The 58974-nt window shown below is 44.1% G+C and overlaps 1 protein-coding gene across 1 annotated transcript; it reads right to left on the bottom strand.

The window, feature by feature from the left end:
• Window positions 1-9487: 9487 nt before the first annotated feature.
• Window positions 9488-58695, bottom strand: SIAH3 (siah E3 ubiquitin protein ligase family member 3). The gene is made up of 2 exons (XM_069881321.1): window positions 58536-58695; window positions 9488-10795 (listed from the first exon to the last, which is right to left on the bottom strand). The coding sequence occupies exons 1-2, from the start codon at window positions 58668-58670 to the stop codon at window positions 10202-10204; spliced, it is 729 nt and encodes a 242-aa protein (XP_069737422.1). The 5' UTR covers window positions 58671-58695; the 3' UTR covers window positions 9488-10201.
• Between the last annotated feature and the right edge of the window lie 279 nt (window positions 58696-58974).

The following is a 58974-nucleotide window of genomic DNA, read 5'->3' on the forward strand; positions in this document are numbered from 1 at the left end:
AGCCCAACATGGAAGTACTGGGACCAGTGTTTTGCCTTCGGTGACGGCGAAACTTTTCTTTTCAAACTGGTTATGACTGTAGAAGATTAAAAGTAGACAATAACAAATTGTAAGGCAAGCTTTAGCAGGCAGTGCACTTTGACAACAGTTCTTTTCTTCCTAATATTTCATTTCTACCCTTCCATGACGTGCTACCCTCTTCATAAATGCAGTCCTCCAATCCAAGCAGGTGATACCAGCTTAGAATGCCAAATAGGATTTAATGGCATTTTTTCATGACAGACATTGTGATATGTTTTACAGACACCAATAGAAAGGTTTATTGCTGTTCTTTCATGTAATACATCATCATAAGGATTTCAAGAAAATTATATACATTAAGAAATTCTCTCTGAGGTATCATTGCATGTTGAAGCAGAGCACTTCATACAGTGTAATATATTAAGTTGATGTCAAGTATTGGGGGGGTACAGTGGAATATGAATGCTAACAAATACAAGTCTTTATCTAAAAACTTTCAGAAGAAAACTGCTTAGGATTTCTACAGTAATTTTCTTACTTATTTCTATACCACTTTCTTTACTTAAATTCCAATCCAACATACCTCATCTCAGTTCAGGCAGGTTGTCTGTGCTTGCCTCTGAGTCTGTGCTTAGTCCTTTCCTGACCACTGAAATGCTTAAGCATATGTGAAGATCTCCTGATTGAAGTCTTAGGAAAAAATTGCTATGCACTGGTCCGTAAATGAAACAGCTGCCCTAGGAGCTTTGCCATCGTAAGGATCTCAAGTATCACAGTCACTTTTGAACATGCTGTCATTGATGCTCACAGATGGACACATCTCAGCACGTCAGAGGTTAAGCTAAGTATTTGGATTAAGTGGCCTGATCTATAATTAAATCATGGAGTAGTTAAGTTCCAGGAAACTCTTCTTCATAGTCCTCTGCTGAGCTTCAGGGATGCTCACCTTGCCAGTCCAGCTCCAGGCACTCCTTATTGCAATCCTTGATTCTTCTTTCTGAAAGTGGAAGCCTGTCTCACAGTTTATTGCTGTTTTCTGCCTGTTGGGTGCTTTGCAATGCCTTGCGTTAGTTTGCCTTAGGGTTAAATATGTCTGTCCTGGGAAATGACACGGAGTTATGACATGTGGCGTCTAACACAAGGCTGAAGAGATAGCCAGAATCCCATAACCCTTTGGGAATATGAAGTCCTGTGCAATTACGTTGACATAACATAGGGGTGGTTTGGATTCATTTTTTCAGATGGAAAGTTTTCTTTTTAGAACTAAACTGAGGACCTTTAAGTACTGCAAGGGGTGGGATTGCTGCCTGTGGAGAAATAAGGATAGTTTTGTGGGGTGTTTGGGCTGGAGGCAATACTGCTTGCCAGGGAAGGAGACTGCTCAGGGATGGGCTGATGAAGGGACAGCCAGTTCTTTTGTCATCGAGGTGATGACCCCATGCCCCATGATGGTGTTTGAGCTGGAGATGCAGCCTGAAGGTTGTGTTCTGAGGGACTGAGGACCATTCTCAGAATAACTCACTGTAGTCATTCTGACTACAATCAAAATCTCCCTAAGATGAAGTTATTGAATGCAGTCATCGCCACTGGATAAGAACAGTAAGCCACAGGCATTTTAGTGACAATGGAAATGCTTCCCAGCATCACCACTGTTATTTCTGCTGTTCCCTAGAGGACTTGAGACCAAACATATGTGTAACCGAGGAGTCAGAAGGACCTCTCTTGATCACAGCCTCACATGGGAGCTAGCCAAAAGCAGCTTCTAACTAAATAGCTTTTTCCCAACACACTCCCATTCGGCAACAACTAATTCCCCCCGCCAGCTTGGTTAGCGCTTCTCCAGTCAGAGAAGACTGTCATTGAATCTTTTAACATGTAATTATGCTCTGAAAGGTCACTCTGTGAAAATGGTGCTGTGAGGCTCCATGTTTATTGACTCCCTTCCCTGGGCAATTTGCTTAGTTTACATGTAATGAGTAAATGCTGTTCCTGGCTGCTGCCCAGCCCAATGGGTCTGAAAGCCAAACTGTATCAACTTTCTGCCAGGGCATTATCACCAAAACTAGAGGTTGCTTTTGACCTGTATCCTCAGAATGTCTTTTTCCCATCACATTTACATTTGAGCACATTGCAATAAACCTCCTTACCAGCATCCCCCACTTCATCTAATTTTCAGCTGGTACCATTTTGTCCCACTGTCAACTTTCACCTGCTGCAGAGCTTCTAACTCACCTGTGATGGTTCAGACCTGTCTTTAGAACTGGCTGTTGTGTTTGTTCAAAGGCAGTCAGGAGAGGAAAATGGAATTTGTCACATTAGACAGTATATCAGCCTAATAGATGGCTGCAATGTGTAAGGTTAATTTAGCACCGGGCCAGGCAGCTGACCACCACGAACTGAGCAAGTGACTTGACCAGATTAAGTGGTGGGACTATTATGTCAGGGTGGCTTCCGATGCTTGTGCTGGCTCAGCTGTAGTCAGATCGTGGACCTCACAGTAATGCAGTGTAAACATAAGTGCTTGACAGATCTAGGGCTGAAAAGTATCATTTTCACCATGTGGCTAAATGGTGCAGATGGGGTTTCTGCAGTTACACTGCACCTGGGGGGTATCATCAAGCCTGGAGAAGAGCTGCATGGTGCCTACATGCCTACACAGAAAAGCAGTCACGTCAGTCACTGAGGAACTGGGAGCCCAAAGTGTAGCTCATTTGACCCAATAGCTCTTGAGTCTGAATGGGAAGTGAAACCATCATTGCACAGAGAAATTTCATGGTCAGTCATGCTACGGCTTTCACATAAGTTGCAACTTGAGTGAAGATGAAAGCATTTTGCAGAAAGAAATCCTCTGTTTTTTCTCAGATGGCCTCTGAAGTTAAGATTTATATTTGAAGACTTCTCAGTGTTTATGTCAGTGTTGTTTGGAATTTCTCTCTATGTACAGTGATGGGCTTCAGGACTGATATTGCCATGGTGCTTCTGTACTGGCCTCAGTGGGCTGGACATCTGCATGGCCAGTGATTCCACTTGGCTTCTTCCAGGTTTCCAGCTGAGAGAAGAAGAGCAATCAGGAGGCATGGATGAGATGTGATCCAGCACAGAGAGTAAGATAAAATATTTGTCCTCAATATACTAAGGACATATCTCATGTAGAAATGTTTTTTCAGCATGACTTCTCAGTGTACACATAACCATCCGTCAACATATGTCAGTCCTGCATAATAGGCTATAGAGCTGGCGGGTTTGCTGTAACCCAGAGCCTGGCTGTCAACGTTAGCCAGTACAGATGTACCCTGCTGGAGGGCCCAGGTTTAATCTCCGCCAGTTTTCAACATGGGAGTTATCATACGCAATCACTGTACAACAGCAGCAACAATTTACAGGCTGTCAAGAATGCACCCAGTCTTCCTCAGACCTGGGGCTGTCCCCATCTTCTGTCAATCCAGGAGAGGAACTGCATGGAGGATTGCCCAGAGGAGACTGGATAAATCTCCTTGGCAGCTCTGATGCTGGTCACACTATTCAGTGAATATGTTTTGCAGTCTCAGTTAAGTATTTCTTTGTGAAAACTCTGGAAGTGACAGAGTAGGGGCTGTGATGTGCTGAAGTTCAACCCTCTCTGCCTACTGGAAATCCTTTTCCAAGGACACATGTCACAAGAAACTGCTGCCCAGAGGCAACAGCAATATATTTCTGCTTCACTCAGGACTCTCCTAGCTAATATTTTTTAGTTCAGCATTTCTCTGAGTAATCAGTGTAGCCCTGAGACTGTCACTTTTCTGGATATCCTCTTCTATAACTCAATAAGGCAAAAGCACAGGCATCACCCAAAGCTCATTTTGAGTAATGATACCTTTCAGTATGAGCTGCTACCTCTAAATATGTTATCAGCCCTAAAAGGCCTCCCCGCATTATTATTTTATGTTAGTATGAGATACAATTATTCATTTATATTATTGTAGTTCCCAGAGACCTTTCTGTGGACAGGACCCTAGTGTGGCAGGTGCAATAACACCTAGCCATGTTTTGAACCTACTGTCATTGTGAGAATCCAGAGAGGAACACATATCCTAAATCAGAAGCCATCTGATGGAGATATGAATGGGCCTAATGGTTCTATGTGAGATTCTATTTTAATTCTCAAAGCTAGAGGTGGATTGGGTTTGGCTGCTGTTGAACCGAATGTCTCTAAAACTGGTGGCATCTGGTTCTGCAGTCCAGCCATTTGCCACCGTTTATTAGAAGAGAACCAAACTGATCCCTGCTGGTGTATCTGTTTCTCCTACTGTGAAAGGCAGAGGTAAAGATGTAGGGCTTGCCTGCATCCCTCCCCTGTACACACACGGATGAGCCTTACAGAGCCTCAGTGGAGCCTCACTGTCTCATGCCCTAAAACCATCCGTAATGTAAATGTAAAAGTCAATTTTAGTAGGTTTTTAGAGAACAGTCTTAAAGTTGTCAAAGCCAGTTGCTTGACAGCTGTTACCTTCAATAGTTGAGGCAGGAATTGCAATATGAAGACAGTATGTTGTGTTTGTGACTCTGGATTAATGATGAACAGACAAGAGATGCAGTGTGCTCCACACAGTCTGCTGACCAGGCAGTCAGACTTCTTTGATACATGACAGTGTTTGCTTTACATTTTAAAGTGGTTTCCCTTAGTAGAGAAAGAAAGAAAATCTGAGTTTCTCTTAAATTCAAGCCAATAGGACCTGACTGGTGATGAAATGACTCTTGCTGTTCAGATACCCAGTCTGTGGTAATAAGGAAAGTGCTTTTAAAATCACCTGAAAACTCTGCTCCAGATCTCACGTTTGTATTTGAATGAGTTTATTTCTTTGTCTAAAAGCTCTGATTTTTCAGCCTGCACCATCTGCACCATTGAAGCATTTCATCACTGTTGCCATGAAAGTTCAAAGCCATTTATCTTCAATAAGGTTACTTGATGCAATTTCTAACAGTGAGAACCCCTCAGTCCTGGGCCTTTCTACAAGATTAAGTGATGTATTCAAATAGGCGATGTCTCAGGAGGATTTGCAATACCTGGAAGATATAAAGCTCATACTAGTTGAAGGACAGCAGGCTTTGCAATGTTAATTCTCATCCTTATCTTGGAGATGATAACTGCCTGATAATGCATGTTCTTGAGGGGCAGAACTCAAAAAGGTATAAAAAAGCTTTGTGTTCATCTATTGCCTTTGTGGAGAGAGAAAGAATGAGTGATCATAGTTCTAACCAAGGGTACGAGGTACAGGTTTAACAAATATTTTCCTACTTTGGTGGGAGCTATGCAGGTGAAAGACAACAAAACTGTTGAGTGCCATGGCTTGGAGGAACCACTGGCAGCTGAAGGTAGCTGTGTACCAAACAAAAACAGAGGAGATATGGGGCAGGACTGGGGCTGGGTGACTGCCTTCACTAGGCAGCATCAGGGCCATACACATGCAGATCTACAGTGCCAAGGTCTGATACTCTCATTTTTGCTTCTGCCAAGACAAGAGACCTTTTTGCCAAGTGGAAGGTGTGTTTGTGAAGAGACATGTCTCTGCACAGAGCCTCACTTCCCCGCTGGTTGCTGCTCTCAGGAGGTCTGATCATTTTACTGACAGTCCTCACCGTGACCTCACTCCCAGTGATTTCAGTTGAATAATGTTTCTGTCGGGGGGTTGATCTTTGCCCTCAGTTGTATGTGTAGCCTAAGGAGCCTTGCAGGCACTGCCCTGTGCTACCCTGCTGTGAAGCCCTCATTTTCTGCAGGGTCATCTGTGCAGAAGATGAATCATCTTTTTGTGTGAATAGTTCTAGTGATGATACATGTGGCAATCTTTGTTTTCCACCCTTCACTCAGACGATGTAAGCATACAGATTTATTTGGATATTTTTCCAAAAAAAAAAAGGTTTAAAAATATATGCTTATTCCTGAACAGTTCAGAGGCTGCAGCTCCTCCATGTAAGAAGGTGTTTCCGATTCAGCTGGAGCAGAAGTGCATCTCAGAGTCTGTTCTGACAGACTCTTCTCTCATCAAACTGTTTTTCAGGTGTATTATGGGCTAGAAAAGCCGATAAATCACCTATATTACAGTATTGTCAATCGGGTTTTATTCATCTGATGCCCAAAGAGAGAGTCATGCAGCAGTATCTGGCAATTTATTGTAAGCCATTCATTTTGTTATAAACCTTTCATTGTCCAGAATTTACCTTCCCTCTTTCTTCATCAGCTGACTGGCTTATATTCATAAAGGATGGTGTGAAATGGAGGATATGATACCAGAGTCCAGTGGGAAAAGTACTACTACCCTACTTCTCAGCAAGCCCTCTGGCTGGCACTGGCACAGCAAGATCCTTTGTCATCTTCAAAACGGTGATGCTTCAGCTATTTTATAAGGACTCATGGATATATGATGTGAGCTTAATTCATAATGGGATTGAGCTGAAAGCACTAATGCTGTTTTACTGCAGATCTGACATTAACATTCACAGTGTCTGATGAATAGTGCAGAAGACCCAAAGTAGGTTTTCTAGTGAGTCTGGTAGCAATCCATCTGGCTCAGCCTGATGAAATTAATGTTGCAATTTACTAATCTAGGCACAAGAAAATCCATCCGTGAACACAAATATGTAAAAATGCTAAAAAAAATCTATTATTTTGTCTATGTAAAAAAAAATAAAATAAAGAGGGAACACTGCTCCCAGGTAGGCAGGAAACCAGAATTTTGCATAGCAATTTTACAATATCTCATTTTCTCCTGCACCAAATGAAGGGTACTTCCTTACTTCAAAGAGATATAAGACTATGTTCTTCACAATTTTAAAGGAATTTGGAATGACTGAGTATAGTACACTATAGAGATGTAAAATATTAGAGTACAAAATGAATTCCACAAGCCACAATTCCAGTTCAAATTTGGGGCGACAAGCTATGTCTGCCTTTGAACCACAGACAGAGAGCTTTTAGAAGTGCTGTATTATGGGCACTGAAAGAGTGCATGCAAATTGTATTTAATTGTTGATCCTACTTGCCAGTACTTTAGGATTTATGTCCCACAACGCAGAATATTTGCTTCACCTTTGCTTTATGGCAGTGAAGGGTTGCTCATAGGCTTTGAATTATGACAGAAATAGAATATGTTCCTTGGTAGAAAGTCCTTAAATATAATCTTAGACATTTCATAAATTCATAGAATCATAGAATAACCAGGTTGGAAGAGACCCACTGGATCATCGAGTCCAACCATTCCTATCAAACACTAAACCATGCCCCTCAACACTTCATCCACCCGTCCTTTAAACACCTCCAGGGCAGGTGACTCAACCACCTCCCTGGGCAGCCTGTTCCAGTGCCCAATAACCCTTTCCGTGAAAAAATTTTTCCTAATGTTCAGCCTAAACCTCCCCTGGTGGAGCTTGAGGCCATTCCCTCTTGTCCTGTCCCCTGATTTTTGAGTTTTATGTTGGGATGCTTATGAGGGCTGGACTTAGGCACCCATATCTCCTTGTTCCTAGTATGTCCCCTCCTTTTCTGAGAGTCTTACTGGGCAGATTTTCAGCAGCACTCCAACATATCTGGATATCTGAAGTCCCTGCTAGAGCTAGGGCTTTCCAGCTGTGGAGAGAGCCAGGCAAGGAGGTTACTTGGTTGGCTGCGAAGAGCAACAAGAACGATTTAAGTAAAGGCACCCAAGAGGCAAAACTAGGAACAGGCAAGAGGCATCACGGGCTCTGCAAGGAAAAGGGTGAAACACAAGCTGAGAGCTTGAGAATCGGCTGAGAAGGGTGGCCATATGAGGGGGAGGACTGGGTAGGAAATGGAAAAGCTGAACTGTTGGTGTGGTCATAAGGAAGCTCTGGGAAAAGGACACGTGGGATGTGAAGAGATCCATGGCAGGGAGGTGGCATTTCCACTGTGGCTCCTGCTCCAAAAAACACCAGAAAACCAGGATGCTGGCAAGGGACGGAGATGCTCATCCCAAACTGTTGCTGTCACACTCATCCTGCCAGAAATACTCTGGTCCTTTGTTGAGGGCCATGCCCATACAAATACCAGTGACATATAGTTCATTTCAGTAGCTATTTCAAAAAGAAAAAGGGCCAAGTAGCAACAAGTAAATAGTCTCAAACAAGTAAATACTCAAGGAAAATTCTTCTCTCTAGAACTGGTTGTGACCAGGTAATGAAAGCAGCATTATTCCACAGTGTACATAGAACTTGGGAAGTTTAAGCTAGATTAACTGTTTTGTTTTGGTTTTTTTTTTTTTTATGGGGGTTTTATTGCTTTTGCCTTGTTTTAATTCAGCAGAAGATTATTTGCCAGAAGAGCTGGAGAAGCCAGTTTCAGTCCACAAAAGTGCCAATGATTTATTTATTGCCATCATTTAGGAAAAGGGCAGCAGTTGCTGGTTCTGAATATTTAACATTGCAGGGAAAAAGCAAGTCACGCTGAAGCCCGTGTGTTCCAGTGAAGCACTGCAAACCAGCACACCCTTCTGGCCCCTAAATTCAGAGGTGGGAAAGGTGTGAAGGTATTCTCCAGAATACTCTTACAGGGACTGAGGCTTCTTCAGATCTCAGCTTGTGTAGTCACAAGCAGCCTACTGAAGATACCGTAGGTCCTCTCTGAGCAGTGACCTGCTTGGAAATCCCAGGTAAAGAGGAGAGGTGCATCTGCAACTCAGAAGGCATCACCTGCATAGCATTCATCTCAGGGAAACTGCAATTTGTTTTACTTCATGCATCATTTATAATAATTCCCAGGAGAGCAGCAAGTGGGAGAGATTAGCATCAGAGTTATTGCCTACCCAAAGCTAGCTACAGTCGCTTCCTCCTTTTCCTTGGTTTTCCCAAGAACTCAAGCAATGAGCCTCAGTCACTCTAGCTACTAAATGACCCAACTCAACAGTTGTTTCTTGAGAAAGAATTTGGGAGCAGCCAACCCACAGCCACACACACAGAGACAGAAGGAAATACAGGAAATGACACTTTCCCATGCTTCTCACATGTCATACTCACAACAAGTCACCTACTGTGGTGGGATTTCACTGCTGTTGTTGGCTATGAAGGAAAAATGCCTTACTGCAGGTGGAACCAAGTGTCAGGAGATGGCCAGCACCTGCCTCTGACTATCCCCAAGGAGCCATTCAAGGGGAGAAGCTGACAAAGAAGTCTATGTCTTCTTATGACCATGACCATCTGTGAAACATCCTCAATGGAAGAAAGAGACCATCATCACCCCTCGAGCATACATAAGAAAAAAAAAGTAAGGCTATTTTTATAGGAGAGTATTTAAAATCTCATAGTCAATTTACAAACAGATATTCTGGCTGCATTGTTTTAAAAAAATATCTAACAGCATACAATGTGAGACTTAGGGGCACGGAATTCAATAGTGAGAAAACAGGCAACTTAGAACTGTCCTGCTAATTTATTTTCTGAAAATCTCTTTTTGAATACTTAAGCTAAAATGGTGAATGTCCCAATGGCTGGTTGTGGTTACATATGTCCTGGAGCCAGACCAGCTAGCAAGCATCTCACTGCCCATCATAATCCAACAATGAAATTTAACCATGTCCACATTGTTCATCTCTGATTTAATGTAGGATGAGGCTTCCCAGGCCCTGGCTCAGTGGAGGTGGTGACTTTTTCTTTGAAATTTTCATTGTCTGAGTGGTGAAGGTTGCTTCCTCAGGAGCTCTGAAACTGCAAGCTCCCCAGGGCTTGGTTGTGACCACAGTGTAAATGTTAAATCACTGTTGCTAGTGTGGAAATTTGGGTGTTCTTGTCCCTTAGTGGAATATTTTACCTTTTACTAGGCACAATGGCCTCCTCAGTACCAGGTAAATAGGCAGGTAATGAAGGAAATACATTTGCATAGCATGCTCAGACCAAAGGTTTCTATGAATCATTCTGGGTGCACTTTCCAGGAGAAACTGTTGTTTCCAGCATTGCTGGAGTGTTACAATAAATTGATTAGCCTCTTTAAAATTTCTCATAAAATTGTATTAACAAAATTTTAAATACATTACACAGAGACCGTTACCACAGGATGTTTACATAATGCCCACTGTGGACGAGTACTAAATACATAAAAGACCTGAGACCCTCCCCCCCGGGAAAGTCCGCAAGTTCTGGTTCTCACAAGGCAGCTAGAGCACCGTTGTTGTTCCTCCTCTCCTCCTCTTCCCCCTCACATTTCGGCTTCAGCATTGTGAACTTTGCTGGTGGTTATTGCAATTCCTATAGCTAGGCTTCCGTTGTCAGAAAACAGCTGAGCCAGGGAAGTGTTCAGCACAAGGCAATCCCCGTCTGAAATGACAGAGTCAACACACTCTAGTACAGACCTGGGGGTCGCCTCCCACTTGAGGCGCCTCTGGTTCCTGTTGAGCTCGAGCCGGTAGGTGAAGTTGTCGGCTTGGGTCGGTGTGCCGATCAGCATCATCGTAGCGAAGAACTGGGGGTGACCTTCATACTTCTCCTGCTTCCTGAGGACCAGCAAAAACTGGTGGCCAAGGCAAGAGTGCATGATGATCCAGTCCGTGGGTGCTGGCAGGTGCATGTCCGTGGCCAGGAAGACAATCTCTGCCCCCTGAAGGATGTTGATGCAGTGGGTTTGCCTCAGGTGGGACACCACCACCTCCAGGTGCCCTTCCCATGGACAGGAGTAGAGCGGGCATGTGCAGGGAACCAGCTGGGGGTCATGTACTGCTTCGTGGTGATGGCAGGGAGGAAGGACACCTTGCTCAGCTGAAGTCTGGGCAGCTGCACAGCGGGTCGGTGCATACTATGAGAAGAGAGAAATTACACATGATAGCAGATGGACCAGGAACCAGTACAGATAAATCTTTGTTCTCCAGGAAAAGAGAAAAACCATTCGAACCGTGACAAGTCACTTCAAGTGAAAGTGATGTATGTGCTTAAAGAGAAATTTCATTAGTTTTGTGGGGGGAAAATTTGATTAAAAAGAAAAAAAACCCAACAAAACAAGGGCGGCATGGGGCATTTTATACAGTTACGGCTCTTGCAGCTCAGAACAAGGAAATGAAATATGTATGGCTTTATGATTCTTTAATGAAACACACTGGCAAATACAGGCATTTCTCCTGAAACAATATGCCTTATAACACCCATAATTTGTGAAATAAAAGTCAGTTTTTATTGTAGATGATTCCTTTTTTCTGGGTTTTTTTTTTTTTTTGGTCAATGTATTTGTGCTTAATTGATGCGTTTACCTCCATAAATCTTAAATGGCTCTCAAAGGAGGATGGATGGCAAATTAAGGGCATTTTTATACTAAAGTAAATTTCGATTAAGGGAGGGCAGCTACCTGAAAAGGCAGCAACCCTTGCAGAATAATTCCACATGAGGACTAGGAAGCAAAGTGCTCTGCCTCTATCAAGTGGATATTGATCAAGAGAAGTAAGTCTTATTCAACCAAAAGTGTACCCACATGTGATGTTTTTCAAGAAGAGTAATGGCACTCCACAATAGCTCTGTGCATAGACAAACAGGTATAGGCATGCCGGTCATGATTCATCTTACCCAATTTTAAGCATTTATTTCAGCCACCTGAGATGGAAACCTGGTTACTGCCTCTGCAGTCAATAGAAGTCACTCTTCACAGTGGAGGATTCAGACCTTAACGGCAGTAATTTACCTACTAAAGGTGGCACCAGCTGCCACCAGAATGACTAAGGCTCATATCCAATCTGTCTAGTTGTACCTAAATTGTAGATACTTAAATGTAGGAGGACAATTTCTCCCTCTGAACTCCTTTTGAGATGCTTATAAGGTGTATAAGATTTAAGAGTACATGTATGTATATTTTGTTTTCACATATGCTTTAGGAAGATTCATGTAATTCCTCAGATACTTCCCCACATCTGCTCATTTTGACAAAGGTAGCCAAAATTGCAGGAACAACAGTATGATTCTAAGATCTAATAGCTGTCCTCCTCCATGCCACATCCAAGTCATAGCAGATTTGAGCTTTATTAATCTAATTTTGAGCACAGATTTGTTTTAACCAGGGGCAAGCTATAGTAGGTGCCAGATATGTTGTGAATGGTGCGTTGTCCCATCTCTTTCTGGATATGATGAGGGCTCTCATTACAGCCTTGATGTGACAGTAAGCATCCTTACTGCATACAGCCTTCCCCCCAGGACTTGCAATTTTGCTTTCCAGGATGTTTTGGAAGGCAATCTCTTGGATCCACTACCCCAACTCTCAGATGACCAAGACTTCCTTACCAACCAGGATGACACAGTCCTGGATCCCTGTTCAGGATTTCCACTGTTCAGTAACTGATCCCTGTTCAGTAGCTCCCAAGGGATGTGATGGGCAAAGCAGGGTTGTGATTACTGCTGCTGTGTAATGCATGATTCTTCCCAAGACACTGGGTGTCAAAGGGAGATATTTCTTTTTCCTCTGACATTTGATATGAAGAATAATAAGTCCTATCATTGAACCTTGCAGCTTTTTCTTGGGAGAATCATTACTTCAACAGTACAGTTCTACTTTTTCCTTACTCCTTCTTTTTTATTTGTTTTGCTGCATAAAATCCAAGAATATAAACTTTCCAACAAGATAATGAATTGAGGTCAGATAAATGGCTATCATTCTCTTGGAAATAAATCAGGTCATTATAAACTAATAAAGGTTTGTTGCTTTGGCTGTCTGCTTATCATGGTGGGATTGTTGGAGAGGACTGGTTCACACTTAATTCTACATTAATTTTTGCATCCCATTAAGATGAAAGTTATGGTTAATTTAAATTCTTCTGGTGAAGAAGGCGACTGCAATGGCAGATCATAAGAGCCATTTAAAAAATCCCTGAAATGCTAATTGCCTCATAAAATGAATTCTAATCCCCCAATCTAATACATTGGGTGTGAGCAATTACTTTCTCTCACCAAACTGTTAATGCAACACTAGTGATTATACTAATTAAAACTAATGAACTCATACTCACATGCTGATAAACCTCTCAACCACTCGACAAGTTCCAGCCTTCTATCAGTTTTATTTAACTCCTCTTTAGAAAGATGAATCTTAAATTAACCTCTTGAATAACGTTTAAAATTAGGTTTTGAAATGTGAAGCTTTATAGACTGTGTATAATTCCTGTCCAAAGATTACCAGAGTCAGAGAAACCATTTCCACTGAGGATATAATTGAATTTAGAAATGCATTCTACTAATTTGATAAGCATGGAGAGCAATGGTAGCTCATCCATCTAAACCTTTTCCAAAGTAAGAAAATACAAGTATCTCCAAAGATCACTTTATAATAAACATCCTTCTATGTTTCAGAAACTGGAAAAAATAAATTACGATGAGCAATTTATTCACTGCATCTTTCTTCTTTCATTCATATGTGATTTTGTGTGTGCATGTATGATAATTGAGAATCCTCTTTCACATCTCGCATTTTTAAAATGTTTCCATTAATCACTTCAGCAAAGAATTTTTGTTCTGACTTTGTTCTGTTTGTGTTTATTGAAAATTCTGGAAATCCAGCACAAATCACATGATCTATTTTTATTCTCTGACTTGGTGAGGATCACCTTCAAAATCTGGTTTCTGAATTATTCAACATTTCTCTTTCTAAATTCTACATTTTGTAATATTCTGAAAAAATATTTTCAAATTCTCTGTCTCTGTGAAAAAAAAAGTCTCACAGAAAACTATTATTTCACTTTTACTTTTGAGGTACAAGTATAACTATTGGGGTGCCTATGCCCTTGTTTGTCTTTAAAAGAGCTGTGAATCAAATATCTAAAATTGAAATGCAAGCCAGGCATTAAATGGTCACCTTGAGTGCATTTAAATGCTCAAATAAATATTTGTGAACACTTTTCCCCATGTTTAACCTACTCCAATATTTACTTTCCATTATTTACTGTCCAATTGCCTAATAAATTTATGTTTATTATATTCTTGTATCAGTCCAGTATTATTATCAATTACCTTTTAGTTTGTTGGCCAATTTCAGTCAAATTTAACTGTGTGATAGAAGTCTCAAAGGCTTTAATTTTCAAATAGTTTTGTAAGAAGAGGCAGCAAGGTACAGAAGAATGACCCTTTCATGTCTCCAGGGAGGAAAAACTTGCCACGTGGGTGATATTACATTGTCAGATATGAGGGAATGTAAACAAATGCAGTTTGATCCCAAATGTATAATAGACAACAGAGAACTCACATGACATAGTCCCTCTATGAACAGGGAAAAGGCTCCAGCCAGTGTTCCTCATTAGACGTGGGATAATCCCACCACGAGACACCAAACTACACGATACCAGGCTCTGCCGCTCACAGAAAGATTTATTTTTAATGATGCAGCTTATTAAAGTGTAATTCTCTTTGAGAAAATGTCACTTGGCAAAGAGCAATTTATAAACACACGGCGCTTTTCATATAGGGGAAGACAAAAAACCAGTTACATTTGGACCTGGGACACAGGGCTTCTGGGTCCTGTCTCCACCTTTCTACAGACTTTCTGCTAAAAATCTAGCAAACCACTCCAGGTGTGACTCGTGTTCTAATTTCGATGTCTGAGGAGTAGGTAACTAACTCTGAAGAACACTAGCTCCTTTTACAGCCCATGCAGAGCCCTGGAGAGCAATTCACTTAATCCCAAGACATGCCAAAGGAACATCCCCCTAAACACTGCTCCCCACATGCAGCCAGGACCAAACCCATCCTCAGGGCAGACTCACTGAGTCTTTACTGGTTTGTAGTCAAGGAGCAGAAGGGCACCCCTATTTCGGTCAGGAGAGAGTTGTACTGTTATAGGCTTCTCCTGCTGCACTGGAGACAACACAGTCCACAGAGAAAGAAATAGATGCAGATTCACGTGAGTGTGTAAATCCATGGCTTCCCACCACCAATACACCTCCAGTTACCTGGGGAGGGTTGAAGGCTAGACCCAAGAAGTAGAGATCTCCAACATCTCCAAGAGGCAGAGAAGATGCGAGAATATTGCTCAGTCTGCAGCTGCAAAGCTGAGACACTCACCCTGGAGAGAGGGTTTTGGTATTGCTCTTCATGCTCTGAGGTACCTTTTGTCTTTTACCTGGCAAAGACTTTAGGTCAGCTACAGTAGAAGTAGTGGAAACAGAGGCAGCAACCCACACTGCACCCTGGCTAGCTGAGCTCCTGGCCCTCTGGTGTGCAGGCACCAAGTACAATGCTGTCCCTCAAGCCCTGCTTCTCTGCTGCATGTCGGCACAGCTTCAAATGGGAGAGCAAGGGTGGCTGCTGCCCTGAGCAGCCAAATACTTTGCAATTAAAGTCCTGACGAATTTACTCGCTGCACACCCCTCAGGGTGAAGAAGGATTGAATCCAGTCTCACCACCCTATGGAAGAGACCCTGATGATCTCCAGTAAAAGGAGGGTGAGTAGCGATGCCACGTTGTAGAAGACTAAATGCCACTCAGGTCTTCAGAGTGCAGGTTAAATGTCACCTTTCTGCACTTTCCAGTGTTACCCAGTGTTATACAGGGAGCCTGATGTCTCACTTATACTTTTACTTACAGTAATGTGCATAATTTGTGAAAAATCAGCTTTTTACTTGCCCATGAACACTGCAACATGCGCTGAGGAGAACTTCCCAAGGAGTGAGGACAAGGACTCAATTTCTGCCCAGTCAATAAGGGTTTCTGGTGGGAAAGCAGATGCTATGAATAATCACCCCTTTCCAAACACTTCACAACTATGAAACTGCATTTTATCCAGTGGGATTTTATCCAGAAGGGCTGTCTGTGCTCACACCCCTTGTTATAAACTCGCCACATGTGCTAATGGTGACTTCTGCTGCTGCTGACCACACTCCGAGATTCCTTTTTCTACCATATATAGCTCTAAAACTTAAATTATTTGGGATAACTTTTGATTCAGGCTGCCTTTAAAATATATATATAACATTATATATGCATCTACACAGACGTATTCATATATAGACTCATAACACATGCTGGTCTGTTTAAAATGTTTCTGAATAGGGAAAAAATGCAGTGGGGAAAAACATAGTTTTTTCCAGCTTAAAATATTCCAAACCTTTTTTTTACTTCAAATAGTTCTCTAAGGGTGGGACTTGGAGGATGGAAGCCCAATCATTTTGACTGTGAGCTTATTTTTGCTGTCCTTCTGAGAAGTGTCCCAAATTTTAGAATTTTTTTTTTCTTGAAAACTGTCTCTAGGAGTTCATTTTATCATGCATTTTTCCTTCTATGAGGTTCATTGCTGTGGCTGTGCATCACAGGCATCTGCTACCTGATACCTATTCAAAAATGCATTGATGCTTTGTTGCTCGACTTATATCACACAACACCTGATCTTTCCTTGTAGAATTGCTTCATAGAACACTTGATATTGTCAAAATCCAGCCTCCATTAGCATCAGATGTAGCTACAAGTGATCAAACTAAGAGCAAATCAGGTCTAAAGCCTTAGGGTGAGCAACTTAGGAGCAGAGATTGTCTGATTAGAAGCTATCTATGAACAGCTTGCTGTAAAAGACTGTCCGATATCAAAGTGCTTTTTAAGCAGACGCATAGATGGATTCCAGATCTCCAAGGCAATATAGTCTTCCTCCCAGCTACAAGACCTCCTTGCTAACCTGCCATCACTTACGGCATCTCCTCCACCATGTGATAATGGACGACAAGAGATGCAGTCAACCTGTAGGTAGGTGAGCGACCTGGAAACGTGCCATGAGAACTTGGTGGATTTTCAGCTTTGACCTAACGATTTCTGCAGGCAAGGAGGGACCCAGGCCTGCAGCTTTGGGATGCTTTGAGTACGAGCTCCATGTCAACCTTCTGTTGGAACATGGATTTCTGTTGGAGCAAACTGGTTTTTTCCTTGCCAGTGAAATGTGCCATTTATTCAATTTATTCAAACACTGTCTCCCTCCTCTTCCCCACCATCTCAGGGTCTGATTTCTTCTTCTCATCTGTATGGAAACTGCCTCCAATCATTTTCTAATTCTCAGCTTTTTTCTGCCTCATAAAAGCTTTGCCACCCACCAATGTCTACCTCCACATTACTTACACCCACCACACAGCGATAGATGCTCAAAAGAACTATAAAGGTGACATGAAGGAACTAGCAAGTCTTTTAATCCTGGTCTTCATTTAATTTCTCTTCTGCTATTTTTTAGTATGCTAATGAGATTTTGTAAATCTCTCAGATGAAAGAAAAGAGAAGGAAGGAAAAAAAACCCCTCAACCTATTTTGTTAAAATCTCTGTTTCCATATCTGAAATTAAGAAGTCCAAGGCAGGGTTTATGTTGGGGACTTATTTAAAATTTTAATTACACAACATCCTCTTCATTATGAATGCATCAGTTGAATTTCTTAAGTATTGAATATTAGTTGCAGCTTCGGCAGTGGAAGGATTTGTTTTCCCTACTATCACATGGCAGCAAGAGGACAATTTCAAGCTCATTTTGCTAATCTCACTGCGCAACATAATCAGGCGTGACTTGGTGACATAGCACACGAGATGTGTTAATGGCTGTCCTCATGCTAATTACACTCATCTGAGCATGCAGAGAAAATAGCGCTTTAATACACGTCCACACTTCTCTGTATCAGATGACCCTGAAATTTAGATGAAACCACATATTTTTAGAGGTATTTTGGAAAAAAAAAGAGATTTTGTTTTGTGGTAGATGTAGCAAAATATGTTATGGCATTTTGAATGTATCTCAGATGGAAAGACATTATTCTCAAATTAAAATTTCCTTGCTTTTTGAAAATCAGAGTTTTATACATAAACATGCAGTTTTGACATGCTAGCAAAAAATGTCAAAAAACTCGACAATCTTCAATATACTGAAAAAAAGTAATTATAATGAAATATAAATAGGATCCATACTAAAGCATTTCAGTCTCATGGATGCTTTCTGAGAGAGATCTAAGCACAGACACCAGAACAACAGAGAAAGGTCATGCTCTCCAGCTCTACTGCTTTAAAACAAAATTTGGTGAACCATTCCCAGTCCAGGTGGGAGGATGCCAAGACCTCCATGTTTCAGGCTGAAGGGAGACGCATCACCTTGCTGACCCTCAGCCACAGCTGCAAATCGGTCACAGATGCCCAGACAAATGATCCTAGTTTAGCTGCTGTGTGTCTGTACCTTACTTTGTGGCTAACCTGAGATCTCTTCTTGTGCCTTCTCTGAGGAATAAAATATGTTGAGTAGATAAAAGCAAAACCACGCACATGGGTAATTCCTGTGGAGCATCTGACACAGCTATTTGTTAGCCAAAATAAACGAAAAACATGGATGTGAAAGTGATGAAATGGAAGTATCTGGACCTGTGAAGGAATGGTACATTGGAAAGTTGATCTACATTAACTGCTCTGGGTTAATTACCCTGTTGCTGCCCCAAGCGCTTCACTAAGTATTGATCTTAGCTTTCAGATCTGTAACAACAGGAAAATGGTTTTGAGTAAAGACGATATGAGACCATGACTGTGGGAATACATAGGACCAGACGTGCTCATAGTGTCTGGAGCATCGTCGCTCAGTGCAGGTTTACCCTACACTAATGCTCACTACCCTCACCCACACTGCATTTCTGCTCTCTGCTATTTGGACTTGGGACCCCCTAAGAGAAACATTGCCTTCCTGGAAAATTTTAAGGGCTTTTAAAACATGGGGAGTAATAGAAGATAATGAACTGCTCCTGTTTCTCAAGGAGAAGCCCATGAGGGTACTCTTGCCAGTACCATTTAAGCCCTTTGCAGAAGCACTGAAGGAGCTGAACTGAAGTTGTTTAGGTTGTGCAGGAACTGGTGACCGCACTGTGAGCGTGGAGGGAGCAGAAACAAATTTTGCCTCCACCATGGGGAGCTTTCCAGAAGTGCAGATGGCTACTGGGGACAAATTCAGACACCAGATCCTCATTTACGGCTACCATTAGCAACAGAGGTGGAAAAGGTGGGCAACTGCACATCAGAAACAAGAGCTTCCTCCTCTGCCAGTAGTTTAGAGATAATCTGATCACTTCCCTCTCTGTTTTGATTCTGGGGGACCCTGAACCTCCTCGTGGCAGACTGCCCAGCTTTGCAGAGGGGCTATAGCCACTACTGATATAGAAGAAGCCAGGCTAGAGAGTCAGATGTGCCCTCAGGACCTGATTTGCTACTTAAATTCCCTTGCATTTTTGGACAAAATATAGTGACAACAAACCATACTACAGAGTGTTTGACATTACATTGCAACTACTGAGGCACTGGAGCATCTAGAATTTTTCCTTGTCCTTGCATTAGAAGATTTTATACCTTGTTTAAGCAAGGGTGATGCCCCTAAACACCACCCTGTTTGGCCACACAAGGAAGGGGGCATTGTTTAGTATTTGATAGGAATGGTTGGACTCGATGATCCGATGGGTCTTTTCCAACCTGGTGATTCTATGATTCTATGAAGTATTGGAAGCCAAGGCACATGCTGTCTGCTCTTGCTCCATAAGGGCAGTGGACCTGGGACCTGCTTGTGAGGCAATGCTGGTTGTGTGGCTCTGGGTGATGTAGTGAATGGGCTGCATATGTAAAAAGAGATAATCTAAAATGTAGGATTATCTGAAGATTTGCTTCATCCTTTATCCACTTTGTATTCTGTGTGAAGCCTGTTAACAAAGGGCAAAACCATTATAGGCTTGAATTAAAAACAAAGCGATAAAGGAGTTCCAGCCTGCATCTGCTATGTCTGATAGGGGAGGCAGAGTTCACAAGAGCCCTATATCTGACCTGTTGATTTTGTGTTTTACATTCACACTGAGGAATAAATTAATATGGAGAAGGAAAAAAAAGGAGAAATTATTGCCCACTGTGCTTATCAACTTTCCAGTTCAGACTAGCTCTAATAACTCATCATCCAATATTCATTTACAAATTACTACAGTAACAGCTTGTATCCAAGAGGAGCAGATTTGCTAGTGTAATCTGAGATAATTAGAGCAAATCCACCCCGAGACAACTGAAATGCTCCCCTTTCATCAGGCAACCTGCGGCTATCACAATTACATGACATTTCAATTCACTAACTATTTTTTCAGGAAAGCACCCTGGGAGTGCCAAAGGGTGCCACAAACACCACTGGCCTGTGGGAGGGAGAGAAGGAACAAGGTAGTGGTGGTTAAGCAAGGCCACAATCTCTCTTGGTGGGATCCATGTCTCCAATTCCATTCCCACACACGTTTTGGACAGGGATTTGCCTTATGGTCTATGTCAGACCATTGCTCCTATTCATAAAGGCTTGTAGTGATAGGACGGGGGGAGCGGGTATAGACTGGAGAGGGGCAGAGTTAGATTAGACATTAGGAAGACTTTCTTCACCATGAGGGTGGTGAGGCACTGGCACAGGTTGCCAAGGGAGGTTGTAGCTGCCCCATCCCTGGAGGTGTCAAGGCCAGGTTGGATGGGGCATGGGCAGCCTGATCTAGTGGGAGATGTCCCTGCCCATGGCAGGGGGCTTGGAACTAGATGATCTTTAAGGTTCCTTCCAATCCAAACTACTCTATGATTCTATGATTCTAACTGGCACAGGACAATGAGCACTAACCTAAGCCAGGCAGGTTAAAGCTGAGTTCAGATCCTGGGCTGGGGCCATAGAGTTGGAGCAGGGAGGGAACACAGGGCACCCAATTCTGGTAACGTTGGCTCCCTGTTGTTGGCTTATCAGCAGTGCCCATGCCCACGCCCACACCTCTGTAACAATCACTGAGCAACGTATCAGCTATAAGATTCTCCTCATTTTTTGTTAGAGCTTCCTCATGAGAACTGAGTCTGATGGAATGCCGGAGTGGTTTAAAATAAAGTTTACCTCCCTCGTGCTGAGGTACTGCTGGTACAGGCCATGGGCATTTCAAACATGTCCACAGTGTCCTGGTGTGGTGGAGGTCATGCTCAGGTTGCAGAAGCATGAAGACAAGAAGAGGGGAAACCAAATTTTGCTGACCTCAGAATAACTCTCCTTTCCCCTACGTGCCTCGGCTCCTTCTCCATTAGTGACCTAGCCCTGAGCTTTCTGCTTGCCCTTGCTCTGGGTACCTGCAACATCAGTATGGAGTTTAATGGAAAAAAGAAGAAAAACAAAAATTCCTCATTATTCTACTGTCAGCAGAAAGCGTGGCTTGAGTTTGTGGAGTCAGTCTTAAGAAAGGGAAAAATTACAAAATAATCCACAAAGCCAATGTGAGCCATTAACTTTGAGCATGAAAAACAATCTGCAAGTCTAGGGAAACTGTTTTAGTTTGTGTAATGTATGTTGCTGCTTCATTGATATATTCTAAGAAAAAGGACATTTCTGTAGGAACATTTGGCTTGTGCCACAAATGCTTCTTTTAATTTTGTGCAAATCATAGCCTTTTTCTTCTTCTTCTTCCTTCCCCTTAAGCTCTCAAAGAATAGTTCTTCTAGAAGTTTTCATCACATGGGGAGGATGCAGGTGGAAAGAAGAGAACAGAAAGGGAGGTTCAGCTTAGTCAGAGAAGACAATGTTCCACCTACAGCAAGAAAATTATCTCTATTAATAGAGTGACAATTTAAAGGGTTTTGTTGAAAAAAACCCAAATAAAAACATCCAACAAAAAACTTTCTAAGTTTCTTCTTTCTTGGTTATGGAAAGGTACTGTGTTGATAACTGGGGTTGTTTAGCCTGGAGAAGAGGAGGCTGAGGGGAGACCTTATTGTTCTCCACAACTACCTGAAAGGAGGTTGTAGGGAGGAGGAAGCTGGCCTCTTCTCCCAAGTGACAGGGGACAGAACAAGAGGGAATGGCCTCAAGCTCCACCAGGGGAGGTTCAGGCTTGACATCAGAAAAAAAAAATTCACAGAAAGGGTCATTGGTCACTGGCAGAGGCTGCCTAAGGAGGTGGTTGAGTCACCTTCCCTGGAGGTGTTTAAAAGACAGGTGGATGAGATGATGAGGGGCGTGCTTTAGTGATTGATAGGAATGGTTGGACTTGATGATCCAGTGGGTCTTTTCCAACCGAGTGATTCTGTGATTCTGTGGTAACTCCTAAGTCTGCAGTGCTCTGCCTACAGAAGGAGCGGAGTACAGAGAACAGCAGCATTTCCTTTTCCCCTAGCCTACTCTGCCTCAGATTTGAGACAAAGAAAAGAAGGAGGGGTCAAGTCAATCTACATGCTGCACCTCCTGCAGCACTGCCCTTTTAAGGAGAGAGGCATCCCCAGGTATCCCCTAGCCCAGTGGCAATTCCACTTGACCTCATGTGTTACCAGCAATAAGGATCATAGAATCAGCGAATCACAGAATGAGTTGACTTGGAAGGGACCTTTAAAGAACATCTAGTCCAAATCCCCTGCCATAGGCAGGGAGCATCTGTCACAAGATCAGTTTACTCAAAGCCTTGTTCAACCTGACCTTAAACACATCCAGTGATGGGATACCCAGAACTTCTCTGGGAAACCTGTACCAGTGCCTCGCCACCCTCATCATGAAAAATTTCTTCCTTATGTCCAGTTTAAACCTACCCTCTTAAACTTTAAAACCACTGGCCATTTTCATGTCATTAAAGGCCCTGGTAAAAAAAAAAAAATCTTTCCATCTTTCTTGTAATTCCCCTTTATATACTGAAAGACCACAATATGGTGTCCCTAAGGCTTTCTCTTCTCCAAGGTGAGCATCCCCAGATCTCAGCTTTTCTTCACAAGAGAAGTGTTCCACCCCTCTCACCATTTTTGTGGCCCTCCTCTGGACCTGCTCCAACAGGTTCTTGTCTTTCCAGTGCTGAGGACTCTACAGCTTGACGCAGTGGGTCCCAGCTCTGGTGGGGTCTCGCCAGAGTGGAGTAGAGTGGCAGAGCCACCTTTCTCAACCTGCTGGTCATGCTTCCTCCGATGCAGTCTAGGATACGGTTGGCTTTCTGGGCTGCAAGTGCACATTGCTGGCTCATGCCCAATTTTTCATCCACCTGTACATCGAAGTCCTTCTCTTCCAGTCTGTGATTGCCCTGACTCGGGTGCAGGACCTTGCACTTCACCCTGTTGAACTTCTATCCCCCTCTCAAGCCTGTCAAGGTCCCTCTGGATGGCATCCCTATAGTGAATCAATTGCACCGCTCAGCTCAATGTCATCCAAAAACTTGCTGTGAGTGCACTCGATCTGACTATCTATGTCATTGATGAAAATATTAAATAGTATTAGTCCCACTATGGACCATTGAGGGACATCACTCATTACTGAGTCCCGCTTGGATATCAAACCATTGAATGTAACCCTCTGGATGCTGCAATCTAGTCGATTCCTTATCCATCTAACAGTTCATCATCAAACTTATCTCTCTCTAATTTAGAGGCAAGAATGTTGTGGGGGACTGTATAAAAGGCCTTGCAGAAGTCCAGGTAAATGACATATGTAACTCTGTCCTTGTCCACGGATGTCACCAGGGGATGGCAATGTTGTTCATAGACAAACCATGAATAATCCAGAGGCTAGATACTTCTCACCCAGCAGAGCTGCAGCTTGTGGAGTTTTTAAAGCTGGGGAGGCTTTTGATGGAAATCCATTGGCATAGGGTCTGCAGCTCTGGCTCTGATCTCTCTGGTTCTTCATCCTAAAATTTCCTATTTCAGTGCAAGTGCAGCATTGGAGAAAGAGGGCAGAGGTGCAACATTTCTTATTCAAAGCTGTTCTTGCACTTTAATGTCCTCCCTTACACTCTCACTTGTCTTGAGGGAAGGTTTTGTGTTTTAACTTCAGTCAGGTCCTTCCCATGCAGTCAGCTTTATACATGTTCTTATAAACTTGTCTGGCTGTACAATACTCCATACCTTGCACATCATAAAAGTGAATAATTGTTCAACTATTCTGTTATGGTTACGGGTTTTGAGGATTTAAGAATGGGGTGAATTTTTTTTTTTTATTTTCAGTTGTTTTATAGAAAGATTTTATAGAGTTTTCTGAGTGTTGTGTTATTGAATAAGATGACAGGCCACTCATTTCATCACATCAAAGACATTTCAGCTTTTTTTTCCCAGAATAAACCTCTCTCTTTCCCAAAGGGCTGCCAGTACTGGAGGAAGTGCAGTGTCTTGGGGGTGGGATGCCGAGTGAGGGTCTGCTCCCTGTCTCTCATGCTGCAGTGTTGGCTGCCTCCTGCTTGGGCCAGTGTGCACATGTGCAAGGGAGGTCAAGGCTGCCCTGCACAGGGCTCAAGCCACTGAGCTCCTGGCTGGACTCCTGGATTCCTGTCAGGATGTGACCCTGGAGTGAACAGCATGGCTTTGCTGCAAGGAACTGCACACCCCTGTGACAAGCTGAGTCAGTTGGGATGGGCACTACATTGACAAGCTGAGAGAGTTGGGCTTGTTCAGCCTGGAGAAGAGAAGGCTCCAAGGAAACCTTATAGCGACCTTCCACTACCTGAAGGGGCTACAAGAAAGCTGGGGAGGGACATTTACAAAGGCTTGTAGTGATAGGACAAGGGAGAAAAGCTATAAATTGGAGAGGGGAAGAGTTAGACAAGATAATAGGAAGAATTTCTTCACCATGAGAGTGGTGAGGCACTGGAATACGTTGCCCAGGGAAGTTCTGGATGCTCCATCCCTGGAGGTGTTCAAGGCCAGGTTGGATGGGGCCTGACCTGGTGGGAGGTGTCCCTGCCTATGGTAGGAGGGTTGGAACTGGATGATCTTTAAAGTCCCTTCCAACCCAACCCATTCTATGATTCTATCATTCTACGAAAATGGAGATGTAACTTGTAGGTCTGACTTTGCAATGCTGACCTCACAACACTACGTGCATTAGAAAGGCAAAACAGCTCTGGGGAAAGAGCATTTGTGATGAATGAGTTCGGATTGCAGCAATGGAAAGAGAGCGGGAGATTTCACACTGTAACTGCATCAGCACTTTCTGTGGAAACAAGTTCTCCATTGTCCACCCTAAAGCTCGCCTCTTTCACTAGTACCGACAAGGCCCCAATCAGTGATGAGCTTAACGAACTATATCCTCAGCTGATGAGTACTGGGTCTGCTCTGGTTCACAGTGGTGGAGGAGCTGTGTTAATACAGCCTTGTTCTGCGCTGAAGTGCACTAACCTATGTGGCTGTGGATCAAGGAAAGCAGTGAAGATCCTAAGTCCTTCATTGATCATTTAACTTCTTGGCTGTAGTCTAAATCTGAAGCAGGTCTTGCCATAGAGCTTCATACGACAACCTTGCAAAGCCTCCTGTTTGTGCTTCCCTGAGTCCATGAAGACAGGACAGCCAGCTCTACTGCTGTGCTGTAAAACAAAGAGTTATAGCTCTGACTTCTTCCATCCAGCGTTAAGCTGAAACTGCAATTGCCAAGAAATTATACAACCCGGATCCAAAAAGTAAGGGTAGGATACTGCTTTGAGTACTTTCTCTGCCTTTGGATGCACTGAACAGACCTCTATGAACTACAAGCAATGGGACAGTTTTCCCTCTTAGGTTAGACTGGAAGAAAGAACGACAAGTCAACTAATGACTAGCTAGCAGTTAAGTGGTAGTCGAGTCTTAGAATTTTTGTGCTTTCAATACATAAGACAATGCCAGGGCACTGTGTCACATGACGGGAGGCGACTGCTGTGTTGACATAGGTTGCAGGGAGGAGCAATGCTGCTAGATGAGAGATGCTTGGCAGATCCAAGAGTCCAGGGTGCAGCTGGAGCACAGAGTCTGACTGGGACAGGTGCTGTGGTGCTGAACTACATGTGCATGATGTACAACATCATCTCTCTAGAGGCAGGAGGGTCTGAGCAGAAAATTAGTATGTATGTCCTTAGCTTGAGGCTCTGAAGGACTGCTAGGGTCTAATTTTGCCTTCACACAGCTCAGAGTCAGATTATCCATTATGTTCTTCAGCATTTCCCTTAAAACTTGAAAGCTATTTGTTTCCTAGCACTGAGGATGCTTTCAAAGGAAACCAGCTTTGTCACCTGGCAGCACTGACTGTTCTGTAATCAGCATCAGGCTAAGTGCACACAAATCTGCCACAGCAGCTACTGTTGGGAGCAAACTGTCCTGCCCATTTACCCGCTTTGGAATCAGAACCTCTTTGGTGGGCAATTTAGCTGCAGGCAGTGATGGAAGGAAAAGGGCCAAGTACCTGGCTAACTGTTCCTTTGTCTGTATGAAGTCTGATGTGCAGCAGCTAGGTTGCACTTCCAGGTAGCAATGGGAGAAAGCCAGAGCAAGCGGAAATTCCTTCTGGGCTCATGATTCAGGCCCATGGCTCAACGTCCGTTTGTCATTGATCTTTTCCTGCGTGTAATTCTAGAGTGAGCCTCTGGTAAAGGCAGTGTTCATCTCATTATCAATTTAATTTTTGTGACAGCCCTGCTAGGGCTCTTAATTTCTTGTGTTAAAACAACAAATGAGATGACCCAACTGCAATCTCTAATAGGTGTCATGGGTCAGTAATCATTCATTCGTTATAGTGCTTCTCACACGAAGGACAGAAATGAAAATTTGTCCTCCTATTGGAAAGAGCTGTAAATTACTTTTATCTCACTGTTAAATCTAGAGGCCTGAAAATTAGGATGACCACCCCTTATCTGGGAAGAAAATGTGTCAGCTCAAGGGTTTTTCTGCATTAGGAGAATAGGCAGCTCATAATCACCCATTAAGCAGTCACAGTGGCTACCTCGTGGAATCCTTTGCTACTCCAAGATATGACTCTCCTACTGCATTGAACTTGGTGAAACTTTTCAAGTCTGATGTCCAGTTCTGGGCCAGTGACCCCAGGTCCACTTCTAGCTACAGAAGAGAAGTGAACATCTCCTGTAGGTGCTGTGCAGTAATTTCATCTTTCCCTGAAGATAGGGATGTTCAGATAGGGATGATGAATTGCTCTGCAGAGGTACTCTTATGTCCATTATTAAGGGAACTTTGGGTGAGTAGCTGAGATTGGAACATGGTTATCTTTTAGACATATCCGTTTAGCTGAAACAAATCCCACCCAAAAATTACCCAGTTGTCTGTCACAGGTGTTTCTTCTGCTAAGTAATGCTATCCTTCTCCTTGAAGGCTTTGCAGGTCTTTGCAAGCCCTGTGGGTCTAAAACACGTTATTCCAAGCCAGTGTGAACTCTGTAGATCTGGACATTGCAAGGTGAGCCATCACTGCATGCTCATAGAATGGAAAGGAGGGAAATCAAGGCTTTTAAAGACAGATGGAAGCTATGTTGATAAGTGCCTAACAGCCTTCACTGAACAAGTAGCTGCCTGTGAAGCCTCAGAAACACTTAAGTGGCTCCTCCTGTTACTGTGGGTCCCTCTCTTACGGTTGGCCTTCTGGGCTGCGAGCGCACATTGCTGGCTCATGTCAAGCTTCTCATCAATCAGCACCCCCAAGTCCTTCTCTACAGGGCTGCTCTCGATCACATCATCCTCCATCATGTACTGAAATTGGGGATTGCCCCGACCCAGGTGTAGGACCCTGCATTTGGCCTTGTTGAACCTCATGAGGTTCTCACAGGCCCACTTCTCCAGCCTGTCCAGGTCCCTCTGGATGACATCCCGTACTTCTGGTGTGGCAACTGCACCACTCAGATTGGTGTCATCTGCAAACTTGCTGAGGGTGCACTCAATCTCGCTGTCAATAGCATTGATGAAGGTATTAAAGAGCACCATTCCCAGTACGGACCCCTGAGGGACACCATTTGTCACAGATCTCCATCTGGACTTTGAGCTATTGATCACTACTCTTTGAATATGACCATCCAACCAGTTTCTTATCCACCAAAATGTCCACCCATCAAATCCATATCTCTCCAATTTAGAGAGAAGGATGTTGCTGGGGACCGTGTCAAGGGCTTTACCAAAGTCCAGATAGATCATATCTGTTGGTTTACCCGTGTCCACTGCTCTGGTTACCCCATCATAGAAAGCCACTAAGTTGATCATACAGGATTTGTCCCTGGTGAAGCCATGCTGGCTGCCATTAGTCACTTCCCCATCCTCCATGTGCTTTAGCATAGCTTCTAGGAGGATCTGTTCCATGATCCTCCCAGGCACAGAGGTGAGGCTGACAGGTCAGTAGTTCCCAAGGTTGTCTTTCCTATCCTTTTTAAAAATGGGCATGTTGCCCTTCTTCTAGTCACCAGGGGCTACATTTTCTTCCCATGGGAGCTTTCTCTTCATTTATTCCCTCTGGCTATTTTACATGACATCTCTTTTAGGTTTTGGGCTTGCTCCAGCACCATTCGCTAAAATTATATCAAGTATTGATTGGTAACAGATATATTATAGGGGCAATGTTATTGAGGATGCATTAAGTAAATGGAGGAGCAGGTTCATGTTACTTTCTTCCTTTCACTCTGTTACTGTTTGTCAGAATGGCAATCAGCAGCCAGAGAGATGCATAGAATCTGAATGAGCCATGGCTTAAACTGGTCAAAGATCATCCAAAATAAGAGTCTGTGTAGAAGACTCAATGCTGTGTTAAATAGTTGTGGGCCTGGCACTGCCCATACTTATACAGCAGCTACATGGTGAAGTACACTTACACATGAAATACGTGTTACACAGTAGCTACATCTTGGAAATGAGAATGGTTCAAGGAAAAAAACTTGTGATTCCAGAACCTCAATATTGTGGTGGTCTGCCACAGTGCTCCTTGTTTAGTTTCCGCTTATTATCAATTAATATTTTATTTCCTTCTGTACTTAGAAAGGTGCCAAGCACTGGTAACAGTGACGGCTGGCTACTATTTTTCAAGCCAAGCAATCCAAGCAATGAAGTAGAGGGGATAGCAAGAGAATAGGGAGGGGGAAACACAGTCGCAATTTCACATTATGAACATCAAGGTAGCACTAGCAGAAGAGGAGAGGAAAATAAACGGTTCAGGATGAGAAAGTGAGGCAAAGAAGAGTTTTAAGCAGCAAACTTACACTAAGATTTAGAGTGAGGTAAACTACAGCTCTTAAACAGTCTGATGTGAAAATGAGCATCAGTGGCACCAGTATCAACCTAAAGTGACTTGCAAATGTCCTTTTGCTGGAGTTTCTTGCTACTGGCCTCACACAGGTGACAGTAGTTAAAGGAGCGCAGGCTGAAAAATTAGAGTAGCCCATATATGTAATAACATCAGGATTAAGCTAAAACATCTGAAACTGTAGAGCAGCAGAGTTATAGCTAAACTTCCTTTCCAGGTCAGTTTGGTTTTGTTCTGATTCTGGCAGCACTTGACTATTTCTCTCTCCACTGCCTCTAACAGAAGTTGAGGATGAATAAGCCAAGCTCAGGAGCAGACACCTGGTTTTAAGCTCCAACACTCAGATGAGAAAAATCCCACCCTGCTCCACTTCCTGGTTCCTGAGCTTCCTGGTCACTCTCAGTCCTTTGATTCTACCTCTTCCTCATACGTATTCCTGGCCGTGCAGTGGCTTCTCCCCATGTTGCCTCAAACATGACCCTCTTATTGTCCCCAAGTCCTTCAGATTAGTGCTCTCATGTTTTTAGGCGCTCCTAATAATCTCTTTACTCTTTCCTGAACTCTGCCCTAACTGAGCCATGAGAAAAGATCATCAACATCCCACTCTAACCCTAGACTGCTTTCAGGATCTTAGCTGGCCAGCTGGAGTACCTCCATGTCCTGTCTTTGCCATGTGAAGACGTACCTTGATAGCAATCATCTACCTGAAAAACTCTATAACTCCTGGTCCCCCATGTGAAAGAACCCATGTGGCAAAGCAAGCATCCCTGTTTTCTCCATGGCTTGCAGCCCTTAAAGAACAATGATGCACAGGTCTTATGCGCAAGGCCTGACCTGTAAAATGAAGGAAATCTAGGAACAGATCTCTGGCCCAGAGCTCAGGTGATGTAGCCTGGCTTAGAGACCCTTTGTTGAAGGGAGACAGGGCAGCCTGAACCAGTGCCAAGGAACAAGACCTCAAAGCCAGACCTCATCTCTAGCTGATCAGCCTTTATACAGGTCAATAAAACAGGCCAGGAGCTATTCCTTGGTCCTGAAGACAAGTGACACAACTTGTGTCCATGTGGTTCAACTCACCTCTCACACAGAGTGACATCTGCCTTGTGCCTGCTGGGAACAGTCCCGAGACTCTCTAAGCCCAACAAGGAGAGTGCTTGCTGGCACAGGGCAAAATCAGGGAGAATGCTGGCCATCACACAGCATGGATGATCAAGTTGGTGCTGTAGCCTTGGCCTGCTGCATCTTGGTGGATACAGGCATGTCTGAATTTTCCGCTTGCAGAGGTGGCTCAGCTTGTGTAAGTGAGAGGCAGAAATTCACATCAGGGGAGTTCATGTCCTGCCTCCCAAGCCCTTGAAGGTTAATGGTTGCACAGAGGCTGTCAGCCTTCAGAGACATCTTTTGGCACCTTTCCTAAGCACTCGGTCATTTGGAAGGGAAAATAATAAGTGCTTTCCCACGGAAAGCTTTTTCTTTTGACATCTTCTGTCAAGATGCAGTTACATGTCAGTTACGTGTTTGTTTTCATAAGGCACTATGTAAAAAACATCTCTTCCTTCAAGTCCACATTGTGTCAGCAGCTCTATTGGACTGATTTCAACTCCTCAATCGTACCACAGCTCTTCTACAGCTAGAATAGGGAATTCGGGCTTTACCTTCCCTGTCAGCTGAAGAGTCACACTGCTCTGCAAACTGCCCTTGAAATCACTGTGGTTACTGTATTAGAAATACTTAGCACATAAATTGTAGGACATGGAGGTAGTGCACGTTACAAGGCATGATAAGCGTGCAGTGAACCTGCTGTACAAGCTCATTTAAAAGCCTAGCACAGAGTCGTTGCTCTCCTGCCTGCTTGGTTCAGAGCTCTAAGGGAGGATGTGCTTGTGAGGCTGCCCCTGTCAGCCAGAAATGGGGCCAAGCTTTCTCACACATTAGGTTTTTTTTTTTACACTGATATTCCAACACTGCAGGTTTAATGGCAAAATGAACTTTCTCACATAATTTGTGCACTTTTGCCTGAATCTGAGGATGTTACTGGGTGGGCAGTGGTTAAAAACCAATGAAACAGGAATGGAAGTGGAATGCACACTTTTCAGTAGGTGCCTCCACGTGGTTTTATCACATACACACTGATAAATAATTATAAATGGGCACCTTACCATGGAATAGCGAGACAGCAAGGAAAAGTACGGGAACTATCTGTGCAAGTTTTCATGTGCCTGGACATTTGAAATCCAAGGAGACCACAATCAGGATGCATCCAGAAGGTGCTTTTTTTTCCAAGCCCTCCAAAGAGAGCTGTAGCTATGCATGTAACTATTAAAGTTGTATCTTCTGTGTTCAAAAACCCAAGTCTATAAAAATACAGGCTTGTTTACCAGGGAAAGTCTTTCTCTTAAAAATCTAAAGGCTCTCTAGAAGTGTGAGATTGATCCCTTTGTCTTCAAACACGAATATCAATTAAGCTGAGGCTGTCCTAGCTTAAAAGCAGGGTGAGATTTATGTGAACAATCAGTTTCAGTTACAGGGAATTAATCTTAAGTGTACAGTATGGGCATAGGAGTGCATTACTTCCCTTTAATGTAATTTGTTTCCTGATACTGGCACTCTGGAGCAAGGGCATCTCAAGTAAATTTGGCTTTTCATTATACATCTAAATCCCATCAGCACAACACAGACACCTGGCAAAGGGTCACATTCAGTTGAACATGCTCAGCTATGTGCAGGTGACATCATGTTTCAGTGGAGGCACCTCAGTGTTTTGTAGACGTTTCCAGTAGAGGAGCCGTGGCTCCGGGGAGAAAAAGCAGATGCTGAGTGGTCAGACAGATCTCATTAGTGCTGGAGTGGTGCATTTCTCACTTGGTTGCTTTACCATTGTGCCACCCTTGTTATTTCTGCTATTATTATTTCTCCAGCACTGAGCATAACAGGTACCTTGAAAGAAAACTGCACAGAAAGGACTGCTATAAACCCAAATTAGCTGAACAAAGCCAGCACAGCTCCACTGTAGCTATTGCACCTCTTCTAAGGAGCTGTGCTGCTATGAGCAGGGAGACACAGGGACAGCAGAGGCTTTCCCAGCTTGTGTGCTGGTGTGAGGGAAGATAAATTTAGGATCCAGTCCTAGATTTTGTGGATTGTGTTTTACAGGAGACAGTGAGGAGCTGAAAGAAACCAGGCTGTAATTCACTGTTTCCACAAGAGACATGAATATGGAGTTGTATTTCTTCTAGCCTGAGAAAATTGTGGTTTTGGCTGCATGATGCCCTCACTTCAACAGGAAAATTGGAGGGTGATCCCTGCCCCGATCCCTTCCACCATTAGGGCACTCCTGTGGGAAGTAGGACATGTGGCTCCCATGCCATGGGAGAGACTTCATGCTTCTATGTTACTCTGCAAGCTATGAACAACATGTAGACTGAAAGCTGCTGCCAGAGTTGTGTCTTCTGCTTCCCTCTGTGCTGTCACTCTCTGTTGTGTATGCTCACAAATTAGGTGTAGGATCTAGTCCCTTGGACAGCACCGGACTGTGATTTTTCACCGAGAGAGGTACAAGTGGGAGATGCTGTGCTAAGCAAGATGCCAGCCCTTCAGGGGTGCTTAGTCACGTTAGCATATTTTCAGTGCCAGCTTTGGTGTACAGGAGCTCTTATAGTGTCTAAGTGATCAGGTCAGTCTTTTGGAGACCAAATAGCATGTAATTGTTTTTCAGGAGCTGGATCTCACCCTGAGTTCCCAACAGCTCATGTTAATGGACAGGCAAAGCAATGATCATAATATGTCCCTACACTGGCTAAGGCACCACCTGTCATGGGAACTTCTCCATCCCTTAAATATCAAAGGATCACTGAAAAAGAAGAGTTTCTCTGCTCCATGACACCACATGCAACCTTGCACCAAATGGTTGTCGTACAGCCAGCAGACTAAAAATGGGGACATTCAATGAAGATACAGGGGAAAACGCTTTCCAAAGGAAGGACCAGGTATTGCAGGTTCCTGCTCTGCCAGTGGGAGTCGAGTCTGGTAGTGACTGCAGAAGTGTGTGGGAAGAACAAAATTAAGTTCAACCAGACTAGGGGTGTAGTCTGAAATGCTTGCACAGGGGTTCCCTAGGTGTGGAACACATGATATCAGTGGCATGCAAGCTTGTCATGGTACCAGGACCCATCAGTTGTAATATTCATCCTCACCAGTACTGCTGGCCCTGTTGGTAGGAAAAATCACTTGTGGATCTGCACATTCATATATGACTTATGTCCTGACATACTTTCATAGAATCATAGAATCATAGAATAACCAGGTTGGAAGAGACCCACCGGATCATCGAGTCCAACCATTCCTATCAAACACTAAACCATGCCCCTTAGCACCTCGTCCACCTGTGCCTTAAACATCTCCAGGGAAGGTGACTCAACCACCTCCCTGGGCAGCCTCTGCCAGTGCCCAATGACCCTTTCTGTGAAGAATTTTTTCCTAATGTCAAGCCTAAATCTCCCTTTCAACCTACTTTTTTCCTAGACAGGTTCTTGCCTGTGAACCAGGAATCCAGTCCCTGGCTCTGGTTCACAACCTTGGCTCATACTGCTGGGGAAGAGCTAGGAGAAAGTCTGTAGAGAGGTGACTCATGAGATGAGAAAAGTGAAAAGGCAAACAAAGGTAATATGATGTTATAAAATTCTACATGGCAACACAGAGAGCTGGAAACGGGAAACTCTGCAGCACTCAGGACTTGTCACAAATGCAGTAGAAACTAACACTTCCCCATGTGATGGCTGACTGCCTGGCCAGTGAGGACTTTTCAGGTGTCTTAGTGGGGACACTGAGCATACTTAATGCTTAGCCTGCCAGCACATTACATCCCAGCTATCTCTTGTCTGTGTCAACCAATAAATAACTGTATTAAGTTGTGTATAAGTTGTGTATAACCTGCTTACAAAATTTCTTTGTGCATAGCAAAAACTGCCTGAACAAAGTGACCTGGAAAAGAAGGGTTACAGTTTCCTCTCTCCAGCACAGAAAGCCAGCGTGACCAAAAGAAGATAATCTAGTTTCTTTGTTCTTGTTCTTCCTTTTAATCTTCATCATCCCTCCAGCTAATGAAAACAAAACTCTTTCATTGTGATTTATTGATGTTGGGTGCTACCACAAAGGCATAGGGGTAAAAAAACCAGCAAGAGTTGTATACCCACTTGTACACAAGGGGAAAGTGATGTATGTAGTATGTCATAGGGCTGACTCTTTTTAAGGACAAAAATTCACATTTTAGTAAGAGTCATAGAATAAAATACCTTTGAAGATGTGGACCATTTAGGTAGTGGAAAGTGACAGTCTGCTGGGCTAGAGTACTATGATCTAAACAGAGAAATCTGTTTAAAATTTAATGCTCAGTGTTTCAAAGTTTTGAGATCACTGAAACATTTCAAAAACAAGTCAAGGAAAAAGTGTGATTTATCTTACCTAACGTCACAGGCTCACAGGCATCTGCATATGCTGTAGTCAATATAGGCTCTTCTAAGAGTCAAAGTAAATATCATAGTTCTCCAGGCTCACCTCCTTTTCTGCTTTTACATCTACTCTGGGCATTCTTATTTCTCTCCACTGGGTAAAATGGGACCCTCTGTTTAGACAGATATCTTCTGTATTTGGCACCAGAATGGAGGACAGTGCACACAAGGAGGAGTCACTGAGAGGGTGGAGTGAAATCAAAAAATGGAGTATTGAGTCTAGCTGGGAGGGACTTAACTTTCTTAACATCACCCCATATGGTTCTGAACATTGAATCTGTGACCAGAAGAGCATTTGTAACATGTGAATGCTTTAGTTGTTGCTAAGCAGTTCTTGCTCAGCTTTGAGTTCTCTGTTTCTCACTCTGCCCTCCCAGCCAGATGACTGGACAAGATGTTTGGAGGACACACAGATGGGACAGGTGATCCCAGCCAATCAAAGGAATATTCCACAACATCATGCTCAGCAACAGATTGGGAGATTATTCTTTTCAAAGTAGTTTTTGCTTGGAACGTGACTTAAAGCTAAGATTGAAGGCTGAAGGCAGTACTGAAGCTGGTGAAGGGTCTAGAACAGAAGTCTTATGAGGAGAGGCTGAGGTAACTGGGGCTGTTTAATCTTGAAAAAAAGGAGGCTGAGGGGTGACCTTATCACTGTGTACAACTACACGTTCAATGATGTTGTAGTGAGGTGGGTGTTGATCTCTTATGCCAAGTAACAAGAGATAGGATAAGAGGAAATGGCTTCGGGTTGTGTCAGGGGAGGTTTATACTGACTGTCAGGAAAAATTTTTACACCAGAAGTGTTATCAAGCATTGAAACAGGCTGCCCAGGTTGAGTCCCAGCCCTGGAAATATTTAAAAGACATTTAGATGTGGTACTCAGGGACATGGCTTAGTGGTGGACTTGGCAGTGTTGGACTCAAAGATCTGAAAAGTCTTTTCCGTTCTAAATGATTCTATAAGACTGGAAACATGGTCTTTAGTCCCTGAAGATGAAAGTTAACTCAAGCTGTGGTAGCCTGCTCATGTTTCAGGTGTGAAGGCAAATGCAGTGTCTGAGCAGCTACCTACTGCCGCGGTGAAGAAGGGGACTATAGGAAAAGGGTAACACCATCTTTTTTAAAATTAGTTCATTCATGTTCTCTGAAGAGGAAATGCAGTGGAAAGAAGTGGTAATTTATTCTCCATGGCTGGACAAGAGTGCCCACATGAAAGCACAGTGGTGTTTCTATCCATCTAGGCCTGTTCTAGACGAATGCAGAAGAAGAGCTTCCCATACACCTTCTTGGTGTAAGGCCATCCCCAAATGCAGCACAGACAGCCTGAACACGGGTTCATCCAGCATCACTGGTATTACACGTCTCACCCCTGCTAGTCTTCATCCTACAGTTCTGCCCTTCCTTCCCTGCTGCTCCTGCCCCATTCTGGTGGCACACAGTCCTGGAGCCACAGTGATCCCCACAGACCACCCCAACCCTCTGGTCTGCAACTTGCTGCCCATGATTTACCCCATGTAGATAGACAAATCTTGGCCCACTGGCCAACACTGCAGCAACATGTCTTTAAGGTTTCCTCCCTGTCTCAGTTACTACTAAGGTTCAACGAGGCCAAGTGCAAGGTCCTACACCTGGGTCAAGGCAATCCCCATTTTCAGTACAGGATGGGGGTTGATGTGATTGAGAGCAGCCCTGCAGAGAAGGACTTGGGGGTGGTAATGAATCTATGGTTGATGAGAAGCTCGACATGATCTGGCAATGTGTGCTCACAGCCCAGAAGGCCAACTGTATCCCGGGATACATCAAAAGAAGCGTGGCCAGCAGGCCAAGGGAGGGGATTCTGCCCCTCTATTCCTTTCTTGTGAGATGTCATCTGGAGTACTGTGTCCAGTTCTGGAATCCTCAGCATAAGAAGGATATGGAGCTGTTGGAATGGGTCCAGAGGAGGGCTACAAAGATGATCCAAGGGCTGGAGCACATTTACTATGAGGACAGGCAGAAAGAGTTGGGCTTGTTCAGCTTGGAGAAGAGAAGACTAAGAGGAGATCTCATAGCGGCTTTCCAGGACCTGAAAGAAGCCTGCAAGAAAGCTGGAGAGGGACTATTCATAAAGGCTTGTGGTGATAGGACAGGGGGAAATGGGTATAAACTGAAGAGGGGCAGATTTAGACTAGACATTAGGAAGAATTTCTTCACCATGAGAGTGGTGAGGCACTGGAATACGTTGCCAAGGGAAGTTGTTGATGCCCCATCCCTGGAGGTGTTCAAAGCCAGGCTGGATGGGGTCTTGGGCAGCCTGATCTAGTGGGAAGTCCCTGCCCATGGCAGGGGGGTTGGAACTAGATGACCTTTAAGGTCCTTTCCAACCCAAACTATTCTACAAATCTATGATTCTATACTATTATTTCACAAGAGCTCCTGATGGTTTGGGAGCATCCTTGTGTTTTCTGTCCTTAAGCTAAAATTCCTTAGAACTACTTTAACTACTTCTTGTCTGCTTGTATACGATATGAAATGCTTGGGAAGTCTGGCAGCCAAACATTGTGCCAACACTTTGGCAGCTTACTGCGCTGTGCACTGGGTTTGTTGTGATCCTCCACCACACTGAGGTGAAGCTGTGTGATAAATCAGATGTTACGAACCCAGCGTGATCTGGTGCAACCACAGCAATCAAGTTTGGCAGCCCCTTTTTGTATAAAGTGTACTTGTGGAAACGTGACATCCCGTTGCTTTCAGATAAATGCAGATAAAGGAATGACTAAAGTGGGTCTCTCTCCCCTGTGTTTGGATGTGATGAAGGACGCTGTATTAACAAGACTCCTAGTTGCCACAATAACATTTCTGAGCATGAAGCACCACTGGCACCCTCAGTGTCTCCTTTCCCTGCATTGTCTGAGAGAAATTGACCCTGCCTAAGTAAGAAAGGACTTTCCTAATTACATCAGGACTAGCTTAGATGGCAGAGAGGGTAACAAAATTAGAGCTTTTAAACCATTATCATTTTGTCATGAACATCTGTGTTGATACAAGCCTGTGGAGAGTTAAGGAAAGCTGAGCTATTGCTGATCTTATTATAGCTTTAAAACAAAATTTGTGATGTAGAGCTGGTCCATGGCTATAAGAAAACCATTGGTCTTTTTGTAAGAGGCAAGAAAGGGCTCTGCTCAAGCCCGGAGTGGTTATATTCTGATTCTTGTTTTAAAAAATAGAATAATCTCAGATTCCTCAAACCTTTTCCTAAATGTAAACCAATACATACACAAATACCTAGTCAGGTAGTATGCCTATAATTTCGTATTATATGTGTCACACCATAGTGTTTTAATCCTGTTGTCTGCATCCTGTCTGCTGTAGTAATTTATTATAATGTTTTACATAACCAGAGTTGATATATTGTATGGAGAAGCCAGGGAGCATGTCTGATCTCCTTACTATGACAGCAATAATTGAAGTGGTATGGTTATTGTACTCAGAGAGAAACATGAACTCTGCAGAAAAACTGGACTGGATGAAACAGAGGATAGGGCTGGATTTTGGCTAATGCAAAAGAGACATTTATGTGGCAGATGATTTGTCAGGAATTTTGCTGTGCGATGTGTTTTTCTTAAAAACATTAAACAGGAACTATTCACATATTTCTTAACATAAATCAGGTCAAAATGGGACTTCCTGTTGACTTATTCAAAGCATAATTTACTGTGAAAAAACCCCTTCCTTTTACTTATATATTTACATCTATATAAAACTAAGATAAGAAATCAAACCAAAATATTCTGAATTTGATTACATCTGACATATGGGCCAAAACCAAAAAGCCAATATCTGAGGTTGCGTATGTTCAGTGCAGAGGCATATATGGCTACGTCCAGCAGAAGAAGATCAAGCAGTGTACCCAAGCACTGGACTCCTGATCACTCACATACCCAAATTATCAGTTTATTTCTTGGCTTTCTTTGCACCACTCCACCTACACCTATCTGAGGTGGAATTGTTACAGTGGGAGCGACCCCTAACCAGTTGAAGTCATTGGAATTCAGCTTCAGGCAAGAGCTTCCTATCCCTCATTCATTTTGCAGTATAGACATAACCTGCCAGTCCTGGGCTTTGATATGCTGCTTTCTCTGTGCAAACATCACTTCTGCAATGCATTTACGTTGATATGTATAAATGCACATGTGCACACACACACACACGTCTTCTTCCTTCCTCCAGTTTTGCAGAAACCTGAGCCTAATTTTGAAATGTCACAGCTCAAACATAATTCCCAAAAAGACTTTGCGATGTGGATCACTTCAGCAATCTGGTTCACAGCCCCAAAAATGGTAATATTGGTAACAGGCTGAGATGAGAGAACAGAAACTTTTAAAGCCAGCTTCACCTCTGAGGTCTATTACGAAACTACCCTCTCCATCTACAGGCATTTAATTGCTACCTGGCTTTTGGCCTCATTAAATTCTAGATAATTAATCCCCAGGTAATAGATTTTCACTCTGCTCTGAGACACTTCAACAGGTTTTCTTAGCAGTGGCCCTGAAATGATTGTTTCCTACCCTCAGTGCTGAACATGCTGTGCCAAGCAGTTTGATGCACGCCCATTAATAGCAGACCACTCTGCGATATTAAGGAGGAAAAAAAAGACAGGACAAAAGTACAAGCCCTATATTATCATCAGTTTTGCAGTGAAGTCCAGTGATCAGAGAAATGTAGATCTGACCACTCGTGGGACAATTGCCCTGTTGCTCTCCAGGGAGCTCAGTTTGCAGAATGGCCAAAGAGCGTCGCTGAGCTTCAGAGCTGCTGCTGGCAGAGTTCCACCATGCACCATTCCTGCCTCAGGGTCATCATGTGCCTAGTAGGGAGATGACCATACCTGTTCAAAGAGATGAGACCAAAATCCATCCACCCCCATCTGGCATTGAAACCACCTCCCACTTCCATTCTCCATTTCTAATTCAAAGATGGATGAAATCACAAGGAAATGAGCACAATGCACTCCCCATTGTGAAACAGGGACATAAAACTTAGCTGTAATTTAGTCCTAAGTAAACTCAATTACAGATTTAATTCAAGGAAAACTTGCCTCTTCCTCGTAAACAACCAGCAGAAGGCATTTGCTGTGGGTCTCCCCTCCATGACCATCGCTGTCAGAGGCATAGTTGAAAGGCAGCACCCACACGATGGGTGCTGCTCTCAGGGATGAATAGGAAGCAACTTGCATGAAATTTGTAATTTTGCTGCTGGAGACAACAGCATCTTCATTTTTTTCTATCGCTTGGACAAGAAGTTTGATGTAATCTTGAGAAGATGGGGCACAGACTTGAAAGTAACTTTCTGAATGGTTGGACTCGATGGTCCGGTGGGTATCTTCCAACCTGGTGATTCTATGATTCTATGATTCTGTGAATTTATTTTCTAGACTTCTGGGGCTGGCACAACAGACCTATCAGGAGCTAAAATGTCCTCACAAAGCTCCTGGTTCGTATACTTTGTTGTGAGATAGGGAATAGTGTCTGTCCTTCAACGGGCACCTTTTCTGGACTAGAAAACTTACCAGCTTACATTTACTTTTCTTTATCTTTTTAGTACTGTATTTGTCTTTGTTGTATGTGGCAGGTGCCTGGACTGATTATCTCTGAAAACAGCATAATTAATGGCTTTCTGTAACTTCAAAAATCAAATATATTTTGATCAACTTCAATAAAAGCCTCTTCTTTTGCTGCTGGGAGGTGTGAACCTGTAAGTGCTGAGCCCCTGAGACTTTCTCTGTCTTCAGAAGAGGTTTCATCTCTTATTCTGCAGAATTACTGAGACCGCTTCCTTAATGAAAAGAGAGGAGACTGGGGCTTTCTCTTTTCTGTGTTATAGACCTTGCTTTAACCTCAGAAAGGCCTTGGTTTTTCCAGCTCTAAAATGTAGGTGATGGTATTTATAAGCAGACAGGGAGTTTCTACTTAAGGAACATTTTATGGAAGCCTGGCTGTTTGCCAAAGACAAGTGTGATGTATTCCAGACCAATGCACCATGGTGTCTTTACTGCAGGGGAGGGAAAAAAAAAGGAGCACAAAAAGATCTTGTCCCCCTGTTTTGATATTGAATTAGAACAGAAGTGGAACATTAAGGCATTGTAGCACTGCCAGGCTGGTACCCGCAAGGCTGGGGGAGCAGAAAGCCCACAGCTGATCTGTCTGACTTTGCAGGGGGAGTGCTGACTGTCTATTCCTAGATGGGAAAACTGGCTTGACAGGTCAGGGTGGGACTGGAGGGAAATTAAGGAATCTGGTAAAATGGAGCAAAATGGATGCTGCAGCTTCTGTGGGAAAACATTGGAGAGATCTGGGACTGCTGCAGCGGGTAAGTGGTGTGTGCAGGCATAGCTGGCTTTTGCAGAGTGCTGAAGCAACGGTCAGTGGTTTTGCAAGCTGGGGTGACTTTCATGAAGCCTCAGAGGGCATGAAGTGCTGATCCAGCAGACAGGATGATCTGTAACCACACCTGGAAAAGCTGGGGGAGAGAGGAGCGCAGGGAAAGCCGCTGTGGAGGGGACAGGCTGATGCAGTGAGCGCCGAGGGAATGCTAGGCTATTGCAAAACTATCCCGAGGAAGGGAATCACACCAAATCAATATAAACCTCTACTGTCAATCAGCTGTAATTGATTTTTCTATTTCTTTGCCTCCTCTTCAACCCCCAGCAAAGTTACTCTGTTTTTTCCAAAAGACACAGTGTTTCTGTGAGGTTATCAATGTTCTTCCAAGCAGGAGGGAGGTAATACTTCATTTTCAGGCTTTTGTGTAGAATCTCAAGTTGCTGCTATTTTGTTAACATTCACGAAAAGGAAAACACTGAACAGCCCCTTCCCAGCTTCCCCAAACCCCTTCCTAGGTAATAAAATATATCTTTTTAATCTATTGACAGTACCATTTCTAAAAATATAATGTTTTTCCCATAGACATGTTATCTCTATTGATGAAAGTCATTGTGTCCAAACTAGATGGCTTTCCAAAAGACATTGGAGAGCTGAAGTTATGGTCTTAAGCTCCTGGGAAGGGATCTTGGCTTTGGATTTGTGCAGCAGGCATCATTAGGTTACCATAAAAGTCTCTTCTTGCTTTGAATGATGTGAATTGATGTCTGAGAGGCAAGAAAATCTCACTGTACCCTCACCCTACCTTTACCCTTTGTTATGTCAGCAAAGTTTCAGAATGGGATCCCTCCTTTTCCCTGCCCCTACCACTAGCTGCACAAGCTCCCTCCAGATGCTTGTCCTCAGTGACGGATGAATGTGCTGTGAGTACACAAAGTCAGTAACGAGCAATGGAAGGTCCTCAGCCTTGCAACTCACACTTCATTTAGGCCAAATAACACACAAACGTGATGCCTTGTGGTTCCTGTGGTTTGTGGCTTAGAGGCAGCTCAGTGATCCCAGGGGATGGTGGAACATCCCTCATTTGAGGGACCAATGCTGCACTTCCCAGGAGAGCTGCATCCGTGAGCATGATTCAGAAATGGAAAGGCCATTTAACTTGTGTGGTTCCCATTTTGTCCAGGGAGCTACAGCAGAAGGAACCTTCGAAGGACTGCACTGTTTCTAGGTCCTGACGGACACAAATTCCCTTCCCAGTTAATGTTTGCTAGCATGTCTGTATTGCTTAATGCAGATCTGACGTACAGAAACATGTTGTTCATGGTAACAGCCTCCTCTCCTTTGATCATGACAGACCAGTATTATGGAAGCCTTTGGTACCTGCTGTGTCTACAGAAGGGTTGATTTATGGTTCTCTTAATTAACATTGTTCTATTGCATATTGATTTTCTGTGTGGTTAATAGCTTAACTTAAAAATGATGTGAAGGCCATAGATGCATTAGGCCTGTATGAACAGCAAAACACCCTGGCCTAATAAAGCAAAAATTGTTGCTGACCTGCAGCTGGTATATCCTCCCTCTGAAACCTGCTTAAATATCGTAGCTAACACATTCTCTGGAAAAATTATTATCAGAGGTAAGCTCACAAGCAAGCTAATTAAATACCAAATTGGTTACTGTGGGTGCATTTACTGGGCATGAAACAGTGATGGATCTCTGACATTTCCCTCTGTAAATATGTTTTAAATAAGTCATTAGTAGTTAATTATCATACTGTAAAATTAAGGCAAATAGATGCATTTTGGATGTTATAAGGCAGCTGCTTTATGATAATTAAATAACATCAATGGATTATGCTTAGATAAAAATTCTGGAAAATCAGGAGCATCACATCATGGTACGGCATTTATCGTTTCCCCAGGCACAGCTTCTGAATTAGAGGAGGCACAGAGGAAATGTCCACTTTAGCGATGAGGGCAGCACAGAATAGGAAGGAGGGGGCTGATTTGCAGTGAGCTGTTACATTATGAGAATGACCTGTCCACCCCCTGTGTTTTCTGGCCATGAAATTTGGGTGAGCTTCCAATGCTGTGTTTACACCACAGGTTGCTTCCCACCTGGGTAGCATCCATGCATGAGCTGCATGGTACAGCTCCTCATTTGGGACCTTAGGGGGGCCTGCACCCTGCTCTCTGGTCCAGGGAAGTATTTACCCCTCTGAGAACAAGCATTTCTTCCTTTCTTCAGCTTTGGGACTGGGTTTGAGAGGCGAGCCCACCAGAAAGGCAGGTTTCTTACTCTTACTCCTCTCTTTGCTTTGAACAAAAGCAGCTGCCCAGGGTTGATGGGCTTTGAGCTCTTTGCAGATTTGGCCATGGCGCTGTATTTCATCCAACATGCAGTTCGGCGGGTACCATAACCTTGCCAGCATGAGTGGTCTCAACCTAATCTTGCACACTAGAAGTGAAGATAATAAACAAAAAAAAAGTCCCCATTTGGGACTGTGATAGCCTCACTACTCATTTCCTATGGTGACAAGCACATGGAAAATTAAGTTCCCTGGCAGGATAAAGGAACACCTTGCATTCAATCACGTGGTACCTATATATCTACTATTGCCTGACATGCCCCTTGATTCTTGTTTACCCTGTCCTCGGGCAGCACACAGTACTCCCCTGAATTTGCTGCCAGTTAAGAGCCTCCCGGAGATCACTGAACTGACACATTTTTTATTTGCCTCACGACATTAAGAAATTTTCTACAAAAATTAACCCCTCACTCCCTGAATTAAACCCCCAAGGCTGACTGCCTGTACTGCAGACACTGATTTCTGACTCTGCTTCAGATCTGGAAACTCATGATACTTTGGAATGAACAAGGCACAGTCTGATCACTGTTGTGCAGGGGGGACTGCCAAGAAAACCTGTAGTAATGAGTTTTTGTTCACCTGTGAAGATAAGACTGGTAAATACTCCTATACATTTATTTTTGTATCTGGTCATTGGTGTGGTGAAGTCTAGAATGTTTATGATTGACCTCCCAAGGGTTTTGCCTTTGCTATGGAAAAGCACAGATGTTGCTGCACAGATACATACCTTTCCAAAGCAGCACCTTCAAACCTAGGTGGCTGATTTTTGCTTGGCTTGGAAGCTAAAAGATGACTACTCTGCTGTTTTTCTTAGGGAAAATATAAAACTGTTGATGCAGATCTGCCCCCAGACCCCATGCATGATGACAAGGGAAGTTGGGGGGCTGCACATGTCTTGTGGTGTCTACCTCAGACCTCTGTCTTCTGTCTTCCTACGCCTCCCCCTGTGGTCCCAGGTAAAGCAGGCACCCTCTGCTTCCCTTTGGAAGGCAGGCGGGGATAGCACACTGCATAATGCTGAGGTCGCATGATTGCTTCGTTCCCTCTCAGTGGTGGCTGCCTATTAACTGTGGATTGATGAGCCCTGTAAGTATTACTTAACACTCCTAAAATTCTTCATATTTTCTACTTACAGTATAATTATCATTAAGGGATTAAGGTATAAAAAATAGTAAATTTAGGTAGCTGCGATTAAGTTTCAACATTCTTATTTTGGATCTTAGATATTTACAGTTTAACTGTGAGACTGGAAGAGCATATCACCCCAACCTCATTGACACCAGAAGGGTCAGCACCTTCTCAGTCTTTATGCCAACAGGACCAGTTTTGTGGATGGGTCCCTCACAGGCATACAACAGCTTAACCAGTTTAGGTTGCAACAACCTACAGCAGGAGATTTGACTGTTTTGGCCTCCATCCCAAATCGCCTAACTGATACTGGAGAACATTGCCCTCCACCTAAGAAACCAAAGGCATAGGCAGCTGCAGAACATCCCAGCTAGCTGATCCTCCCTTGCTGCTTCTGCAGCACGATGGACCACGGCAGCATGTGGATATGCCCCTCAGATTTGGAGGCAGATAAACCCCAATGCCTCAGCAGGATGCTGCAGTGAACAGATCCTGTCTCCTGCAGGGCTCCTTCAGGTAGACATTTAGCTGCTAGCCTCAGTCTGCCTCATACCCAGCCTCTGCTGCGTCTCAATTCCATCCTTTCTTGCACTCCTGCTCACAGGGCAAGGGGATGGGCAGCCTGCCAGTGCTGTTTGTGAGCTCGAAGACTGTGTTTGTACACAGACGGGAAAAGCAGTTTTGGGTACAAATGTAAGCATAGAAAACTCTCTGGTACCATTAGCTGTAGCCTGGATTCAGACCGTTGGGTCTCATCACTGAGTGCTCTACAGGGAGCTCAGTCTGATTTTACCCATCAACTAATGGACAGATGCTCACTGGATGAGTCTTGGGGACATTTGGTGATAACCTCCAAAAGGCAGGGTTGTTCCCCACAGGGTAACAAATTATCCACAAAACCAGACTTGAGCTGTAGGACTCCTTGACTGCAGATGGCTGGACTAAGTTCTTGCTCATCTTTCAACATTCAGGTCTTTGCAAACACCAGGAGACACAGGTCGTACTAGAGTGCCTGAGCTGTAATTATGCGTCAGTCAGGACTGGAGCTGACTGACTCCCCCCTGTGTGACTTGCCTGTAGACAGCATTAAGATCCTTCTCCATGAAAAACCACTCAGAAGCTACTTAATCTGCAAGTTTCTTCTATGTTGTAAAAGTCAAGAAGCAAAAGCTCCTATTACAAAAAATGCTGAAAGGCTGCTTTCAGCATCAATTAATTTTTCCCTATAAGTGAGTAAAGAAAAGGTCTTCCCTTCCCCAACATCTGCTTCATCAGACTGAGTTCTCTTGCTATAGGCTGTTGATTGGTCCCTGGCAAATTAAAGTTGCTTTAGTTAAAGCAGCAAATAAGTGAGATACCCAGATGCAGCCCAGATTTATCTGTGAACTGGGATGTTGTTTTCTAATCACTGGCTTATTATTAAAAAATCATTAAAAGCTTAAAATTATTCAGATATACCTCACTAGTAAGTTTGTGCTTAGCTGCAGTACTAAATTATCTCCAGTTGCCTTGTGAAGCTCCTGAAGATTAAGCTGGCTTCAGATTTGTGTTCTGATACAGCCTTCATCTTTTACCAACAGCCTGAAAGAAAATTCAGTCTTTATAATCAGTTATTTACAAACCAGTGGTTATGTTTATGCAGCCTTGCACGACCTTAATATTTTTGAGTGTCTTTTTTGAAGTACTTTCTATGGCAGAAGAAACCCAGTAAAAGTTCTGTTTTATTTTTAAAGTTGTATTATTTCCTTTATGATTTACACCCTTGAGATTCCAAGCTTTGTTTCCACTGTGATTGGATGAAAGATTGCAGTCTGTCTGGGCGACCAGATGAAGTGATGAATTACTGCAAGTATTTGCGTCTGTTTTCCTGCCACACTTTATATCTAGACCTGGGTATAGCCATGAATTGCCTGAAAGTAAAAATCCTATTTGTAAGGCAGGTGTTCCTGCTGCATTGCTGCCTTCTTTGAGGGTGCATTCTGCTGAGGCTGGCACGTGGCTGTGGAAAACATGGCTTCACCCACTGCCAAAAGCATGGATGATGAGAGGTTTAAACCTGGGTACATATTTTAACACAAATATGGGATACTGCTTGACTCAACAGGAGTAAAATGTCCCCCAAAAACACATGCTAGAATGAGGGTGAAGGGGAAACTATATGAGCCAGACAACCCCCTGACCACATCACGACTCTGTGATAATGCAAGGAGCAAAAATGAAACGTGAACATCTCCCCCAGGCCAGCAAACCTTAAATACCAGTGAAACATTTTTCAAGGATTGATGCCTCAGGCTCCTGTCAGATATCCTGTGGTGAAGCTTGCTGTGGGACATTTCTGATCCCAGTGCCTGCAGGGCCACTGCTAAGAGTCACGTTCCCATGGCCAAGGCAGCATAAAGGAACATGTGCCTGCATTTCAGCGGCCTCTTCAGTCTGACATACTAATGCAAACTCTTATAATAAACCCACAAAGACCTGCAAAATGGGTTGGGGGTGGTGTGAGGAGCATGCTTGTGTCCCCCGCTCTTGCCCCTGCACCAGGGGCAATGACAGCTTTTAGAGGACTAACAAAGCCATGTGGGATGGCAATATTTTAAGCTGTCCCAATGAAATACAGGTCACCTGCAGACTTCCATACTGCAAACCATGAGCTGGTCTAAAGAGGCTTGACAAAGCAGCACTTCCTCACTTCTAGTGATGCTATCTCATCCTACGTCACCAAAATCTGTTTAGCACCTCTAGCTTCCACTGGTCAAAGATAAATAGAAACAAACTCTATTAAGCCTGGGATCAGACCCAGAATCCAGGCAGGGGACAGAAATGACAGTACCTAAGTAGTAGCCTTTTCATACCTCTTTGCCCAGCTAATTAACACAGCTCACACGCCAAAACAAAATAGGTCTGAAGCATTACAGATCCTGCCATAGGGGGAGAGTAATCATGAAGCAGTTAATTGAATAAGTCCAGGGAAAGTTTGTTCTGTTGACAGCCATCCCGTAAGGAGAACAAAAGACAGATTTATCCAAGTGGTTTATTTGCTCCACATGACTGGCTCCACGTTATTTGCTCCACTCAGCACTCTTTAGGAACACGTTTACCCTTGTGCCACGGTGGAAAGCCTTTGCCGATAGAGGTTCAACAGTCTGTCCTCTCCTTTTTGGAGCTTTTTTTTTTGTATTTCTTGTGATTACCAATAAGGGTGTTTATTGCAAAACACATTTTGGAGTTTATCTTATTCTTTTTTGCCATCCCTCATCTGCCACAGTGACCTCCTTTCCAATTCAGACTGATTTCATTAGCTGGTAGTAGCTCTGGGCTTTGGACAACCATAAGGGTTTGTATTTCTGATGAGTATAAATTACCAGATACTTGTGTAACTGGTATATCTCCATACTTTTTCACTACTAGCAGTCTACTGTGCTGATCCCTGGATTCCTGAGAGTGTCCCACATGCTTGTCTGTCTGCCTTCTTCATTCTTTTCAGACATGTCTTTCAGATATGACTTTGGCTTGGATGTTGTTGATGCAAGCATTCAATGATTGCTATTGAGACCGCTTGTACTGCTGCACCCCTTCTTGCACACCAAAACACCAACCCTGTTTTTATACAGGATTGCAAAGTCAGAACAACTCAGGTGGAATAGGACCTCTGGGCATCACATTGTCCAACTTCTACTCAAACGAGAGTCAACTGCAAAGAGAGATCAGGTTGCTCAGAGTTCCATCAACTTTTCAAAATCTCCAAGGATGCAGAGAGCAGAGCGTACCTGGGCAGCCTGTGCTAGTGACTCACTGCTCCCATGAGAATCACTTTTTGCCTCATACCTACTCAAAACATCCCTTGTTTCAGCTTATGTCTGGTTCTTGTTGTCCTTCCACTCCGCATCGTTGGGAAGAATCTGGCTCTGTTGTTCCTATACAGTCCCATTAGTTAATGGTGGACAGCAATTCCCTTCTCTTCTCCAGGATGAGCAAGTGCAGCCCTCAGCCTCTGCTCCTCCATCCCGCGCTCCAGCCTCCTGGCCAGCTTGGTGCCCTTCATTGTACCTGCTTCCCAGTGTCAGAGACTTCCCTGTAGCAGGTAGCCCCAGGTGAGACTCAGTACTTGGGATGTAGTCTCACAGGTCACCCTCCTGTTAGTTACAGTCCTGCTAACACAGGCTGGGAAGAGGTTGACCTTTGCCACAAGGGTACATTTCTGGCTCACTTTCAGCTTGTCCGCCTGGATCCCCTTGTCCCTCTGTCTTGCCTGGCATCCACGGTCTATTTGTCTGCTTTATCTAAAATTCTATGTTGTCAATTAGTCCAAAATTTTACACTCCCACCACCACCCCCCTTTTTTATTAGAAGTTCTTTCTAGTAGAAACAAATCGAAAGCTCGCACCCTGCAGTTATGTTGCCAGACCATTTTATTTTTGCTATATCTAAAAACTCCCTCAAAGCTTGTTATTGAGGAATGGAAAGATTTTCTTACCTGAATCTGTACAAAATAGCACTGAATATAATACTTGGTGTTACTGTGCCCAGACTTTCTGGATTTATCTTAAGAAGACAATTATCCTCATTGGGTTTTCTTTTGCATAAGTCAAAGGAACTATAGGATGTCGGTGGGTTTCGTTTCATCTAACTTCAGCTAGATAAAATGACAAGTCCATCCCAAGCTAATCTTCTGGACTCCTTGATTTTCAGTGGCAAGAAAGACAGTCTTCCTTTGAGGAAGACGACTTCAATCCACCATACACGCCTCCCAAGAGAAGGATAAGCTTCCTGGACTCCAGAAGGTTTTTCATATGGTTTTCTGCTGGATGAAGTAGGATAATTTTTTAGAATAAATATGTCTGAATAAGGGTTTGATCCTGCAAAATATACATATTTTTGAAGCTGTGCACATGCTTGACACTGAATCCCTGAGTGCTCTTGTTGAGTTCATGGCACTACTGTGATCACTGCACTTGTTGCCATTCTGCCGTTTCCATTTCAGTCACTCATTTCCACAAAGCCTGACAGTGACCTTAACCATCTCCTTAACCCATCTGCCTTATGTAATCGTTGTGTGGTGGCTATTTACTCCATTTTCACACTTATTACTCTGCTTATTTTCCACATGGCAGTCCCTAAGCGTTGAAGAACATTTTCATCCTCTGCTGATATGGTTTTCTGCTTTGTAGCATCTACCTCCTTGCTCATGTATAGTTATTTTCTGCACAAGGGGACATTACTGATTTAATCTTTTCATGTCTCATTTATAGTCCATTTCTCTGTTTCTCTTTCCAGTTTAGTTGGTACTTGATGTGAAAGGGTGTGTGATCTTGTGTTTTAGATATTCACAAGGACTTGTTTCTCCTCTCCATCACGCATTTTCCAGGGTCTGATGGGCAATTTGCCAACCACTCTGGAATATAATATTTCCATGTGTAAAAAACCAGTAACATCACTAAAGCTGTGCAGATGATTTATTTTTTACTGGAGAGGCCAATCTGGAAGGAAAAGGGTTTTCAGTTTGTGTCAGCTCAGAACAAAATTGCTCTAGAAGAAAAGACTATCACTGAAAGCACTGTATCAGTGGAAATAACTGTTTAATTCCTTTCCAAAGTTGTTTCAAACTTCTAAAAAAAGTATACCAAAATAAGCACACAAAGTACTTGGAAGTCTCTGCCATTTTCCCCTAGTGACGCTTTCATGTTTTGCTGGAACCAAAGAGGAGAGCTAAAGATAAATCCATTAATGTTATATAAGATACTCAGAAATGGCTCTAGATAAATAAATAAAAAGTGCTTCAAATTGTATACTGTGTATGTGTCAGGCAATTCATCAGCAGTGCCAGGATACTCTTCCCTCTTTGGACGAGAGCACTGTGGGAGAGCTGAGCAGGAATATTACAGGTGGCTATTAGCAGCAGGTCACCCAGTGCAATTTTCAGCAGATCTCCATGCATCACTGAAGTTTTGCCATTCAGCACAGCTGTCAATAGTCTCTAGGGGAAAGAGCTTTTTGGGAGGCTGTGAAAGCCAGCTGAGGCCACTATCCCACCCAGCTGTTTGCTCCTGCAGCGTGGAAGCTTTGTATCAGAAACGGCGTGACCAGCAGGTCCAGGGAGGTTATTCTCCCTCTGTACTCGGCACTGGTGAGACTGCTCCTCGAATCCTGTGTTCAGTTCTGGGCCCCTCACCATAAGAAGGATGTTGAGGCTCTGGAGAGAGTCCAGAGAAGAGCAACAAAGCTGGTGAAAGGGCTGGAGAAAAGGCCTTATGAGGAGCGGCTGAGAGAGCTGGGGTTGTTTAGCCTGGAGAAGAGGAGGCTGAGGGGAGACCTCATTGCTCTCTACAACTACCTGAAAGGAGGTTGTAGAGAGGAGGGTGCTGGCCTCTTCTCCCAAGGGACAGGGGACAGGACAAGAGGGAATGGCCTCAAGATCCGCCAGGGCAGGTTTAGGCTGGACATTAGGAAAAAATTCTTCACAGAAAGGGTCATTGGTCACTGGAACAGGCTGCCCAGGGAGGTGGTTGACTCGTCTTCCCTGGAGGTGTTAAAGGCACGGGTGGACGAGGTGCTGAGGGATATGGTTTAGTGTTTGATAGGAACGGTTGGACTCGATGATCCGGTGGGTCTCTTCCAACCTGGTTATTCTGTGATTCTGTGATTCTGTGAAGCAGAAGGGACGTGTGTCTACTTTGGCAGTGCACACAGCAGACAATCAGCTTGGAACCCTGCTGGAAGTGGATATACGGTGCCACACTGAAGCAGAAGGAAGATATTCGCTGTCACTGGTGACATGATCATGATCATGGCTCACTCTGCTGGATGAACAACAGATGAACGTGGCACCTCCAGCTAGACTTGCCTTCTCAAGCCATGATCCAGTACCTGATGGTAATAAGGTTTTGCAGGCACGTAAGGCACTTGGGTTCCTCACCAGCTGCATCAGCAAATGGCAACATCAAAGTTTCACTGCTTTTTGTACCTCTTCTCATCTTGCTGACAATCATTTTAAGTCAGGTCTTCATCTGTCAGTAGGTAAATTGGTGGCACCAAACAAGCTGAGGACTGAATTATTGTGATTTGTTCTGAAGGAACTTAGAGGAAAATAAGAGATCCAGAGTTGCAGTGAAATTAGTGATGCTTTCCTTTCAGCAGGAGTAAACTAAAGGCCAGAATTAGGTTGTTGAAAGACAGATGAGGCGAACCTTTTGCTTTAAGACTTTGGTATAGCAGGGAAAGGGCAGAATGAGAGGAGCAATAACACAGAAGAAATGATACATAACGAAAAGAGACAAGCTATGGAAAGACAGAAAGAAATATAATGCAGCCTGATAAGATGTTAAATGTATGAATATTTGTGCTTTTTATTTCCAAATAAAGCATGTGTATGCAGAAGTGGGATGGGAAGTTGCTGCTGTGTTCAGCCAGACCCAAGTGGAGCATTCAGGACCTGGATCTCCCCATCTCCATCAGAAGGTGACTGTGGCAGCATGGCTCAGCTTGCCTTACAGCCTCTGTTGCAAAAAATCACACCAAAAGCAGGCCTAGCTAACTCAAATCATGTTCAATTTGCCAAAGGAATTAACTTCTTTTCAGCAGTGTGTTTGCCTCCTGTCACGCACCTCCAACAGCTCCAAGGAGGACAGTAGCTCTGCATCGCGCTGTACCACACCATATTGGGCCACGTGCACCAGTGCTGATGCCAATGAGGGGTGATAAGGACAGCCCATCACTATCATTGCTCCTCCAGTCAGCGCTCCCACCATGCTGGGAGGGCAGCGGTTCTTGCCACCGCAGCCTCCTGATTGCCTGTTGTGATGGGAAGGCTTTGGAGGGGCTGGAGCAGGGTGGGGGACCCAAGGTCTCAGCTCTGAGTCAGAAAGAACAAGGATTATGGGCTTTCTTTTCCTAGGAAGCACCAAAACCCCAGAGACACAGGGCATAGCCACAGCAGCTCCTTTCTCTCACTTTACTGGAGCTCTCAGGATCTGATGTGCTTTGTTTAAACTCAATTTTTTAGATTACTCAAGAACCCCAGATTGCCTCTGAGTAAAAAAAAAATGAAGTTTCTAAGTGTCCCCAGGCTAAGGGTCCTGGGAGGTCTTTGGTACTGGAGAGATTCTTAATGATTAAATGACTTGGAGGCAACACTCAATGCTTGGGAGCCTGGCTTGGGACTTCTTAGCATCTGGGGCTTGCAGGACCACGTTTAGTGTTTGGCTTCTCTACTGAGGCAATCAGCAACATGTGCTAATTAATGCCAGTCCTGGAGTGACTTACATCTGCTGGGAAGCAGACTGAGACCTCACCACTCATTGAATGTAATCAAAGCTTATAGTAAAACATCCCTTTCTGCTCTCTCCCTGTGTGCTAGCCACAGCAATTATTTTGGGGCAGTATTTCTCCTGAGGGATGAATCTAGGCTGCTATGTCTCACACAAAGGGCTGCACTGAGAAATTCTTGATATACTGAGCTGTATCAGAGTGGGTGGATCAGACTGTGATATGTGATGGTGTCAGATGGCTACTCCTCATCCTGCTGTCAAACATCCTGTTGAGGGGAGAGGCACTTCTCTAATATTATAATAATGGTACTATCTCCCATTGATAACATCTGAGTTAAAATTTCCTGCAACCAGGTTGTGTTTATTATTGAATTTCACCCTCAAAATCAGATGTAAGTGTGAAAGGACTCAATGCTTACCCCCTCTAGCCCACCTCCAGAGCTGCAGGATGGCAAGCAAGGCCAGTTAGTAGTGGTAATTAATTTCCTGCAGTGCTTGTAGGGTGGGAGGTGAGGAAAATGAAGCCAGTGCATAGTAACACAGAAACTTCTGAGACAGGAACTTTTCCTCTCCCTCTGTCTCCTATGAGCAGATGCCAGAGTTGTTATTCTGGGAGACCACACTGAAGCTTGGAGCTTCCTTGCTTTGCAATGTGCTTGGAGCAAAGCCCACACCATGCTCCCAAGGGGTGTGTGTGTGCATGGGTCTGTGGGCTCAAGGTTAATGGGTTACAGGAGAAAGGAGCTCCTGGGATCAGGCAGTGGCATTGGTGGATGGACAGTGCCTGGGGAGAGCTGCAGGAGCGTGCTCTGCCTTCCCTCTCTGGAGCATGGTTACAGTCACGTCTGCAAGCAGCTGTGAGTGCAAGCATGGAGGCTCCCGGGGTGCTTGCAGTCCACTTAGTTTCCACTTTCGCCATTTGAAACCCCTTCACGCAGAGGCAGGGCAAAAGGGGGGGTGGCAAAGCAGTGTTTCTTGCTGCCATCCGCATCCCTACAAAAAAAAATTTGAAAGTGTGAGGTGCCCAGTGCTCACTCAGCCCTGGCCCACAGCAGGGAAGGGACCCAGGCTCCTTGCCAGAAGCTTGGTTTTGCAGGCAGAAGAGGGGATCGCAGCCCCTATCACCACAGCTGTCATGATCCTACTAGACACTGGGGTCAAATGCCACTTGGGCTCCCCAGATCACAGCCCTGCATGGGAGACTTGAAGGTGTCTGAGCTGAGACAGTGATGGAGGATATCTGGGGGTTGTTAGCAGCAGGTTTTAGAATCCCTCTCCTCCCTTGCACCAAATAAATAAATTAATAAATGAATCTCATGTGTGTATAATGCACCGTAGCACTTTAATCCTGCTGGGGATAAAGTGGATTACAATGCTGTTTGGCTGGCTACTGCATGCAGAGTCAAACTGTTATAACAGGATTCAAATCCCTTCCCTAACTCAGAGCAGATTTGCTTGTTGCTTTAAAAAATAGCTAGAAGACAGTCTGGCCCCATGAACCGTGCTACAATCCTTTTTGAATATAACATTCAAGTATTTATGCCTTCCTGTAAGTATGCTTCTTTCTGTAATTCAAGGACTTCCTTGAAGTTCTACAGAGAGGAGATGGGTGGGTTTTACAGGAACACTGTAAACATACTTTTTCATTCTTTACAAGAACATTTTTCATACTCTCCAAAGAGTCACAGTTGCATGCAGAAAGCTAGTAACTCTTTGAATGAAGAAGATCTGTTTTACCCAGCTGTACACAGCAGCTCACAAGGCATTGGCACCCAGCTGGGCTGTGATTGCTCTGTTGTCCCTGCCATGTACAGCTGTTTTTTGGGGAAGGGACCAATACCAGACAAGGAGCAAGGACACAAGTGCCCACCTTTGCCATTTCCTCTGAGTGCAATTAGCAGTGTCCCGGGAATTTCTATTAACAGGAGGAAAATGCAGAGGAATTCACTGACCCTCATCACTTCAGGGACCAGCAAACCCTGCTCATTTCTTCCATGCGCATGGAGGACGTTAAATTCTTCCCTGCATGCTGGGGCTTACGGTGAGCGGCATGAGCGGTGCTCCTCTGTTTACTATAAAATCATAGAATCACCAGGTTGGAATCCTGACCCATCGGATCATCGAGTCCAACCATGGACTCAGAGGCCTTCGAGGGAGCAGTCACTTAGCTGGGGAGCTCTGTTGGTTGGCTGTGCCTCACCAAGGAGAGATGTAAGAGTGACTGCACGCTTGAAGGAAGACAGGTTACAAGGTAATGCATAGAGCACAACCAAGAACAAAGATGACCTATAGAAGTATGGTAAATAACAGACTTTCTCTGCTCAGAAAGTGAATTTTGATCCCAGCGTAGCACCAAGTTGTAAAGTGCTGCTGCTACGCCTGCGAAAGCTTGCGGGAGGACAAAGAACATAAAGCAGCAAGAAGGACAAAGAGACTTCAAAACAATACCCCCCCTCTTCACATGCCTGCCAAAAAGGCAAAACAGAGGGTCATGTTTGCAAAATTGTCTTTCCTTATTCATAGCCATCTGTGTCAGCCTGTTGTGTACAGGGAAAATAGCAGCAGATCAATAGAGTTCTCTGCACTGACACTGTTATCATCTTCTCCTGTAAGATACACTGAATCGCTCATAAGCCTTCCTAGTTAATGAGCCTTTTCTGTGGGAAGAAAGACATGAGTTTCTTTCTAAGCATGAGCTTCTCCACCAACTCTTAAAGGAAGAGGCAAGTGGTGGGCGCTGGTTACGGTCAGAGATCTGGGCTGTGACAGCAGTGACAACATGCTGATATAACTTTACTGGAGATCCCTCTTGGTCTAGCTATGGGTCTGTGACAGTAGAAGCTGAAGCAAACTTTCCCTATAGGGTGCCCTGCTCTCTGCTGCTTACTGAGTGCTTTATGTGATGCTAAATGTCTGACACACATGATCACCAACCATGGGTCTTCAGGGTGGGCCACCGCCATCCCTGACCAATCCCCTGTATGGAAGGGGTGACAATGGAGGTGTTGCTGCAATTTAACTTCAATGGAGCTACATGCGTTGGCACTGATTGAGGACCTGACCAATGTGGGGGTTGTCAACATGCTTAATCACACCAAAATATGATGCCTGTCATTTATTATTTGCCCAGTCAACCAGGGCAGCAGTCGGCCACCCTTCAGCTGGGTGCTGTGGAGATAGAAAATTAAGTAATCCCTTTGCAAAGAGCTTATGATTTTGGAATAAGCACAAACATTTAAACCTTGAAGGGAAGGGAGACTAATGACATTGCTCCTAGCCCTTGTTTCCTAGCAGGCTTGTATTCATCGACCGTGAAACTTAATATAGTTTTCACTCCACTTGTCAATTGTTAAGATAGATTCAGGGTCTGTCAACAAAATGTTCCAGTTGAAATGACCCAGCTAGAAATAATAGACTATGAAACATCAAAGTAGTCACGATACTGTATACCACCACACAGGAATACGTTCAGCCCTTTCATTTTTATGAGTCCCTCAGGTGTCATTTGCTGTATGGAAGAGTTTGTGGGGGAGATTTCCTTGTCCGAGCTTCAGAAGCCTCTGTGCCAGGTTGCTGGAGGTTGCAACCACAACCTCCCTGTGCATCCTCATGGGAAACACGTACCCCAAGTGGCAGGTTGACCTGACTTCTCTTTGATGCTGGTTTTTGAACAAGGTGTCTTGTCAGCTGGAGGTGACCACATCTCCACCACCAGGTAAGAGAAAGTGGGGTGAGGTGTCTCACTCAAGATAGCTGGGACTGGCCCACAGGCTCCTGCTGCTCACTGGTGCTGGCAGGTGGGCACCTGCAGTGCCACGCTGGGCACGAACGGGTCCGAATCAGCTATCCCTCTGGGTGCTGGCACAGAGCTGTGGTGCCTTCTTTACAGAGCTGGTGGGAAGCCAAACTGAGCACATTGAGAGTGGATCAATGCTAAAGCCTGCTGTATTTATCCAGCTGGATGTCAGCTGGATAACTCAGGAGCTTATTTCACTTTACAGTCAGGTTTTTTTTCAGAGCAGGGAGATTTCTTGTCAGCCTGTCCCATCTATCTAGCGTTACAACAGGCCCATGCAGGAAACATTCCGTATGGTTCCCACTGCAGTCCTATCATGCGAGCAATTCCCACCCAGATCAAGATGATTTTCACTGGATCTTCGCTGACACATCAGACCTTCACCTGAAGGTTACCATTTTTTTTCCAAGAGAGTTTTGCATCCAGTGACTGCTTTCAAGAGCTGCCAAGACCAAGAGACTATTGAGATCACTTGTCTCTCTGCTAGGCTTTGTGTCTGATCAGTGAAGAACTTGTCCATGTGGGATTTTAGTGCACTAAAATGCCCTATGTGTTTAACAGAGAGGAACAAAAGCAATTTTTTTTGTATGCTCAAAAGTAAAATGCTGCAGCTCCAACAACAGCAAATCTACAACTTGAGAGGACCTGAATGGAGGAATTCAGGTCTAGTCCTAGATACCAGTCAGTGAACATCCCTAATTGTGCCTGCGGGACCTCACCAGGCAGTGCTATTGACACTGAAATTGTGTTGTGACTTTCAATAACCTTTTTCCTGCTATTTTTTTTTTTTTAATAATTAAAATGACACATGAAAGTACAAGGAGACAGCCACATAAAAGAGGTTGAGCACAGGAGCATGCACTTAGGAACATGGCTATTTCTTTTATCCATTTCGACAGCCAGACCCTTTCAGATTATAACAGGACTGCAGAGTGTTTAAATAACTTGTGTCAGCAGAGGAGCGTGATGGTGGGAGAGATGAGCCCGCACACAAGCAGTTCGTACTCCGAGAGCACCTGCCCTGGCCGGCAGTGCTTGCTGGGCTGAGCACAGCCTCGTGGCGAAATCCTCCTGGAGCTGGCATCATGCTGGAAACAACCTCTCCCTGCCTAAGCGCAGGCTGGAAATACAAGTGTGGAAAATCTGCCTGTTTTGGGGAGGGATGCTGCCCTGAAGACAGATTTACCCCATAAATGGACCTCCTGGGGGTCCGCAGATCAGGAAAGATTCTCCCTCCAACCCCTCCAAGTGCATTGCAGGAATGCCACCAGAGCCAAAATAAGCTGTCTTGAATTAGTTTCATTTCTGAGCTTGTGCTGGGCTAGCAGAGTGGCATCACAAGTCAGGTCCACCAAGACTTCCAGCAAAACAGGAGTCACTTTGTTAAAGTTGGTCATTCACTACTGTGATAAAGTAATTAAGCCTCCCAGTCTCTTTCTCCCCCTGCTGCTCTTTCTCTACATACAAACATCAGGGCTCTGGCGTAGACAGAGCTGTTGACACTTCGTCAGTGAAAATTCAGAACCCTGTGAGTAAAAGAAATGGGTTTTTTTGGGACTATAAATAGTTTTGCATTAAGGCAAATGTATTCTCCTGCCTAAAATAGATTCACCTTGCAAACAGCTTAAGGACACTTTCAGCTCTAGATGAATGCCTTCAGACTTCCCCTCAGGAGACGAAAACAGCATTTAACCCCCAAATAAGTGAACAAGAGCAGCAGCTGGAGACCCCTGCACTGCCGCCCCCCTCTTCCCACGCTCCACTGCTGAGCAGCAGCCAGTTGTGCTTAGGTGCCAGCCTGGGTGATGGTGGTGACCACCCAGCTTCCTTCCACCAAAAAGGCACATTAATTCATACAACTAACTTTTCCAGACATTTGCAACACATGCACTCATTACATGGGTGAAAGGGATAAGGAAACTTTGGGGAGTGGGAGCAGCAACTTCCCACAATTGCTTGGAGCGGCAGGTCGCTTCTCCTTTGCTCCAAAGGGAATCGTGCAGCCAGACAGCACAAACATCCTCTCTGCCAGGGCTGCAATGTGTTAACAGCACTCTCCCCTTGCTGCCAGAGCATCATTTCAGTCCCTGCAGAGAAACGCCGGCGGCAGAGCGGGGTGGGGAGGACAAGAAAATGCCAGAAGAGAAAAAAATATTTTTAACTCACCTTTAGGCTGTGCGTTGGGTTGACGACGCAGACAAGTTGCCCAGCAGCTGAAAAAACCCTCTTTGCCTTGTAGTGCTGAAACCGCAGGTGAATGAGATCTAACACAGCCCCAAAGCACTGGGTGAAGAAAAGCATCACAACTTTTGGCGTTGCTGCTGCTGCTGGTAGTGGTGGTGATGGGCAGGGGAAGCAGCGAAGAGCCCCTGAGTCCTTGAGCCCGGGGAGGGAGTGCAGTCAGCGAGAGCTATGCTCCAGCACAGCTTAGCATGCCTTCATATTCATCATCAAAATAAGACGGGAAGAGGCTTGCAGCAGCGGGGCGGCCAATGGAAAGGACAGAAATGTTATCCTTGAGGTCCGGAGACAGCCAATAACGAATGCCTCCCCTCCAGAAAGTCCCTGATGAATTGAGCCTGGTGGAGAATGTATTATTGAACAT

This window comes from Phaenicophaeus curvirostris, chromosome 1 (genome assembly GCF_032191515.1).
Source record: "Phaenicophaeus curvirostris isolate KB17595 chromosome 1, BPBGC_Pcur_1.0, whole genome shotgun sequence".
Classification (NCBI taxonomy): Eukaryota; Metazoa; Chordata; class Aves; order Cuculiformes; family Cuculidae; genus Phaenicophaeus; species Phaenicophaeus curvirostris.

Coding starts and splice junctions, on each gene's coding strand:
- SIAH3 (XM_069881321.1), bottom strand. CDS start 58,670: ATGCTTTTCTTCACCCAGTGCTTTGGGGCTGTGTTAGATCTCATTCAC. Junction 10,796..58,535: donor ACCCAACGCACAGCCTAAAG/GTGAGTTAAAAA, acceptor CTCTTCTCATAG/TATGCACCGACCCGCTGTGC.